Source organism: Trichoplusia ni, chromosome 13 (genome assembly GCF_003590095.1).
Source record: "Trichoplusia ni isolate ovarian cell line Hi5 chromosome 13, tn1, whole genome shotgun sequence".
In the NCBI taxonomy this organism is placed as follows: domain Eukaryota; kingdom Metazoa; phylum Arthropoda; class Insecta; order Lepidoptera; family Noctuidae; genus Trichoplusia; species Trichoplusia ni.
The window spans coordinates 11,206,506-11,278,594 of NC_039490.1; the positions used below are offsets into that span (position 1 = coordinate 11,206,506).

Consider the following 72,089-nt stretch of genomic DNA (forward strand, 5'->3'; position numbering starts at 1 on the left):
TTCAGATGCTTCTTCAGACAAAAAACCTATAGGCACTACTGATAAGTGTTCCACTATTTGTGATCCATGAATCAATAATTTGTGTAAACTTGCTGGCATGTTATACCACGGATATAATTCCACGAATAAATTTGCTGTCTCATCACAATATAATTTGAATTTTTCAACTTGAATTTTTTCGCCTGAGGAAATGCATTGCAAAATAACGGCGAGTCTTCTAATTAAATTACCGTCTAATTTAGTTATTTGCGCAGTCGTTTCAGGGTTTGCAAAAAACCTTCTTGCAGCATTTCCAGTGTTTGTATTGCCACTACCTTGCTTAACAACATCTAGAAGTAAGCCTGTGCTTCTTCGAAAAGCTTCTTGAATGGCTTCTTTCTTATCTTTCACTTTTTTTTTATTTTCGTCACCTTTTGCTTGCCATGATTTTATGTCCATTCTGTACGCAATGTGCAATAAACACTCCATAGACCGAATCCAAGCATGCAATGAACTAAATCCATGCTTGTATAAATCTGTATTCACGGGTTTAGCTCTGACTTCTTCCAAGTTATTCATTTCGCTTGGGCGAGCTTTGCACAAATCACACACTGCTGCCGATGTACCAGATATGATTGAATGCACCTTACCATCAATCATGGTTAGCCACAGATTGTGCGTAACAGTAGCATTGCCGCAATCAGTCGGGTTCAGTTCACGAATCTCGGTCTCAAATATTTCCATTTCAGTCTTAACATTTGCTTCCGTTTCTTTCATAAACGTAAATGAAATTGGGCGACAATATGTTGTTGACGATGGCCGATCATTCTGCCACACTATACTTCCACTAGAAGTCACTAACTTAAGCGGTACAAGACTTGCCATAAATACACTGGATAAGTCTTGTTCACTAGTCGTTGTCATTTGATGATAAATGCTTTGACTTGAAGCTCCATCAAAACCCCATTTACTGTGAAGCACAAGTTGTTCACCAGCATCAAAATTTGATTCAAGTGAATCGATCAGCCTCCTAACTGTGAGATCAAGAAGGGCTTGGATCCGTATCTTTGCGGAAGTTTCAGACACAGTTATGTCTTCTTTTGCCGGGTAGCATTTAAGTTTTTCTTTAACTAACAAGTAGTAGCTTGGGTATTTCGCATGACCTTCTCTCAAACTAAAGTCCCGAAGTGTGATGTAACGCCACTTGGATAATTGCAAATGAACATAAAGAGCAAGTGCTTTGTGAGTAGGAACTTCACGAAGCGAAGGATTCTGCTTAGTTTCCAGGACATATAAAACTGTTGAGACGTGTTCAGGATTTTCCAACAAATTTTTCATTATTCTGGCCATATCATTTTTTCCGGCAGACTTAAGTATACTTTCAACAGTATGCAAAAGCTCATCTGGGCGACTGCAACTAGCAATATTTTCATCAACGCGTCTCTCTTCTGTCTATTCGATAAAACTTCAAAGCGTTTTCGAGGAGATGTACATGTTGAAGTTGATGCATCTAATTTTGATGGACTGACTACCTCTTCTGCCTCATTTTCATTTGCTTCTTCAGTGTCAACAACATTTTCTTTAAAGCAATCTGGCCAAACGATATCGGAATTTAACCACTCTCCGTTCTTGTTAATGAATCTGTCGACTGTCCTTCTTGATTGCACCCATTTGGTGTAAACCCGATAGCAAAATCGTCGACACCAGTTCTTGAGATCCGTCTCATCACTTTCACTTAACTGGACGTTAGTATTCGACTTCAATGTGTTAAATAAATTGTCATAGTCACGAAGATCTTTATGATTACGAAGAGCTACGTAAAGATCTAGATAAGTAGAAAATCCACGGAAAGCCATAATGACAACACTTGGTAGAAGTTATAATTACAACTGAATTACATTTGCTAAACACACTCAAATATATAGGGCAGCAAGTATGTAACTAGCAATGTATTTGATAAGCTAATGGTGACATTAGCCAATCACAATGCAGAGATTAAGGGCTGTTAACTTAGTAATTAACTAATTACAATAACTAATTAGATTTAGCAAGTACTAGTAATCGTTACTTAATGACTCATTAACGCTTTTGTTGTTTGGCAACAGAAGCGTTCATAAGTCATTAAAGTTATCAGAAATGAACCTGTTATTTAAGGAACTACTTAGGGATGACTTATTCTCAGTAATAAATATACTTAATGTACCTCCATTTCATCAGGTATGGGGACGATCCACTGTGCGGCGGCGCACAGTGGATCGTCCCCATACAAGAGGTTTGACATAGAATTAAAAATTGAAAAAGTATTTAAATTAAAAAAAATAAATATACAGTTGCATTACTCTATTAAGGAACTACAAAAAATGTCACTACGGTTTTTTTATTTGACCAGTACTTTATGAGCAATTCGATGAAAACTGTTATTTTTGTATGGAAATGGGCACAAAAATGTCTGTATCTCATGATTCCCTCCCTGTTTCGATTCGCGGTTTTCACTACTGTTGTTTAGCCATTTTATGCCACATTTTCTTCAAGGACACATGGTGCCCCCAGAGACCCCCTTCCGAGATATTTAACTTTCAGTTCCAATACTTTTTATTTATAACTGATGAAATGGAGGTACATTAAGTATATTTATTACTGAGAATAAGTCATCCCTAAGTAGTTCCTTAAATAACAGGTTCATTTCTGATAACTTTAATGACTTATGAACGCTTCTGTTGCCAAACAACAAAAGCGTTAATGAGTCATTAAGTAACGATTACTAGTACTTGCTAAATCTAATTAGTTATTGTAATTACTAAGTTAATCGGGGGGCGATTGAGCGGTCCAGACGTATCTACCTCGAGCAGTATTGAAAATAATAATAATGTCAGATTATTTGGAACCTAGTGCTTATTTGAAGTGGGACCTTTTTTTTGTCTAAAAGCAGTCGCCACGACATCAATAGTGATCGATTTAGACATGGAGAGTTTTATACCTTATACGAAAGGCTGCGAAATCATGAAGATAAATTTTAGGATTACACTCGAATGACAATAACAACTTTTGATTACATATTAAATGCTGTAAAAACACAGTTATCGAAAACTGCAACTAACTTTATTCCGTTAACCATATCTCCTGAGCAGAAACTTGTGTTGACTTTGAGGTAAGAAAACAAAACTTTTAATAATATTCATTAAACTACTATGGGTTACTATTTTTTATATTGTTCTTTTATTATATAGTATATATTTTAAAATGTAATTTATATGTAGGTATATTAATGAATAGAAGAAGTAGAATAGTTAAACTTTTAATAAGAATCAACAATGTTAGAAATAAAAAAGAATTAGTAATAATTCAAATTATCTTGCGGTGCACTATGATAACCATATTGTGTCATATATGGATCTGGCAAACTTTCTTGTTGCAGCTCGGCCATAATAATGGAATTTATTTTGTTTCTGCCTCGTAACTTTTGAATCCCTTTAAACTGTTCCAGTTGTGGAAGTAAGCTCATCAGATAATGATAATCATCTGACTTTGGTACTTCTTGCGTTATACTGGGTGTACTTTCTTTGTTCTGAAGTAGTAAAAGTCGCTGTTTTTCTATTGCCAAGAATTCAGCGCGCAGTTCATTAGCTGACTTCTTCCTTTTTCCTCGACTTGAAGTTGATGCAACTGAAGGTGGAGCCGGAGAGTGTGCTGGTGAAGATACTGCTATGCTCGATAACGGTGATGCGACACTTCTAAAAGAGTCTTGCGTATCGTCGTTTACATCACTGTCACTTGTTAGTTCAGTAGTGATATTAGATTCACTTCGGCTAGGCTGAATTTGATCTCTCATGAAAGACATTTGACGGAAATGTTTCCAACTAGATACGAAGTCATTAGCTGCATCTCCTGATCGAGTTGGTGGAATTTTCTCAAGTTCCTTTCTGTAATGGTCCTTTATGTTCTTCCATTTTCTCTTCAATATTTCAACTGTAAAAAAATATTACATAAAAAAATAGAATGTCATTTGCGCCTAGAGCCAGTTTCTCTAAACTACAAGTTACAATAGGAAAATAGCTGGCAACGCTTTTTATTTTTGGGTAGGTAAATATGTCGCCAGCTTTTACTTGTAAGTTGTAGCTTACTGTACTATTTATTTGCAGGTACTTTTTTTTTTTTTTTAATAAATAAATGCGGACAATATCACATACATTGTTCTGAACCCAAAGTAAGTTGCTAAAGCACTTGTGTTATGGAATTCAGATACAACGAAGGTACCACAAACACCCAGACCCGAGACAATGTAGAAATGTGAATTTTTACATTGACCCGACCGGGGATCGAACCCGGGACCTTAGAGCTAGCGACACCTTGAAACCGGTGCGTACGCCACTCGACCACGGAGGTCGTCTAATACGTCTCTACTTGTCTACGGGAATGTCATTCAAAGCACTAGCTTTTTCCTTCCGATTAGGAGCAACTACTGTTGCCAAAATCATATACGCTACATGTGACGCAATCTGGGATTAGTTAGTACATATACACATGCCTCAACCTACAATGGAACAATTGAAGAAAATAGCAAATGACTATAATGAAAAATGGCAATTTCCGAACTGCATCGGGTCAGTGGACGGAAAGCACTGTCGTATAAAGAAACCTAAGCATTCGGGATCTGAATACTTTAACTATAGAACGTTTTTTTCTTTAGTGCTTCAAGCAGTTGCTGATGCTGATAAAAAGTTCATTGTAGTTGAAGTTGGTGGTCGAGGCAAACAGAGTGATGGTGGTACGTTTCACTACTCAAGATTAAATAAACAACTAGAAAATAACAGGTTCAATATGCCACCTCCTCAAGCTCTTCCAGGCACCAACAAGCAGCTACCCTTTGTCTTGATTGGCGATGAAGCTTACCCATTAAAAGAATACCTCATGCGTCCATATCCTCAAAGAAATCTCGACCACAACAAAGAAGTATTTATCAAGAGGTTATCAAGGGCCAGAAAGTGCATTGAATGTGCATTCGGAATTTTGTGTGCCAAATGGCGAATTCTCAATAAATCCATAGAAACAAATGTAAAACATGCACGTCTAATAATAAAAACTGCTTGTTTGCTTCATAATATCACTATGAGTAAAGATGTTTACGCCGAACGCCATATTCATTTAATTAATCAAATATCTTCAACAAACACGGCATCAAATTCTAGACAAAACAAGAGCTCTTCAGTGAGGGCCAGAGCAGTACGAAGTGACTACTGATTACTTTATTAATAATAACAATTAAAATAACAAATAAAAGTTACTTACCATCAGAATCTCCACTTATTATTTTTATTTCTTCCCATAGTTTTTTAATTACTTGTCGATTCGAATGATCTGAATCACTAGAATTCCACAGAGGTGGCCGAGCCAGTACGGCACTTATTAAATCTTCAGTCGTCAGCAGCATGTCCGAACAGATCGAGCGGAAAACGCAAACTGACTTGCGTCCACCCGCCCCGCTCGGGACGCCCGCTTGTCCCGCTGCGTTTTCCGCTCACCCACCCGCCCGCACTTGGTGCACCTTAGTCAAAAACTATGTGTTTGCGTTACCCGCCACCCGCTCCCGCTGCCCGCCCAGCTGCCACTGTATTTTCACACTAAGGGAGGCGATGATCATATCATTCTATAGAATTTAAAGAATGGTTGCAGAAGATTTGGTGAGTACTTTAATGAAAGACAAATATGATTAATTATAATATAATAAAATAAAAAATAAAATCTATAGGTACTAGCATAAAAATTAAAATTCATAAAAATTTAGGGGGATAAATATAATGACCACCATAAAATGCTTTGATACCCTTAGTTTTGTAACCAAAAATATCTACTTAACACCAGAAAAATAAAGTCTAAAAATATAATAGTACCAGCTATTTTAGACACGACTCCACTTTGAATTGTATTCGACCACCAAATTTAGTAAATGATCACCAAATCTTGACGACCAAATTAATGTATTATTTTAGCCTAAATAAATCACTGTGATTGCCATAAAATGTAGGCTTATTATCAAATAAAGTATTATGATGCCATATTAAGTTATGTCTCCGGCTTGCAATTTCCTCCCACCGCACCGCAAACGCCGCGCTGCGCCCGCCCGGACACGATCCCCATAATTCAGTCACGTGCGTGCACTTGCGTCTATTGGGTGTCTTTTGTTTTCTGTGTATTGGTATCAATCTTCTTAGCAATGGCGAATGAAAACTTAGCGGGACCGAGTTCGTGTGCTCCATTGTTGGGTTCTTCATCGGAATCAGATGAAGACGAAGACATCACAGAGCATACGAAAAAACGTCGAAGGCAAAATAAAGTTTGGGTTTTTGAAAGAAAATTTTCAACTGTGCGGAGCGCAGAGGAATTTATTAAAAATGAGAAGACATGGTCAATACAAAAAAATCATATGACTGAAGAAGGAGTTAAACGTTACTATCGTTGTAACAAAGTGAAGGTTCGTTCTGAAGTTCAGTGTTCTGCTGCGATTTATCTTTTATTTGACGCATCATGTGATGATATATTATTATTTCGTACTGAAAAATGTCACGACCATGATAATTGTGACTGTCGGTCGACTAGTGGAATAAATGAGGCAACGAAAAAGGAAATAGAAAAACTATTCGAACTGCGTTTGAAACCTAAATCTATTATGAAGAACTTAAGTAAAATTAATGGACTAGTTCTGCCGACTAAGTTACAGTTAAACAATTATCTTAAAATCATACGTAAGAAAAAATACGGGCCATCGGTAATAAGCTTGGGACAGCTTGAGTTATGGTTAAAAGAAAACTCTAAGATACCTGATGACGATCACGAAGTTTTTGTTTTGGCCTATGAAATTTCTGAAGATGATTTAGATCAGAACTTCCGGTTCATGTTAACGACGAAATATTTAATTGGTCTATCACGTCAATGTTCTGTTCTGCATGCGGATGCCACGTATAAGCTTATTTGGCAAGGATTTCCAGTACTTGTGATTGGAACTACAGACAGAGATAAACATTTTCACCCATTTGGACTAGCGGTGACAACAGCAGAACGAACGGAAGACTTTATTTTTTTATTTTCTGAATTAAAGAAAGCAGTTTTCTCAATTTTCTCATACCCTTTAACTTGTAAAGTTTTGGTTTGTGACGCAGCGAAGGCTATACAAACAGCCTTTGCGTCCACATTTGGAACAGATACAGTCATAAGAATGTGTTGGGCGCATGCGAAAAAGAAGATGCAGACAAGAGTAGAGCAAAGTGTGCAAAAGAAATCCCAAAAAGAGATCTTGGAAGATATTGATGCTTTACAGTGTGCCTCAACTCAGGAAATATTTGATCGAGCCAGCGAAAAATTTTTGGACAAGTGGAAATCTGAAAACGATTTTAGTGCGTACTTTGAAAACGAGTGGCTCATACTAAATCGTTTCTGGTATTTGGGCGCATCTCCGGGGACTCCTGCTACAAACAATGCTCTAGAATCCTTTAATAAAACAATAAAAGATGGTGGCACGCTTCGTGAGCGTCATCCTTTGGCGCGGTTCTTAGTAATCGCTTCTGATATAGTCAAGGACTGGTCTAATGAATACATCACTAATACTGAGAGACGGTTCGCTAAACTGCCGACAGTATCTTTAAAGACGTGGACAGAAAGTTACCAATGGGCAAAACTGTCGAAGCAGGTGCCTTTAAAGAATAGCACTGAACTAGTTTGCTCATACAGAATTCCAGCTGGGTTAGATTTAGAATGCAAAAATTTTGAAAAGCCATGGGAAACCTTTGACGAATACAAAGAGCAACATTTTAAAGAGTGGGAAGTTATAATGCCCCGAGAAAAGGAAAATTGGTTGCAAGGCACATGCAATTGCCCAAAGTTTCTCAAAAATTACATTTGTAAGCATCTCGTTGGATTGGCGATTCGGCTTAAGCACGTCCAACCACCTTCAGAGGCCAGAACTATTCCGATTGGCATGAAGCGCAAAAGAGGACGACCAGCCAAAGCCAAAAAAGCGTTAATTGTGCAGTAAATTGTTACAGAAGACTGATTCTTATTAAGATTTTAATATTTGTTATTAATTAATTATTAGAGGACTAACTTTTTATGTTTGTTTATATAATTAAAAAAAGGATGATTAAAATTGTAAGAGTTTTATTTTTTCTTTGTTCAATGTGTTTTTCAATACACTCCCTCGAAAACACATTCTTATCGCACTGTTTAGAAAAAACTAGTGCAGGAAAAGGCGCAGTCTATCCCCCGCCCCACTATAATATTTTTACATTTATTGTATCAGGCCGAACGCGCATCGTCCCTCACGAGTCGCGGATCATCTCCCGTTCATTAATTTCAGTGAGCATTGAAAAACGTGCAAAGTCAATGCAACCCTCGGCTCTTTGGGTTTGATTTTTTTGGAGTCAGTTTACTTAAACAGGATAGCAAGGTGTAAAAACTTTGATTATCATTTTATATTAAAACGCTGGTATAATTTTGGTGATCATTTACTACTTTTGGGATAACAATGATTTATTTGGACTCATTTTGCTTAAATAGGATAGCAGAATTTAAAAACTTTGGTTAAAATTTTACTTTAAAATGTTGTTTTAATTTTGGTGATCATTTACTATTCTTGGCTTACTCATGATTTACTTGGAGTAATTTTACTTAAACAGGAGAGCAAAGTGTTAAAACTTTGGTTTTAATTTTACATTAAAATGCGAGTTTTATTTTGGTGATCATTTACTATTTTTGTCTGCTATTTGTTACTATATCTGGTGGTGAGTTAAACATAAGCCAAAATTTAGTGGTCGTGTGCTAGATCCAGGTTCATTTTCATCAACCGTTAAATTCCTCAATGCTGGGCGCGAGTCTCCTCTAAGAGGGTCAAAGCCACAGTCTTCATGGCACTCCCCTCCGAGTTGGGAACTAGGACCTAATGGCAAATCAGGACTGTTTTGCGTTAGAGATTCCTCATTTTCCTTATTTTCGGACGATTTGTTCTCTTCAAGTGTTAGATTTCTTATGGCCATACCATGCGTATGTCTGGGGTTCACGATTTCCGGAAGTAGGCATTTATGGTAAAACCGTATTATTTTGGACTCCATTTTCGATTTCCAAAATACGTCATCTTTTTCAATGATTTCGATGTAGACTGGCTCTTTTTCTCCGGCCCAAATTCTGTTTTTTTTGTGGTCGCGAGCAAAAGTTGCACAGGTCTTGCCTCGATGACGTCCGGCAGGACCAGGGCTGCCAGGTGCAAAAATGGTGTGATCGTACGACAACTACAAAAAAATCGTATGCCAAGGAAATTTTGAAATGAAAAGATCGTAGAACCTAAAAGTACAAAGTTTTTATTAAAAATAACAAAAATGTTAATATTTTTTTATTAAAACTAAAAAAAATAGAAGACATAAAGAAAGAAAACATATTTATTTGGCACATGCCTTATGTATACCTACACAACAAAACAAAAAAAATATATTAAAATAAAAACTTAAAGACTACACAATTAAAAAAACTATTTATTAGATTTATAAAAAAATTCTGTGGTCATATTGCTTATCATTTCTTTTGTTGGCTTAAACTTCGTGCAATTTTCGTTTGTTCTTATTAATTGTTTGGCTAATAATGTTCCCTTCAGTGTTTCATTCGATAAACTGTTTCTAAGTTTTGTTTTTATTAAGTTTACTTCGCTGAATGCTCTTTCACAATCTGCACTAGAATGGGGCAAACATAACAAATTTAAAGCAAATTGAGCCAGTGTTTTATAATTCTCAAATTTTTTTTTGATGATGCCCCAAAACTCGTCGGTATTCATAGATAAATCAATTTTATCTAAAATGTTGGGAAAACTGCGCCATTCGTCATCTATTGCCTGCATCATTTTAAAGTCGTCGGGTTTTACAATTCTTGGAACAAGTTTCATAAGCGGCTGTAAGGTAGGTACTTTATTCCTGTAATTACTAGAAGCAGCATTAGTAGGTTCAATATAGTCAATTTTTGATAGAATGGGATCATCTAGGTCATATCTTTTTTTAATTTCTTTAGCACTTGTGATTAGAAAATGCCGACAGCGATGAAAAAACTCCTTAGTGGCAGGAATATGATGACGAAATTCAGGCTGTGTAATTTTGTTCATCACTCGGATTCCCAAATACATTTGATCATCTTTCAACCATTTTTCTTGTCGTTCAATATCAATGGTAGAAAGCTCAGTTTTGTTGACATAATCACGATCCAAAATACATAGCAAAATATCTTTATACATTTCGCGCACCTTTTCATTTAAAGATGTAATCACTACTTTTTCCGATTGAAAAAGTTTATTGAAATTGGTAAATTTGGGCAATATCCAAGACAGGAACAGGTAATAAAGCTGCATGAATGGATCATTTAAACTATTAAATATCAGTTCTGTTGAAACAAGACGTTCATTCAACCAACAGTCAGTAAAGAACAATTTTAATGCATCCCATTGTTCTAATAATCGATCTACAACCGCCACCAATGACAACCAACGAGTTTGTGAAGGATGCAAAATCTTGTGAGGCGAAGCACTCACAAATTCTTGAAACTGTTGAAGGCGAAATTGTCTTTTTGAACTATTTTTGAAAAAAACTATGTATCTCTCTCGCTAAATCTTCGCAGCGCCTTGGTAATTGTTTGCACGATTCAGATGCGCAAAGGTGTGCAGAGTGGCAAACACATTTCATTACAAATATACCTGGCAAAGTTTTCTTAAGTCTGCTCGCCACAGAGTTATTACCACCCATCATCACGTTGCAACCGTCTGCACCAAAACCAATCATATTTTCAGTCGATATATCCCGGTCAGAAAAAGACTTCATCAGTATGTTAAACAAATTTTCCCCAGTAGCACCTTCTTCTGCTGTTTTTTCATCATCAGAGCTGAATATTTTGCAAAGATCCCAAAACTTACTCACAATCTTATTTTCCTCAACGTCATAATATCTAACAATTATACAACTGACCTTGTGAGTGCTGACATCTGTTGACTCGTCAGACATAACACTGAATTTTTCAGTTTTTCGGCTAGAGACGATTTTTCACTTTCACCAATTACTTCGGTGATTACAGCTGTAGCTTTTGTTCTTTTCATAGCAATTTTATGTTCCACTCCGAAATCTTCTAATATACCATTTATTAAATCTGACATATGATCTGCAGTTTGGAATGCAATATTATGCTCAGCTAGAAAACCCGCCAGCTTGATTTCAGTCGCTGTGACAACTTTATTTTTCGGCATAACTCCTTTCGTAACAAATGCGGACATGATATTACGCTGTTTTGTTTTGCTTGATATTGCAGACATGGCTTTCATATGCTTTTGCCTTGAAGAATGTAATTTTAAAACTCCATATTCTGAAACCATTTCGACGTCACAAACAGTGCACCTGGCTTTAAATTGGTTTTTACCAGGCCCTAACCAGTCCTTAAAAAAGTCTAGTTTTTCCCAATCAGGACGATACTTCTGTGCCCTGTGTTTATCTCTCTCTGCTACAGAAAGCTCTCCTCTTTTAGCCAATTTCTTTTTTGGAGTACCTGGCGCAGGTCGCTCGTCTTCACTTTTGTCACACATTCTTGCTTAACCAAAAACAACAAACACAAAAAGCACTCAAGACAGTATACAGATAAAGATTCAAAGAGGATATATTATAATATACTACGTACAGATCGAGTGAGACTGACAAGAAAAAAGGGTTTTTAACAAGTCGCAATTATTACCGAAAGAAAAAAATAATAACTTTCGTTAAAATGCAAACAAATAAAGCCTTTAAATGACTCTACAAAGAGTCTTCATTCAAGTAAAATATCTACGTACGTATTAGGTTGTTGGGGAATTCCCCGAAACTCATACTTGCCAGTTGAGCACGTTTGTTTCATTATGAAATGTTGCCAGATTTGTCAGGTATATAAAAATCGTACATTTTCCGTACGATCTTGGTCTAGTGATCGTACATGAGTAAAAATTTAAAAAAATCGTAGGAGTACGATTAAAATCGTACATCTGGCAGCCATGGGCAGGACACTGGCGCGGTGCGCGCGAGCCGTTTTCACGTATTTATTTCATATTAAAAAAAATAAGAGCCATATTATAAATATATCCAATTATATCCCTGTCAAACCCGATTAATAAATGAAATGTTAAATTTTCATATAGATTGCGTTCCCCCAAGTCTCATAAAACTTAAAATACTTTCAAAATCGACCTTACTTCTGATTTTTTTTTATCGAGCAAAATGTTAAATAATCTTTTTTTAACCAAAAAAGTCACTAGATCAAACATGTATCTGTACTATATATTTTTTACGAATTTAATTCAGGCGATTTCTCTGAAAACAACGCGATCTAGAAAAGTAAATTTCGAAAAAGGGGCCCTTAAGCGATTTTGTGTTATGCGTGCAGACTCTTTCAATGTTTGATTTTGCAGATTATCTAGAAAATAATTAGATAAATCATGCTCAGGAAGTTATTTTAAGTTTCCTGTGTGGCCATATAAAAATCTTAATTTTGGCAAAATTTGCAGATTGCCGCCTTTGATTCTATGCGACTCACATAGGCCGTTTTCCAGGCACTTTTGAAACGTTACAATAATGACTCTAGTTGCACGGTTCCAAAGTGTCATTCCTATGGAGAAGAACCGGCAAGAAACTCTATAATAGTTATTTAAGTTTATTATTAGGATGGCTCCATTATTATACAGCCAACTTGACCTCTACGATGGCAAGCTCCGATTGCAGGTTTGGCGCTGCGGGTGCTGGGGCTGGCCTGTCGCGGAGGTCTCTGATGTCGGAGGACACTGACTGTAGCTTCTCCTTCAGTGGTTTGAAGTGTCGGCCGATGTCTTGCTGAGGAGGTGGGGGTGTGTTAATGTGTGTGGTGAGTTTCTGCACTTGTGTCTCCAGTCTTTCCATTGTGCAGGCGGCCGTCACCATTGCGGGGGTAATGCAGCATTCGTGCTGGATGGACTGCACGTTGCTGGCTGGAGTCTTTGGAGTCTGCTTGAGGCGTTCCAGCTGTTTGCGGAGAGTGTCGAGCTTATTCGTGATGTTGCCGATATTTGGCTCGAGGCGCATAAGGATTGGTTTCGGGATGTCTTTTCCCGGCGACGTCGAAGACTTTCGAGCAGACCGAGCAGTAAGCGGTGACAGGGCTCTTCAGCTGTTGTAGCACTGCCGTCCTTTGGTCCGCCGCGTCTGACACCGAGGCCGCTTTCGGCTTTAGGTCCGCTGTGCTTGTCTGCGATGGTTGCGCCAGCCTTTCCGAGGCGACAGACTTCGCTAACTTTGACAACACCTCCCGAAGCGACCGCGTCGGCTTGACCTTGCTCACGTTGGAGGAGTTAGTTTTTGATGAAGTGTTGAGGAAATGGAGATACAAAACAAATTAAAAGAAAAACTTACAGACTAATTTACAATAAACTTATACTAAATTTTGGTATTATGATTAGGGTTGCCACCTTTTTTTTAAGCAAATAGAGTATATTTACTTTTTAAGGTAAAAAAATAAAGTACAAGATCTGAAAATAAAGTATTATTTATTTAAACTGCTATTTTTTTCCATACATATTTTTTGTTACTTCTGGCAACATCTAACAAATATTTATTATCAAAGAACGTCTTAACCGCATCTTTACAATCTATGTTTAGATTGAAATATGTAAATAATTCGTTTTTTATTAAATTTAGGGACGCTCTGTTTCGTTCGTCTCGCCACTTAGCATTCATCAGAGAAAAAACTCTCTCTGTAAATGCTGAAGTGGCAGGAATGGATAGCAGAAATGACACGATTTTATATATATTTACGAAATCATTACTACTTTGAAAAAATTTTTGCCACTTCTGTGATGTAGATAATTCCAAAAAATCTTTAGAATGATAAATTGTGCATATAACTCTTTTAATAAAGAAACTTCTTCATACAGGTCATCCATGTTAATATTAAGTTTTTGCAGTTTCAAAGTTTCTACTAAGTGAGAAAAGTGTTGATATTCAACATCACTATTTAAATTTATGTTGCTCAGTGAAAAGAGCCAATTTGTTTGATTGAAATCAAACCATTTATCCAGGTACATTAAGGCTTTGTCTAAGAACAATATAAAGTTTCTATGAATTTTTTGACTAACTTCAGGTGAGGACATCTCGATTTGTTTAATCTTTTTTCCAGTTTCATATCCAAAAAAGAGATCTTCTTTTCTTTTCATTAATTCTTTCCTAAGATTGTGCATAATATTGTATACATCCAAAATTGTTATGTTATTCCCTTCTAAGAATTTTACAGTTTTAGTAAACACATTTAAAATATGGCTACAAAAATTAAAGTAAACATCAATCAAGTCATGATTATCACTGGTATTCAGCAATAACAAATTTTGTATAATCATTGGGCAGTCTTCTCCTAGGCTCACAAAATAATTTCTAATTGCTCTCCAATTTAACAATATAGTATCTATACAAGGTAGAAGAGAGAGCCATCTAGTTCCGACATGGCGTTTGAGTTCATGAAAATCCCCATCGACCGATTCTATGAATTTTTTTAATTCTTCTCTCCGAACAGCCGAGTGGGAAAAATGAGCATAGATTTTAAGGATAATATTCTCAATGTCATAGGACAAAAAGTTCATGGCATGTTTCATGCAATTGTGCACTATATGAGCATGACAATTTCCCTTGATCAAGTCCGGCACCAAATCTCTAATGTTTGTAAATAATGAGTGGTTAATTCCAAAATTTGCATTTGTATTGTCTGCACTTAGCCCAGATATATTACTAAAAGATAATTTGCACTGCTCTATTGACTTCTCAATTGCATGAAACATGCCATCAGCTGATTCATTGCTGTTTTCATAGAAATCAATTAATTTACTTTGAATGCCATTTTTGGCTGTAAAATATTGCACAACCAAAGGGAAAAGTTTTATATTTTTCTTGTTGGAAGCATCCGTTTGCAAGCAGAAATATAAATTATTTGAATTCAAATCATCTATTACATTTTGTAAAGCATATGGACCCAACACTTCTGTAACTAGTGCTTCCATTTTGGTCCTAGCTAGACGAATACTTGTGGCTGTGCTTGAATTAACATAAATAATTTTATTTAACTTAACTGTGCAGTCCATACTATTGTAGGACAAATTATGCTTAACAGTGTGATATGTTAAGGCTAGCTCAGCAGCTGTAACATTGTCTTTGTCACTGTAAAATGAACCTTGAGACGAAGTGGAAGCAGAAGCAGGCCCAATAAATTTTTCAAGCAGTCCACTAGATTTTTTCATCTCAGATTTCGATTTATGCTGTTTTGTTTGCAGGTGTTGCTTAACCTGTAAACCAATAATAAACCCATCACCTCACCACCACACCACCAAGAAACCAAAGATTAATTATGATGATAGTGTTAGTGATACTAATTCTTTCCATGCATGCTCGTTTCTCCCACCCATACTCACACATACACACATCTACCTTAGATTAAGTTTTTTCCACTAACCTGTCCTATTCCAGCTGAAGCAATAGCGAAAATCACTCCGCATAATTTGCATTTCGCATTATATTCATTTTGAGGGTCATTGGTTAACCAAGCACCATGTTCTTTTTCCCACAGACTTTTGTACTTTTGCCTTCGTTTTGTTTGCTTTATATTCATTTCTTTTAAGCATTTTTTCGGTGTACTGCAGTCAGTGTCACTATAGAAGTCCAACTCTAAGTCAGAGTCCGATTCCAGTAATCGTTTTTTAGATGTATTTCGTGAGATACAGTTATCTGCATCCATAACTGAAGAATTATCACAATGTACACACCAAGAACGGAAAATAATATTTGAACTTTTGCTTTAACCGCAAAAAACGTCAAAGGGTTACGTTCAAAAGCGATAGTGCTGCTCAGCATTTAACTTTATCGACGCGATCCGTTCCGTTTAACGCAAATAATCGCTTGACCTTTTTGTTTCTTTTAGTAAATCTTCAAAAGTCGAAATAGGTAAAAAAAAGTATTTTCACGTACTTTATTGCCCTCATAAAGTATAAAGTACGTTTACCCAAAATAAAGTACAATACTTTATTATAAAGTACGGGTGGCAACCCTAATTATGATACAATTATTGTGATGGACTCTCGTACTAATCTACGTGACGACGATGTTATTGTCGCTGAGGTGTCGGGTGTGGAATCAAACGATTGTTTCAAATAATACGTGTTTATTATAGGAACCCCGATATAGAACTGGCTTAGGATAGCCTAGAACATACAATAATATAGCAGCATATATACGTAAAGTATTTCTACTCTACACCTTCCCCATAAAACAAAAAAAAAATGATTATATAGTACATTTTTTTTTAAATACAAAATTAAGTACTTATATTTAAAGAATACAAGTCAATGTTATGCATAACATAGGACGATTATTCCATAGTAGCGTGATACATGATCCACCTTAAACAATAACAATTAGATACTAAAGTATTAAAGTACACTTGGCGACAATAGTGCTCACACATAATATAATGAATGACTTGATTTATTTTAAGAATAATAAGGCCTAGTTCTGTTTTTGTGTACTATTATTTCCTTGCCACTTTTCACAATTTTCACATTTGGTGCCATATCGTCTACAACAATATAAGGACCTAAGTATAAACTATCTAATTTAGAACAATTTTCATTTTTTAATAACACAAGATCTCCTTTTTTGTATAAAATCGGGTTTATTTTATAATCATATAATAATTTTCTATTTTGTTTACTAACAATTAAATTTTCCCTAGCGTCTTGATGTGCTCTTTGTAACCTAAATTTCAGTTCTAGTGGATAACTATCGAAATTGTACAGTTTATCAACATTTGAAGTTAGATTATTTGGTAAGATACATACATGTCCAAAAACAAGCTCATAAGGGGTATACTTTGTTTCTGTGTGTACTGTAATATTATAAGAAAATTGCCAATATGGTAACCACTGACTCCATGACCTTGAACTATTTCTGCAATGAATTCTGAGATAGTTACCTAAACTTTTGTGTGTGTTCTCAAGCGCGCCGATGCTCTCATGATGATATGCTGACGCGAACCTTTGTTCTATATTTAAAAGTTTACTTACCTCCCTCATTGTAGAAGACATGAACTCCGTTCCTTTGTCCGTAGCAATCGTCTTTGGAATACCATACCTTAATATAAAATGTTCTACGAACGCCCTTGCCACGCTTTCGGTAGTTTTTGATTTAATGGGAGTAGCAACTAAGTATTTAGTTAACTCGCATTGTATTGTAAGAATATAAGAATACCCCTCATCATCTTTTTCAAGAGGGCCGACTAAATCTAAGAATATTTTTTCAAAAGAATTTGATGATGTTGTTGTAATTGAAAGTGGTTCCTTAATATATCTAAAATGTTTATTTCTTTGACACGCATCACATTTATTAATGAAATCCGATATATCTTTTTCCATACCGGGCCAATAGTAGTACTTTTTTATATTGTTTAGTGTTCTTTTGATTCCCGCGTGGCCACTTGTAGGTAACAAGTGAAAATCATTAATTATAATTCTCCTAGTATCTTTATTTTCTATTCTACGAACATCATTAATGACACAAAGTCTAGGACCCTTCCAAGTTACATTTTTATTTATTTCCTCCACAATGAGTTCCATAAACTTGATATTTTCCCTTTTCTTAATTATTATAAGCTCACTTATCTGATTCTTCTTACAAATGTATTCCAAATCTCTCAACAACACGTCTCGCGTTATTGCTGATAAAGAATTCGGATCAACATAAATGGATGACTTAGAAGGAAAATAATAATAAATTTTATTTAATGACTCATAATAACTTTCTTTCTTTGTTAATTTACGTAAAGTTACCCTGTCAAGTAATGTAATTTCAACGTCTCTATTAGTCTTTTTGAGTACTTCAACGACATTTGGCTGATCCGACAGTTGATTACCTGTACTAATAATATCTGATTGATGATAACTATCTTTCTCTATCATTGCTTTTCTTTTTGAGCGCGTCATAACATTTAAACACTCATTATTTATAGTTTTTAATTCATCTGACGTTATTATTATACGAGATAGAACGTCAGCTGCCGCATTATCTTTTCCCCTCACAAATTCTATATCAAAATCATATTCTTCAAGTGTCAGTCGGAATTTCATGAGTCTACTACTAGGCTCTCTCATGCCAAATAAATATACCAAAGGACGATGATCTGTTTGAATTTTAAACTTGCGACCAAATAAATAAGGACGGAAGTATTTAACAGACCATACAATAGCCAGCAATTCTTTTTCAATAACTGGATAATTCTTTTCAGCTTTATTTAAGGTACGGCTTGCGTAAGCAATTGGTCTACCATCGCTGTTACTTAAAACTGAACCGATTGCATAGCCAGATGCGTCTGTTTTAAGTAAAAACACATTACTTTTATCAAAATTAGGATATTGTAACAATGGAGGCGATATTAACTTTTCTTTTAGTGATAAAAAAGAATTATTACATTCTTCATTCCACTCAAATTCTATATTTTTTCGACAAAGATTATTTAAAGGATTAGCTAAAAGTGCAAAGTTAGGTATAAATTTTCGATAGTAATTTGCAAAGGCAATGAATTTTTTAACATCATCGGTATTTTTAGGAACTGGATAATTTTGCAATGCCGCTACTTTAGACGGATCTGGTTTTAAACCTTCAGCTGATATAATATGACCTAAATACAAAATTTCTTTTTTCAGAAAGTCACATTTGTCTGGATTTAGTTTTAGGTTCACTTTTCGTAGTCTAAGCATTATATCAATGAGATTTTTGTTATGAAAGGCTAAATTGCGTCCAAAGCAAATTAAATCATCTAAATAAACGAGACATTTGTCGTAATGAAGCCCAGACATTGCCACTGTCATAGCTCTTGAAAAAGAACTTGGACTTGTCTTCAAACCCATGGGAAGTCGAGTCATTTGGTATTGTCCCGACGAAGTTACGAATGCTGTACACGGCCTACTTTCTTTTGTAATGCCCAATTGAAAATAACCCTTGTAAAGGTCAAGGTGACTAAAATAAACTGACCCAGATAATGCATCCAAAATATCAGTAATATTAGGGAGTGGGAACTTGTCATCCAAAATACAATTATTGAGTTTACGAAAGTCTATAACAAGTCTCATTTTCTTAGAGCCATCCCCACTTTCTTTTTTTGGGACCAGTAAAACAGGGCTAGCCCATTCACTACTACATGGTTCAATAATTTTATCAGTTAACATATCACTAATCTGCTGGTCTAGCTCCTCACGTTGCGAAAACGGTAAACGATAAGGCTTGGTATATATTGGTGTAGTGTTCGGTTTTAAACGTATTTTTTGTTCGCTGATTTTAGATACTTCCAATTTATCTCCAGAAATATGAAACACGTCAGAAAATTTTGCACATATGTTTAATATGGAAGATTTTTCTTCGCCATTCAAATGATCTAATTTTAATAAATTTAATAATGTTTTGACCCTATCTACCGTTATGGGTGACTTCTCAAAATTACAAACTTTGTAATAACATAATTTTTCAAGTTTAGGTTTAAAATAGCTTAACGATACTTCCGATTCACAAGTATTCATTATTTGAATTGGAATTTTACCATTTTCTGGCTTACTTATACCTCCAGCTAGAAAAACTCCCTCACTTAACTCATCTGAGACTACAACGCAATCTTCGGTTTCATTAGTATCGATGAAAAAAATTTTTTCGCACCTTGGTGGTATATTCATATAAACATTTCTATTTAATTTACCTATATGTAATGGTAAAATTAAATTCTGACCTAAAGTTAATGTATTATGTTCGTAATTTAAAACACATCTATGTTTAGTTAGAAAATCTTGGCCTAATATACCTTCAGTATAACATGGTAGGTTTTGGATTACATAAAACTTATGTTGGAATGTGTGACCATTTAAAGATAAATTTAAATAAACATATCCGATAGTTGTTATTCGACCACCAATTCCATTTATAATGATGTTTTGATTATGGATTGGTAAGTTCCAATGAGCGACTATCTCATTTTTCACGGCTGAAATACTAGCACCAGAATCTACCAACCAGTTATATTCTGTGTTATTAAAAGGAACTTTAACATAATTACTAAATTCATATGCAAATAAATTAGGCACGAAAAAACTGATTCGTATTGTCCTCGGAAGTTGAGGGTTGAACAAGGTCACTAGTATTATTACTGTTGTTAATTTCTGACTGAGGGATATTTGGCTCTAAAGGGTACATACCTCGATTTTGATATTTTCCTCTCTGTCCTCTGTATGTACCACGACCTCGGTATCTCTGATATCTCGATGACCGTTGCCAACTCTGGTTGAAATATCCTCCTCTAGGAAACCGTTGGTAGTTCCCTTGGCCACCACGACCACGATAATTTGATGGAGTTCTGAAAAATCTGTTATGCATAGTTGACTCACCTGATCCTTCTTCGCTGGCCACCAAAATCTCACCTTCAGTTGAGTTTGAGTCATCCTGACTGGACACAAGCTCCTCGTCTTTCGCCGCCCGAATGGCATGTTTGAGAGTAGTGTAGTTTCGAGCTGCTAAAATCACACTTAAATTTTTGTTACGCAAACCATTAGTAAATTTGTTAACCGCTAACTTTTCGTTAATCGGTTTCAGGATGTTAAAAGCTTCTGGATTCCCGTCTGCCTGAGAAATAGTGAGATCAACGAACAGTTGTTCCATTTTCTTTCCGAAGTCATCAATTGTATTTGATTTTTGTTTACAATTAACCATTTCTGCATGAATAGCATTGCTAGATTTTTTTGTGAGAAGGTGTAAACGCATTTCCTTAATTAGCTCATCACATGAGGAGTATGTTTGTTGCAAACGTAATTTAGCACTTTCAGAAAGACGCGTTTTCAAAACAAAATTAACCAACAACTGTTCGTCATCCTTCTCTATCATAGAACTATACAGTTCTATAGCAGATATTAAACGCTTCGTCACTTCTTCGTCAGAACTCATAACAGGTAATAGAGCAGCCGCTGTTTTTAATTGGAACTTTTCCATTTTGACAATTTTCTTTTCTATACCACTAGAACAAAGTTGATTTATACGAGAATATAAATTACTAATATCGGTACATAAAACTTGAATACTATCCAAATCACTGTTCTTAACTTCTCCCTTTTTAATCTGATTTTCTAAATCTGATTTAATAATCAAATATTCGCCATAAATTATATTATTTTCATTAAGCCTCTTTTGAATAATATTTTGTGTCCTACGACTTGGCCCTAATTTGGTTAGATATTCCTTTATACCTTTAAGTTTTTCATAAATTTCTTTAAGATTCTGGGCCATTACCTTTTAAGACACAAAATTATAATAACAATATAATTTTAATGTAAACATGACTTTGCATAAGTATTACATAATAATGTTAAGTCTTATCTAAACAAAAGTAAACATTAAAGTTCCCATAAAAAAAAAACTTGTAACCGACTGTACTAGGAAAGATACACGCCACACATGGCCGTTTAATCACTTTTACCGATTTAATCACTTGACGTAAACACTATCGCGCACTCACTACTTCCTCAAAGGAAAGGAAAAAAAAAAATCACACGTCCTCCGTCTTGTAAGAAGCTTCACCTGTATCCTGTGCCCCTCTCAGCCTGGGCACCACTCGACGAAGAGAATGTCGCAAGATTTCCTGCCGCATCAGATGCCCATGACACTTTTTATACAATATCATCAGGACGTAACAGGCTCCCAGACAAATGATGAACGTCACAATCATCAGTAGTATTATACTCGTGACACTTGCGTGGGCCATAAATTGAGTAATATCTGCTCCATTGGAACCACCAGCGTTCTGCGCAATGAGTACCTCTTCCTTAGATACAGACTTTCCCATTTTCGACAATTAAGTAATAAAGTGGACTTGAATACAGAAACAACACACAGCGAACAGGTGTCGCGATAAAGATTAGCTGCTTAGTAACATTCATTATTATAACTTTGCACTGAGCACGTCCAGAGTTCATATGTAATTCTTGAGAAACCCTTTTATGGGCAACGGAATGTAAATACTTTCGCGAACCCGAATCGCGCCTCTGGCAGGGTCGCCATGAGGTGTCGGGTGTGGAATCAAACGATTGTTTCAAATAATACGTGTTTATTATAGGAACCCCGACATAGAACTGGCTTAGGATAGCCTAGAACATACAATAATATAGCAGCATATATACGTAAAGTATTTCTACTCTACATCGCTGCGTCGCGTGCTGCCGATGTTCTACTGCCGCTGACAGAGTATGCCTTGACGTGTGATGTGATGTTGTTGGTGGTTTAAAGTTCCCTGCCGGTGTTTTCTCGTGGCTGGATTTTTCGTGAAAAACTGTAGGGGCCAAATGATAGAGCTTTCTAGATTTCAACGACATTCCTCACAGTTTTCTAGGTCCAGCCGTTCCCGAGTTACAGGCCGAGGAGTAATGGCGTCCGAGGGGGAGGGGAGGTCCCGTGTGGTGTTGAGGGGGGGGGGGGTCGGGTTGAGGGTTGAGTGGGTAAGGGGAATAATGAGGGGGTGACAGGTCCTGGATTTCCCAGTCCGAAATATCCAAACCCGGTTATCCTAGGACAAGTCGTTCAGGAGTTCCCTTTTACTTACCTGGTGGGCCGCTGCGGTGTCTTCAGCTCTGGTGTGGTGTCTTCAGGCCGTCTCTGGGGTCTTCACTTGTGGCTGCGTTGTCAGGTGACAGATGACAGATGGTGACAGATGAAGTTTCGGCGACGTTGACGTCTCGCAAATTGACTTAGGCATTTAAATGTTACTTGTCAAAATGACGTCTGGCGTTTAACTTGACGTCTGTCGCCGCGTGTAGCCTTGGAGGTTTTTTTTTTTTTAGACAATACTTTACAACCGCAGACTCTAGGTCCGCGCCTTTTTTAGTATTGCCTTTTTTTATTCGATATTGACTAAATTTTTCGCCATTTATTACATTCTCCGCTGCGACTGCAGCATTCGTCCGTCCACGTACATATGTTTTAAACGTACGGGGTCCATCACCTTTTTCTTATTCTATAATATCATATTATTAGTTGTAGCCGTATTATACTTATATGCTATGGTTATCATAATGTTTATTTATTGAGGTGTATTATTGGGTTGGGGTTTTTTTTTTAACTTCTATGTTTATATAATATGCTTATATTATTTTAGGTATAAAATTATTGTTATTTTTTTTTATACCCAGTTATTAATACACATAACTAAGACTTACATTTACACATTTACAATTGACACATTTCATTTTGGGGTTGGGGTTGGGGTCATTGGGATTGGGAGTGGGTGTTGATATTTTGTCGAAGCTCGGTCAGCGCCTCCACGATCGCCATGTTTCGGTGCTGCATCGCTGTCTTAAGGTTGTAGTCGGCAACTGCGGCTGTTGGCGCATCCATGGGTTTCCTGCAGAAACGGCCTATCGCGTCGCTGGCATCGTCGGTGTAATAGACGCAGCTGGATGTATGGCGCGACACTGCTACAACCGCATGAGGGACGCTGTCGTGAATCCGGATTCGACGTCGGGTGTTTATTATGACGACGCGCTCATATGTGAGACCCTGAGATTCGTGGATGGTCAAGGTGCGAGAGCCTTCCCCAGATCCGTATCCCTGGGCACTCAAGGAGGATTTCTCCTCCTGTGTGTGCACCAGGAACAGCGTGTTCTGGGTTTCTTTCGGTATTACCGCACCCGACTAACCAAACACTTTCAGGGAATGGATATTACTGCAGATGTTTTTGACGAGTAAATTCCATTGTAGATCTCACTTAGAGCGAGCGCGACGTCCATGGGATTTCTGTGCGTGCAGAGCAACTCCTGCGTCACTGACGCTACCATACCCGGCCGGATATACCTGAGTGGGAATAGGTTGTCTCTGTCCAAGTATTCAGGCAGCTGGTTGACATCTCCGATGAGGACGACTTCGCTGGCTCCCGACAACTTTGCTGCCATGACTACGGCTCCGAAGTGGTTCATGCGGGCTTCGTCCACGGTCAGTCTTCGGCACTTCTCTTTAAACCCGTTTGCTAAAACGGAAGCCATAGTCCGCACCTTTGTCTTCGTATTTACCCCTACCCGGTGCGAGAGCTTCTCCCTCAGATCTTTGGCAGCTTCTGTCGTCGTGGTGACCACCACCTCGTCCTTCTTACCGAAGTGCGTCACCAGCCAAGTTGTCTTGCCGCACCCTGGTACTCCGTTTACCCATTTGATGTTTTCTATATCCCATAATGCTGGATCGTATGTTTTCGAAGTCCCCTCGATGGTTTGCGCCATCTTGAGGAACCTATCGTCCAGCATTATCTCAGTGCAACCGGCAACGACCACTGTTGTATCTTCCGAAGGCGTTTGAAAGACTGGCTTGCCCTTCCTTTTCGTCTCGTCCTCGTCCAGTGCCACGAAACCGCAGGTCGCGCAATAAGCAGCCATGTATGATTTCCCCATTTTACCTATGATGACTTGGGATGTGGAGTTATCACACACCGCCGCCCCCGCCTCTTCGAGTAGTACTCTTAACAGACCCTCGTTCCGAAGATTGAAAGTCTGCAAGATTTTCTTGCATGTTGTGAGGTTTAGCTGTTTGGTCGCTCTCACAACTGCCAGGAACTCGAGAAAGGCGTTGTACACGTGATCCGCGGGTTCTGACACCGGTATGTATGTTGGAGGACTGACTTGGCCCATTTCTGCTCTTGACGGTTGAGGCTGCAGTTCCGGCCTTACCCACGGGGGTTCTCTGACGAAGGCCGCGGTTGCCGCCTCTTGGCCGATGGGCGCGTCAAACAGGCCGGAGTGGATCACTCCCATCCGACGCTGCTTGGGTATGGAGTTAAGGAAGGACTTGAACCTGGCAAGTCGAGATTTTTGTTGCTCCTGTTTTTCCGGGGAGTTTCTGTTTGTCTGAGCGGCTTTCTCTCTTTCTGCGTTTATCTTTTCCTGTGCTCGCTCAGACCCGCTGGGTGTTTCCGGTGACGAGGACTTTGAGTCAAGTGTTTTTGGGCTCTTCTTCGGGGATCTAAGATAACTGAGATCTTCTCCCCTATCCTCGTACACTACCAGTTCATGTTTCCCAGCGGCCTTTAAGCAGCCTAGACGGTCCGCCGTTGTTCCTTTGACGCCTTCGATGACCATGGCGTCCACGCTGATGGTCTTTGGAACGCTTCCTGACGTCCCTAGCTTTTGTAGCAGCGAGCTCGCCTGGGTAAATGGACTGTCTTGATTCCACTCTAGTAATACAACTCTCTTATTCTTGAGCTGCATTACCCGGCATCGGATATCAAAGAAGTCCACTTCCGGTAAGGTGTTGCACCGTTTGGCTTCTATACTCGCTTTTTCTGTGCTTCCATTTGCTAAGGCTGCCAGGCCCGGCGGAATGGCTACTCTTTTTCTTTTTGGTTTACAGAAACTGATCCCGAAACTTTCCTTGTCTCTGTTCATGAACAGGGCAACGCTTCTCAGTCTTATGCCGGGCTCGCCGACTGCTCCCCAATTAAGTATGGTCGTGTTAAGGTGTGTTGGTGTCGGTGCTATAGTAGTCTGTGTATTGTTGGAGTCTATGTGTTTTTGAGTCGGTGCTATTGTTTGGTTTTGTTTAGGGGTCGGTGTTCGTGTTGATGTCTTGACCTGTGTCAGTGATTGTGTTTCAGTCGATGTTTGTTTTTGTGTTCGTGTTTGTGTCGGGGTTGGTGTTTCTGTCAGTGTTTGTGTTTGTGTCGGGACCGTCAGACTTCGACGATACGTCAAAAAACGGCTCTCCTTTGCGCCGATCTTTTGGCTAAATTTTGTTGGTTGATTTACTAACCTCCTTCAATTGTCACTGCAGCAAACTAGAATTCTTCCTGGAGCCACGACCTTTGACCCTCGACCTTGCTCACACTAATCCCGGATATTTGGGATATGAGGAAACTTTACCACTTTCACACGCGAATTCACAAGAATGTAATTTTGGCGAATTTTTTAGTCGGAGCGCGATGTGATGTTGTCCGTAGTTAGGCTTATACTTCGTCGATAGTTTGGATATAAGAACATTGACTCTTACATCATTTTTCATTTTTGTTACGTTGTACTTTGGAATCATAATCATAATTGACTCAGGGCTATATATATTTGTGCTCCGAATCCTAGTGAAGATTCTTGCTCTGTAAACTTGTGTGAAAGAAAAGTGTCCTCTCCAGCATACAAAAGGAAATCGTAAATGATTCCACTTACACCTGCTCGGACATAATTTTTGAAGCCCCATTTATTCGGCTTATCTTTCATATTTTGTTTCCTGTTTCCCGATTTTCTGCCCTTGCATGGGATCATCATCTCATCAAGAATGTTAAGTCGCTCTAGTGAAGAATCTATACATCTCCGATGAGAGTATTATCAATAAGTATATTTGGACCTACTTATGCAAGACGGAACCAATCCACGCAATGATAGTTTTGAGATAAAGCCGTTGTTGTCAAAATTGTGTATACATTGAAATTGTTTGTTATTTTATTTAAAGTCCTTATTGCAAAACTATCCGTGTGTGTGTTGGTTCCTTGTTAATTTAGTACCATACGGTAAAAACCAAAAAAAGCTTATTCTAAAAAGCTATTTCTTTGAAAAATATTATTTAAAAATACATAGTGAGTAAAATAAATAAAAAAATTCAAAATAGGTAAGTAAGTAAGAAAATTTAGATAAGTAAGAAAATTATTCACTTGACTTTGTATATCAAAGTAATGTGAAACAAATATTAATTTTCTACTTGAACATCAGGTTATCCGGAAAAACCTTAAAGATCGTCTTCTATAGAAGGGTTTCCAATCAGCTTTGTATAGAAGTCGTGCCAGTCTTGCGGAATTAAGTGCAACATGCTTTTTAATCATGCAATTTAGCGTCAGGGACCGGTTTCCCTGCTGGCCAAAGCGGCTCCATTACTTTTTGGAGTTAAAAAACCTTTTCTTCCGCGAACATTTTTTTTTTATATCTATAACCTTAAAATATCGTCATTCAAATTATTTTTCATATAAATTTTAAATATTTCATTCTTTTTCAACAATATTTCTTTCGCTCCGTTCCATGACACTTTTTCGTCATCTATTGTTTTCTTTCTGTTTATTATATTTTTTTCTAAAGATGACAAATAAATCTTCAATTTTCAACCTGTGTACAGAAGGCTTGACCTTCCCGTACAGGTAGAACTCCTGGATTGTCTTCAATCCTTAGAAGTTGAAGGGCCAGGCTTAGAACTGTCTGCGCTGCTGGCCCTGGGGGCTTAGACAAAGTAACATCGCTTTGTAGCGAAACGATACCGAATTTCGACATCGTCTGTGAGATAACGACAAACATTTCCTAGCCAATGTAACTCCGTTGTCGTAATCGTTGTGACGAATCGATCATTCGTTAAAAACCAAAATATTGTTTATGGTATCGAAAATTTTGCTGTCACTGCAGCTGTCAGTTCAAATTGTGTTAAATCCGCGAATTTTTTGTTTGTTTTATTTAAAATTAGTATAGAAAAGTTTTCAAGCAAAAACAGTATTCTGACGGTGGTAAGTGAAGTGAGGAGTGTTATTACTTATAGATTGTCTGCACAACTTAATGATATTTAAAATACTCATTTTTTTATTCACTGATGTTCAAACGATGAGTGTGTTAATTGCCTGAGCTTTCCGTTTGTTTTTGGAATTAGAAACATTCGCGACAGAAATCCAGTCTTGGAATGACATTTCTCGACTACGCCTTGGTCTAGAAGTTGTTTGAGCTCTTTGGACATCTCGTTCGAGGGTCTTGTCGCGAATCTTTCCAAATTTTTCTGTAGGGGTATAGAAGGCGGTTTGGAAACGAAAGGTATCGTGTAGCCCGAATTAAAATTGATTTTGGCGCCCCTATTTTCTCCCACTGTGCTCGGAACTCGCCCAGCTGTCCCCCTCGAAAACCGTCAATATGTGGCACGGGAGATTCGAGACTTCTTGTCGCTTTCACCCCTACCCCTACGTTGACCGTAGTTAGACGGCTTTTTCGGTGGCGGATTGCGGGATGAGTGGTGAGAAGATACATTGTGGGGCGATGAGTGGTAGTTAGCGGAGTATTGAGGAGCCGGTCGGGAACGCCAAGATGGTTTCGTGACTTTGGATCTAACCGGTGGAGCTGGCTTACGAAAGGAATTGACGGTCCTTTCCGTGGCCCTTGGTGAGCTAAAAACAGCTGACACTCCCCCGTTTTCCTTGACTAAAGTACTAAGCTGCTTCTCCTCAAATAAGTGGGTCGGTGATGGAGGAATATTGTGGAGTGCATTATTAAGGACCTCATTCCTTGTCTTGAAAGCTTTACGATGAATGTCGATGGTCTCAGACCGATGAGCGCACACAAACTGCAGAAGTTGATCTGAGGTCGTCTTGAAGGTGGAGTCCTCCGCCACCAGCTGTCTTAATTCTGTACTAGCACTTGGACACTTTTTAACTATTGTGTTTGGATTTTCGGCAAGAGCCCTACGTTGGAGCAGCAACCCGTGCGTGATTGTGCCTAGGAGATTCTCTTGCTTCGTAAGCCATGGAGACGGTTGAGTGGTTAAAGTGCCTAGCTCCGTGTTAATTTTAAGAGCGCTAAAGATTGATGCCGCATGCAATTGCTTTTCTACTTCCTTATAGCGGATCCGGTTCCAGCTATCGGTGCCCAGCCTTTGGCACTCAATTCCTTCCTTCTTAATTTGTGCCGAAGGTTCGGGAATTAGAGGTTCCGCTTCCTTGGTTGTGGGCAGAAATTCTAGCTCCATTTCGTCTTCTACGACTTGCCAATTCGCGTCCAGAGCAGGTGCTCTCCATGACGGGGACTCAGAGGTCTCTGAACCTGCATGTTCTTCGTCGCTAGAAAAGTAATTTTCTTTGTTAGACTCACAGTCAGACTGTTGTCGGTGCTCTAGTTTCTCCAACAGAACAGCAAACATGCTCTCCACTCTTTGTTCCAAAGCTCCAAAGCTTCAATCCTGGCATCCTGCGATGTGGAGGGTGAGTCTGAGTCCCTCTTGCGCCTTCGTACCGAAGGTTCTTGATTTTGTGTCGTTGCAGAGGACGTACTCCTTCTCTTCCGACTGGTTTCTTCTGATTGAGAGCGGGAACCGGAAAGAATTCGATCGGCTTCGGGTCTAGTGTGTAACAGTGGCCGCAGTGTTTCGACTGACTGTTTAAACAATTCAGTGCGCGCTGCTGAGCCTCGAATGCGATTTGCCACAGCTGGTGGCCCAAGAATAAGTGCCCATGTAAACGCCCAATCAAGAAGCTTACACCTTATGTCTCGATACCCCTTCTCCGAAAAGTGATCCGCCTCTGGTAAAAATGCGCGGACTAGGCCCACGGTAGGGAGGGCAAATACCAATTTATTTAGTATGTTAGGATCGATCTTCTCACCAAACAAGTCTTCTTTTGTTGCTGTAGTCACCTCCCAGGATGACCAGCCATCCGGTAGGTGCTCTTGCGCTAGCACCTTCACCCGCTCCAAAATCTCCTCGTCCTGGTCCGTAGTTGCATGCTCGTCCAGTAGCTTGCCGAGGGTTACCAGGCTCCCTGGTTGGGTCATCTGAAGCAAAGCAAAGCGGTCATGCAAAACCCAAGCAGGTGTACTCAATTTGATGTCTAGCGGCTCACTGGTTGAGCCTCTCAGAAAACGAGCGGCGCCGCTCGTGTTTCGGCTGAATTTATGAGCCGTGCCGCTCAATCTATGAGCCGCGCCGCTCAATCTATGAGCCACGCCGCTCGAACTTTGAGCCGCGCCGCCCAATTTCTTGGGCCGTGCAGCCCACTATTCGAGCTGCGGCTTTGACTAGACGGACTGTGGCGGTAAAGCCGACATGTCTAACAAGCGCAGTAGCTGTGTCGTGATCGTCAAATGTATGTATATTGTGGATGGTATGTCCGACAAATACAATAATAACCCGCGCATGTTTCGTGGATGCAATGTCCGACAAAAATTATGCCCTCGGCAATGCTATCGAGCATGCTAAGCTTGCGATATTTTACATTCCAAGCAAATTCAGAGCAAACCCGCACCTTGAACATAAAAAGCAACACAGAAACAGAGAATAAAACAATAGAATGACTTACCCCGATATCCAATGGTAAACCACTCACAAAACGTTACAACAACGTTGAAATAGCAAACTTTTTAAACAAACATGTGCGTACATGAAGGTAACTGTAAGCGTACTAACAAGATCGCGCGCTCTCCCGCCGCGCGGGGGGGGGGGGGACGGCGCGTCGCCGCGCCTTGCCCCCGCGTCAGGAACACGGACAAGGAAGAAAGAACGTAAGTAGACATGTGTGTGTGCAGATAGGTAAGGTAGGTTATCTCCGAAGGTTAAGCCGAAGGCACAGAACTGAAATACAAATTTTCTTTAGCAGAAACTCCACAACCGTCACAGCCCTCAAATAATTTGTCTGCAACGCAAACACCCCTTCCGCTTGTGCCGACTCCACTTTCGGCTCATGGACGGCAGCCTATTGCGCCATCCCCGCTAGCCCCAGTAGCGCTATCCCCGCCAGCCCCGGCAGCTCTATCCCCGCTAGCTTCACCAGCGCCCTCTACTCCGAGGCGAAGGCGGCCAGATGTTCCCCGCGCGTCAGCTATTACTCCGCCTGCCAGGCGTCGTCATCGCTTGGGTCTCAGGTCGCCGGCGTCACCGCAGTCTGCTGCTTCTCCGGACTGCCCCCGCTTGCGTGCCCGCTGTAGATTGGCACCGACCCCTTTTGAGAGAGTGGCAAGCGAATTTACAGCCGTTGAAGTACGACGCCTGGAGCTGGAGGAAGCCAGGAGTAGGCGGCAACACGAGCGCGACTTGCGAGCGTTGGAGGTCGAGCACGAGCGAAACCAAGTTTTCAGCTCCTTGGTACAAGTTGCTCAGGCTTGGCTTGATTATTATCGCAATTAAGTGTTGTCCCTAACACAGAACCAGTGAACACTGCGTAGTTCAGCAATTGTCTTGTCCCTATTTCTAAAATAATTAAATGCTTATCTGAAGCCTTAGCATTCTGCATCTCAAACTTGTGCAAGGGTCTTAATATGTCAATATGTTAAAATTGTAACGTTGAGACTTTTTATTTTTATTTTTAAGTTTTGAAAATGTTTACTTAATTAATTAATACTTGGAGCACCAAAGCAGATCACCTAGGTGATATCTGTACACCACCGAGGTGCTTTGCTGCTGCTGTGTTCTGTGAGGGACAGGTGAAACAGAAGTACAGAAAGATTCGTTTTAGTTTAGATATAGCTTGATTACCTGATTATAGACTAGTGAGTTGAGGCTCGCCTAGAGCCCAACAGTTGAAATAAAAAGGCTGATTAATATCATTGTTATAAACATTAAAATTTTATAGAGTTTATCTAGTGGATTAATAAAAATATACAAATTTTCAACTTAATTTTATTTATTAACTTAATCACAACCTACTAACTAAGCGGCTTCGCGTAGCCCTGCCTCGAATTAACTCATTTTGGTTATCATTGATGGCGGTGCTATGTGTGGTGTACAGCGTCATCTTCACTACCTTCTAAGCTCCCGGCTGGCATATCACTCGGAGGTGGTATACTAGCATGTATTGCAATGTTGTGCAGCACACAACATGCGTTTGTAATTTTACTAGCCATGTCCAGGTGATAATGAAGGACTCTGTGTCGAAGCATACACCTCCATCGAGCCTTGAGTAATCCGAAGCAGTGTTCAATGCGAGACCTCGCTTGGACAGGACGTCTCGTGTATGTATCTTCTTGCGACCCTGGTTCACAATTTAATATGGGCGTCATCAACCAAGGGCGGTGTGGATAGCCAGAATCTCCTAAAAAAAAAGATAATATTTTTTTTTTATTCCACTCCATCTTCAATAAAGAAGAATTGAATAACCATTATTTCTTTCAAGTCATGCTCCTTAAAATGTAGTGCAATCTACTTGGCATGTAGACCTATTGCAGATGTCTCACTATTTAAACTTACCAAGTAACCAAACATGTTCACCACTTTTATGCAGCCCTTGCATGTATGTGCTCACATGACGCGCTGACCATATGTGGGAGTCATGAACAGCTCCACCAAATTTAGTGTTTACATTAGTTATTTTTAAATCATAATCACATATCTGCAAAGAAAATAAAATAGTAGTTACTTATTGATTGATTTGCACAAAGACACAAATTGCAATATGGGGAGGGATTGAATTAAGCCCTAAAACTAAATCATTAAAGTTTTATAGCTTATACTTACAAAATATAAACATATAAATTATCAAATACTTTGAATTGCCATCAGACATGGGCAAAATGTATCACTGAAAAGAAAAGATTGATATGTTTCTTTCGATCACTGGGATATGTATCACTCATTTGTATCTTTATATCCTTTTGTATCCGCGCACGACACGAAGCGACGCGTTTCACTGATGCGTTGCTCAGCGTGGTTCGCTTCGCTCAATTCAATCCAGAGCAAGATGCACGTGCTGTGCCCATATCTGCTTGCTCTTTACCTTACCTATCTTTCTGTTCTGATTTATTGCACTACTTGTTTCGTTCTATAAAAATAGATACTTAAAAAGTATCTATTTTTATGATTGATCAATATATACCCAAATTAACTTCAATTTTTAGTTAATTAATGACTATCGAATACAACATTGGTAGATTAGGTAGGTATTGTTTTTATTTATTTGTAGTAATAATGTGTATAGACTAGGTACCGATTTCCCTTCATACTTTTCCAGGCTTAGGACTGGCAACCTATGACGTGGAGTTATTTCTAGGAATATTAGTTGCATTTGTTAATGTAAAATAAAATTCATAGGTTGGCGTATTTAGAAATCAGTAGATATGTACAATCTTTTGATTATTAATTACAGCATTATTTACATGAGTTTTTTTACACAAACCTATACCTACTTATTTACAGTTGTTTACATGCCAGAATTGCAACTTATGAACAGGAGTTGCGAAACTTTTTTTGACGTCAATCGTCTCCTACGTTCATTCAACGTATATCCCGCTTTCGAAAATATCCTCTCGCAAGGAACAGACGTGGCGACGAGATTGTGCCTTTTCATAATATAATTAAATAGCAGAGGATATATGTGCTTCCGAGCGTGCCACCATTTTAATGGGTCTTCGGTACGCTTTAAAAGCGGCTCATGAATGTATTTGTCTAGTTCGACGATTCCTGCTGCCGTTGGGTTGTCAGGTGTTTGTTTAACCACTTCTTGGTCAAACTCAAACCAAATTGAGTGACTAGAGCCCGGTTCTGGTTGCACTGGCTCTACCGCTGGCGTTGTTGTTGTCCTTGAGGAACTTCGTCCAATTTTAAGTTTTAAGTCTCTCAAAGCCCTATCGAATAATCTAGAGTCCTGGAATCCTTTGTTTTTAAAACGCGGGTCCAGAATTGTGGATTCCGCGTTTAATAAATTCGACTCTATGTGACCGAATCTATGATTTAGATCTTTGTGTAAGTTTTCGATTAGATTTTTTATTTCTGGTAAAACATTATTACCATCCGAGTTTTGCTCAAGCAGCCTGCCCCTAATGTGACCCATCATTATTCTGCACAATGGAATGACCTTAGCCAATGATACATTTTTTTCGCCGCTCACTTCGACTGTTACGTCGTAAAAAAGTTTCAATACAGGGAGAACAGATTGGATTATTAGCCAGTCGTAGTCAGAGAGTGCGAGGTCAGGTCTGGTAAGAGCTATCGTGCTTATTATTGCATCTTTTGTGGAGGTAAATCGATGCAGCATGTCATAGGTAGAGTTCCATCTGGTGGCGACATCTTGTTTTAGTTTAAGGGTTGGAATATTTAGTCTTTGCTGCATTGTCAGCAATTTATGGTTCGCTTGGGAACTGCGCTTAAAGAACTCCACGATGTTTTTGACCTTATTTATACTTGGGGCTATATGCTGTAACGCCGACTGGACGCAAAGGTTCAGAGTGTGGGCAAAGCAAGGAATTTGCCGCCAGTCACCCTCTCTTATAGCTGCTGTAATATTGGCAGCGTTATCGCTGGCGATTGCGGTAATTTTGTTCTCAATACTCCATTCCCGCATGATATTTTTCAAAAATTCTGTTAGATTTTCGCTGGTGTGCCGTTCGTTATACTCCACACATCCCAGTAAATTGGAATGTAATTTTGTTGTCTCTGATGTAGAGAGAATGTAATGTGCCGTAACAGCTAAATAACTTTGATTGTTATCTGATGTCCAGCCGTCAGTCGTGAGGCAGACTGCGTTGGCATTTTCTATATTGTGCCTCACCTTCTCTTCTTGTTTTGTGCACATTTTGGGAATTAAAGATTGCGACAGTGTTTTCCTTGTTGGCAGTTTGTACGCTGGATTCAGCATATTTACAAACTTTTTAAATTCTTCATCCTCCACCATACTGAAGGGATAATATCCATTCGCAATCACGCGCACAAGTTGCTCATCCAAAAGTTCAGCACGCCGAGGCGGCATGGATTTAGTGCTGTGCGCATAATCTCTGATAGAGGGCTGATGAGGAGGTAACCCAACGGAGGATGGGCCGGGGGCAGGGGCGTTGGACGTGGCAGATTCTGTCGCAGTTGACGTCGTTGGCGCAAGTGTCTCCTGCGGGGCCTCAGGTGTCTGCTGCGTTGGCTGCCTGTCAGTAACAAGTGGTACAGTGGGGTGTTTATTTTTTAAATGTCTCCCCAGGTTGCCACAATTTCCAGCCGGTACGGAGAGAATGTTAGCACAATAAAGGCATTTTGCTTTTTTGGGTTCCACTTCCTCAAAGTGGTTCCAAACTGCACTCCGTTTTCGTGAACCTGACATTTTCAGCTGATATTTTTAACACTAACTGTACAAATTTATTTACACTTAAACTAAAGTACCATTAGTCCAATAAAAAAAGTTTAGTAAGTAACTCTAAAATTATTTACACTGATTGTCGATGCAACGAAAACAAAACAATACCTATCCTATCACTTCACTTATTCCCGAATCCCGATCCCGTACGATAGTTAACGCACGGAGGCGGACGAAGGTCAGTCTTGAACTAAATAAATATTGAATTTAATTTTGTAAATCGCAAATTAATCATTTTTTTATCTTTCTTTTCTATCTTGATCCTAATCGCAATAACTTTATGACCGAAATTAGTTTGCATTGTTTACAAAAACTTACTAGGCAAAGTACTTTACAAAAGAAAACCAGTATAATACTTGCAATGTTCACGTACCGCGTTACGACTTTAAGCCCTACGCACCAGTAATAGAGATCTTTTTGTACTGACGTATATCAGTTTATAATGGTCAAACACTTATTCTCGGTATCGAGAAAGTGCGACAGAACATTCTAAGTAGGGAGGTGCGAAAGAGATGTCTGGACTTTCCGATGAGACACCGTGACGCCAGCCGCTCATGCTAGTTGTGCGAGTGCGACACAGATACAAAAGGACGACGATTGAAAGTTGTTAAAGATACAGTACAGATACACTGATACATTCGGATTGGAACGGATACAAAGGGTGAGTGATCAGAACGGACGGATACATATCTTTTTTATCTATCACTCCTGAGTTACCCATCTCTAATTGCCATTGAATTCACTTTAAAAATAGTGATTATTTTATTCATACAGTTTTGTACTATGATTGGAATTGATTGAGCAGCTTACCATTTGAACATTTAAGGAATGAAATCCTATTCTATTATAAAATAAATGTTCTTCCTCAGCCGGTCTTACAATTGCAATGTGGGTTCAATCAATGCACCCTATCACACCAGGCAAATTATGTGTCCTTTGAAACCTGTAAATTATTTGATAATTTTACAACAAATATCAAATAGAACTCTAGTTATGTAGGAACCTTTAAAAAATTCAACCTATTTAAAAATACATACTTCTCTTTGATTATGGATCTCTCCTGAGGTGTTTGTGTAAACACTATCCACCTACTGACCATCCAATTATGGTTAAGGGCGTTTACTACCTCTCTGATGCAGCGACTTGTTGTCCGCTGTGTCAAATAGTGGCCCACACCCACAATTTTTTGGTACGACCCTGTAGCTAAGAAGCTAAGAGCACATAGCACCTGAAACATATAATAAATAATACATAGGAAGGTTAGGCCATGAAGGTTGATTTCATTATTTTAATTTACATAAGTAATAAGTTTATCAAGTATTGTGTGATAAGTACTACGATATTATTGTTGTATAGTACATCACCTATAATACAATTGTTTTATGAATTTAAAATTTCTTACCTTTGTTTCCAGGGAAATCTCAGATGAACCTTTCAATAGGGTATGACTTTTTAAGTCGCTGCATAGCTTTCGAAAGGTTTTTTGTTAAGCCTGAAATTCTGGCATTTCTTGAATTGATTCCAATTGCCTTCGGTGTAATGTACGCTTTTTGCGCCTCTCCCAGGTGTTTTCATTGTGTGCAGCCCACAATAAACGTAGAGAATGCATTTTAAAATATATTGACTTCGCGAGAAAATAAACTTTAGAGTGAACTCAGTGAACACTTGACGTCTAAAATCAGCTGCTTAATGAAATTCGGCCATATTGTAACGATAACTATAATGTTTGAACGTTCGTTTCGTTATCTTTTTTGACGATCACGATCGAGACAATAACGAACACCGAAAGTGCTGCTTGTCGATTCGTTTCGTTTCATTGTCTACCAACTTGCGAAACGATGACGATTGACCACGTGACTTAACGCGGCTTATGTCAATCCCATACTGTTTAGTCTTATCGAACTTCGTTATCGTTTTTAAATTGTTACTTTGTCTAAGCCCCCTGGTCTATATTGTAACAGTGTTTCGTTTTATTTTTCCTTAAATACTGAAACATCGTGTGCATGTGTGTGTCTGTATGAGTACTCACACACGCGCATTTTTACAAGAATGATATGGCGAAAAAACCAACAAACAGTGGGAGGTAGGTGATACAGGATAGGTGTCGTTAGGTGATAAGAGATTGCTATTATTCCTGGAAGCTATAGGTGGTATCAGGCCATTCTTTTGACACTTTTGAGGACCCGTAAGTAAAAAAATTTTCAAAACTCCAGATGGAACAGTTTGAAAAATCACATGAAATTCATTTTATTTCCTACATCTTCTGTTTTGAGTTGTGTTAAATTTCTTTCTTCTAAATTGTAGGTGTAACTAGATTTCTTCTAAACAAAAAATAATTTTTATTCAGTAGGTACTATTAAAGAGTGAAATTGCCTACTTTTAAAATTTGTAATCTTAAAAGATTCAGTCTCAAATGAAGAATTAAAGTCTGAATCAGATATTTTATACTAGTCAAGTCTTTTATTAAATAACAACCTTTACTGATTAGTTTTGGAGGCTCAATTTTCCTCAGCATGTCATGCCAGGCATATAACTGTTCATCTCTGATTTTAGGCCATTTCCAAGATTTCATTCCTTTTTTCATACAATTTAAAGCACCTTCAGCACCACACACTAAAGCACCTTCCTCAGAAACTGATATTATTTCCCCTGGGTAAACCATTTTTATCCCATTTGATAAGTACATAATCACTAATATCATAAATGTCACTAATAAATAATATTATTACTTTCCGTACAAATAACATCAGGCCATAAAGGCAATAAAATCTAATGTAGAAAAGAATAAAGAACAAAGGTCATGGCCCATTTAGTGTGAAAAATGGGTACGTATCAAAATCTCGAAAGTTCATAATACCTATGATAGAAATACCGACGTCCAAAACACCGAAATTCAAAATACCGAAAGTTTTAAATGCCGATAGTCGTTATATCGAAACACAAAATACCGATGTTCAAATGCCCGAAAGGACGAAATCCCGAATGGACGAAATACCGATGTATGAAATCCCAAAGAGCAGCGACGTAGTTCCCGCGATTACTCATAGATGGCACTGCAACACAGTTATGACTGTGGGCATTCTGCTTAACACGTTTTAATATTTTTTTATAGCGGGGGTAGATCTCTAAAAAAATTTTTATTCCGTAAATTCATAGTTACTGTTTAGCTACTTAGTACCGAGTGGTTGCTATAATGAGTCAAGATACTTTTAAAGTGTTCAAGTCTCAAAAAGGTGGATTTAAAGTACAAGTAGGCGGTTTTGTGTTTACAAAGAACCGGCAAACCACGGATAAATGCTATTGGAACTGTGAATATAAGAGACATGATGTTTATAAGTGCAGAGCTACCCTTACTCCCAATGTATTCGCGAATGTTGAAAGTGCAACATTAATATCATTAAATAATGAACACTCCCAAATAGTTTAACTTATGCTCTTATTTCCTCTATTCCAGATCATCAAGAGAATCTTATTGCGATGATGCCGTGGGATACGTACAACTAAAGAGAGAATCTAATATTTGTACTGTGAAGTGTCGTGTGTGCCCAGAGCACAAAGTTCGTGCCAAACCCTACACAGTGACTGTCGTTGTGGATGAAAAAAACAGTATAGTTAAGAGTACACAATGCCACGACTGTGCTGCGTCAGCAGGTGGTTGTAAACATGGAGTGGCATTTTTGATGTGGCTTCATAGAAGAAGCGAAGAACCGTCGTGTACAGAGGTAGCATGCTACTGGAAAAAATGTACGTTATCCAAAGTGGGAACAACTTTAAAGTATATAACAGCAGCCGAATTAGCAAAAAGCCATGCCTCAACCTCATCGGATCCCCATGTTGTTGAAAAATTTGTGGAACAACTAACAGCTAAAGGCAATAGCAACTGCGAGCTGTTAAAATATGTACAAAATACCACTAATGAGATGGAAGGTCTGTCTTTGTACCATTTAGTGCAGAAATATAAGGAAGAATGTGGTGAGGACTTTATTAAGAAAGTATTGGGTTTATTTACTCCAGCATTATTAGAAAAAATTGAAGAAGTTACAAGAGACCAGTCCAGCAGCAGCTTATGGCATGAGTTAAGGTTTGGAAGAATAACTGCTTCAAAAGCCTATGAAGTTAAGAAATGCAAGACAAGGGATGGTGCATTAATATCTTTGATAATGGGTGGTACCATTCCTGAGACTCCAGCTGTTAAGCGTGGCAGGATTTTAGAAAATAAAGTACGAGAAACTGTTGAAAAAATATTAAAAAAAAAGATACGAAGATGTGGGCTTTTTATTAGCCAAGAATTTCCTATGATTGCTGGTTCTCCTGATGGTATCGGTGAGCAATTTCTGATAGAAATAAAATGTCCTTTCAATGAGAACACTATAAAAAATTATATTCAGAATGGGAAACCCTCATCGAAGTGTTATTACCAGATGCAAATCCAAATGTATGTTTGTGGATACAAAAAGTGTTTATTTTGCATCGCAGATATAAACTTTCAAAGTAATTACAAAGTTAATATAATATCAGTAAATTATAATGAAGAGTATGTTGAGACTTTATTGCAGTCTTTATTATTATTTTGGAAGACAAATATCTACCCGTTACTATATAAAACAACAGAAACGTAGTAGGCACTTATGTAAATATGCAAGTAAATAAAAATACTAAATGATTGGTATTTTAGTCTTTTATTTCCAGTTTACATTGTTCAATACCTTAGTATCTAGTTACTTATTAATTAATGAGTTTTGCAAATTTATGAGGCCACATGCTATAACTATAATATCGTCAAGTTTTCCTAAAAGATTATTGTTTACACAAGCATGGGACTTCAGAAAAGAAAACTCCCTTATACGTCTAATGACTCTCTCTATGTGGATCCTTAGACTTGCAATTTTTTTTGTTTCTTTCACTTCCTCCTTAGATAATTTATTACCAGACACTACACTAGGTGGCCTTGTTAGCTTACAACCAATCGCAAATAATAGTGGTTCTATATGCTTAAAGCCTCTGTCTGCCATTACATGTGACCCACTAGGTAAACATTTAAGGAAATCACAAGTTTCTACCAGACATACATCACTTATTCTACCTCCATACCCTTGTGAAATATAATTCACTAGTCCATTAGGTGTACTAGAAACTAGGTATTTTATGGTGTTGGCTTTTTTATATTCAGACCAAGTTAGAGATTGATTCACGGCTTTACCAGGCTTTTGTATTTCAATTTCTAGGCAATCTAATATGCATGTTACATTATAATAGTTTTTTCTAAAGGCTATTGGCAAGCATCTTTTGATAGAAATCTTGTCTAATTTAACAATAAAAGGCCTCATGATTTCTGCAATTTTAGGTATATTTTCAGATACTATTTTTGATACATATGTTTTACTTATTCCAAACTCATCAGAAAGTTCAGAAAACTTTGTGTCCAAACGATTTTTTTTTAAACACAACAATATTTGGTATTCAGGAATACCAGTATGCTCATGCATAATTTTAATTAAATCATAACAATCTTTTGGTACACCAATATAGAACAGTGTTCTTTTTTTAATTCTCTCTACAGTATATTCTAACATAGATTTTCGGTAATGTTCTTTTTTAAAATCTGGTTCATTTAAAACACTTGTGTCCGAAGAAGATTTTGTCATAGGTGCTACAGGTGGTGTGTATACAGATGACACATCACTATCAGATTTATCATCATTACTTGAGTTGCATGTTACTGTTGCTTTTGAGCAAAACTGGTGTGGTTTTATAAATGGCCTAACTGTTTAATTTTAAATGGAGAAGTAGACACAGATGTGCTAAAAACCTTTATAGGAGAGGTTTTCTTCGTACTTGATTTTGTCTCAGTTTGAGTAGTTTTACTTCGATATTTGGCTCTTATGCATATCTGGACTGCTTTATCAAATTTTGTTGTATTTTGTAGTTGTTCTTGGACTGGATCTGAAAAAGAAAATTCCCTTTATAGTCAACTTGCTTTATTTTTACATAGGTACATAATAAAAAACCTTTTGTTGATAATAAAAAAACAGGTAAATAGAAGAACTAAAACATTGAGATACATAATAAGTTTTAAAGAACATTCATATGTATTTGATAAAAATTGATGAACTTAACTTTTATATTGATACTATTAGGGATAATGAATTAGTACCAACCTTCATCTTGATTTAGATGTTCAATATTTAAATTTTCTATTGGTTGAGCTTTAGCAGGTTGTGCTGCTCTTATCTCTTCTTCACATTCCCTTATCAATGAGAGTCTTTGCCTTTTTGCAGCGACTGGGCGACAGACATCAGTAGAAATGTTGGCTCTATTTGGTTGGCAAGCAAACTTTGTAGGTAAACAACCGGGTCTCATTCTTATGCGGGATACTACACCCATTGTAGTGTATTCTACATAGTTTTCCATGTCTTTCGGAAGCTGGAATTAGATATACATTAATCAATAGGTTATTTAGATTAGCCAAGTAAACAAAATACAACTGGTAAACATTTGTAGCCATGTAACTAACCTAAAAAAAATGATTTGTATGTAACACAATATTAATATTAGTTTTTACATTTTGAGTTTGCTAGAACTTACATCAAAGTGATCTTCACAAAAATAACTGGTGCTTGTCGCTGACAATGATGCTGGGTGTCTTCTAGCAAGTGATAACCACTTTCTACTACAAAGTGGTGGCTTTCTACTACTGTTCTTACTAAAAAGTTGATTTCAAGAGATCCGACTAAGTTGGCAGTTCCCATGATATCAACGACACTGTTTAAAAGAAATTGTTCCTGGATGATAATGCAAATATATAACAAATTACCTAAAGCTATAAGGGAACTACCACTTACTAAGTTTAAAGGAGCACTAAAGAAATGGCTTATTGAAAAATCTTTTTATAGTATCTCAGAATTCATGAGTCACAAATAATAAATGTTTTGAAAGGTACCTAATTGTTTGTTTTACATTTTATTTGTTTTGGTTTTTTGCTTAGTGTGTATTAGTTTTTATTTGAGTGTAATGATGTAATGTATAATTTTAGAGTGTTATTTTTTATGTTATAATTTTAAAGAATTTTAAATATATTATTTCAAATAGAATATAATTAATACAATTTATAATTAGAAATTTAGTGTACTTAGGCCTAAACCTAAGAAAATATTTGCATGCCTATGTTATGGCGGAATGTGCTGAACCATTTATTAATATTACCACCAATATTGTAAACCATGTTTCACGCAAATAAAGATTCTTATTCTTATTCTTATTCTATTCTTATTCTTCTTATTAGTGCATTTTTTGGAACGTATATGAAAAGTTTCTGTGGTGTTGTTATTGACGTACTCTTGCACATTGGCACTGCACATGTTTTGTAAAACGAGGTCATTATTACAGTTTGTATCAACAATATTTCAGTAAAAAACAGTGGACTCTCATAGAACGCGAGCTTTGTTTATCGGCCGGTGACGTAGATATTTATCACGTGACTGTTTGGGAGCATTTCGGCGGCAATTTTTGAAAAATATTTTTTTAATTGTTTTTTTATTGAAGTTAGTGATATTTTTTTCTCAAAAATATATTTTTCGTGTTTATTTAAGCTCTATTTATAAATTAAAAGCTATTTCTAAAATTAGTGAACATGCCTATTTCGGGATTTTGTACTTCGGGATTTTAAACTTCGGGATTTTAAACTTTCGGGCAAATGAACTTTCGGGATTGAAAACTTTCGGCCAAACAACCATTCGGCGTTTCAATTATCGGGATTTCGTCTATCGGTATTTTAAAATTCGGGATTTTGATACGTACCCTGAAAAATATACCTACGGCGTACAGAAATGAAATATGGCGGGTATCAAAGACAAATGATTGTACTTTTCAATGGTAACTGGCGCATTTTTGTGGCTGATGGGGATCATGATGGTGAACAGTAACTGTAAGACAGAGACAGCAATATACGTGTTATTTATCTGACCGTAGCAAAGTCGTTGTTTGCTTTATGATGATCATATTTTTATTTAACAAAACAAGAGCAAAGTAAGTCTGTTTGTTTCATTTTCAAGTCGAAACCACTGAACCGATTTTGATTAAATTGTAGTGTAGAGATATACATATTAGATTTAAAGACCGACATAGTACCTATACTTTTTATCCTAATGACATGTTTCCATGGGATAAAATAATTTACAGACGGGCGAAACCGCTTGTGCAGCTAATTATTATCCAATTTTTAGGGGTCTTCTGAATGATCTCTCCATTAAATATTTTTTTTATTTTTACCTATAATGAAAAGTGGGTTATACCGGCATTATTTACCACCATTTTCGTTCGGTCGGATTATGGGCCATGACCTTTGTACAATTCTCTTTTCGGTCTTTCACAATACACTCCCGCCGCGCGAGTGACGAACGATGTTTTTTGTTTTTCGAAACAAAAAACAATAAAAATCTCGGAATTCTCAAACTTTCTCAGAGAATTGACTTTACCTATGCATAAAACGTATTTTTGGCCTATTTTAACGCTCAAGCCCAAGCCGCAACGCTCAACGCTCAAGCCGGAAAAATTTAAGAATTATTACAGGGTTAATAGAGAACAATTTCAAGAACTTTTGTCATTTGTTTTCAAAATATCGACCGATATTTTGAAACAAAACACCAACTTCAGGAAAGCTATTTCACCTCAAGAAAAGCTAGCTGTGTGCCTCAGGTAAGAAATAAAACATTGTTAATAGGTTTTGTAAATTTTAGAGTTTACTCAGAAATAAAACAAATCAGTAAAATTATGAAAAAGAACATTATGCTTAGTTATCATAATCATGTAACGGGGATGGCTCAAATCTTCCCGAGCTACTGTAGCCGTGGTATGTCGTATTATTAGAATGTGGAGCGGCTGCTTCCGGTAGTGTGTATACGTAATTGGCAGAACGTGATGATCCTGCTACTGCTGCTGGCAAGTTATTATTTACAGGGTCTCTCGACGTAGTGTGTCCGTAATTAGCAGAACGTGATAATGCTGCTGCTGTCGGTAAGGTATTGTTTACTGAGTCTGGTGTAACACAAGTACTATAATTTTCTAGTTCTTCCTCGGCGTCACTTACGATTAGAAATATTTTTTTCTTAACGCGATTTTGCATCCACATAGGCATCGTCTTAATGGTGATCGCCATACTTTCTAAATACAAATCAATGGCACCTTTTTCTTGTGTTTTTGTCATTGTGCGTCTTAAATCTCTTTCTTCTTGTCTTTTTTGGTGATTTTCCTCCATTTCTTTCAGTAATTCTATAAAATCTCCATCTGCGGTCCGCTTCCTTGTCTGAGTTTTACCTCCTTGTGGTGCACTAGCTTCCGTATTATTGATTGTATCGTTTGTTGGAACTACAGATATTTCTGAATTATTAGTATCTTCGTCATCTTGCGCTATGGATTTTTCAGGTGTTGCCGATGGTCGTATATCTAAAGAATTTAAATTGGTAGACCTACTACGATTTTTCATATATGGAAGTAAAAATTCCATCAATTCCGCATATCTCCAAGTATTGAGGTTTGTAGCTGCCTGCCCAGATCTGGTGGCTTTCATTCTCTTTAAACTGTCTCTATGGTTATCCCTTAACTTTTTCCACTCGGATTTCGCATCCTGGACTGAAACAATAAAGATAATTAGGTTCCGGTACTTAGTTTCGAATGACGCTGTAGCGACTGACTTTTTCTTAACTTTTCGACTATCACAATTAGAGCCACAATTAAAGAACAATAGGTGCGAGGACGCCGGCGTCCTCGCGGTGTTTCACGGTTTAACTTGCTATCGTTAAGCAAGTTAAAAAAACAGGTTTAAGCGATTTTCGACCTTATTGACATTTACGCAAACATCTGATTTTAATGAAGGAGCAATGTTTGCCAACGAGAATGTGAGAAAAACAAACTAAATTTTAAATGTCAATAAGGTCGAAAACCGAACCTGTTTTTTTTTTACTTGCTTAACGATAGCAAGTTAAAAAAAAGTTTCAAGCGATTTTCGACCTTTCACCCCTCTCCATTCCAGTCCAGTCGTCCATTTCGGGTATTTAGTCTGAACGGCCCAAAGTGAATGGCACGCGGGCCATTCGAACGTAAACAAAAATCGTCTACGTTCCAAAGGACCGTCGATGAAAAAACTTAAACATTTATCTAAAGGGACAGTCGCATACAGCATTCATTAACATCAAGGAAATATTATAATTACATTTTAATATATCAAATTTAATTATTATTATTAAATTATTTTAAATGATCATCTGAACCGGTTACCGGAGGCCATGTAGGCCTCAGGTAGCTAGCGCAACAGTGACCCTTTCTTGTCAACCAATCACAAGCGGGATGCTTATCTGTGACGTCATGGGAATCGTAAATAGCTATGTGCATATGCGGTCTAATACTCACTATCTATTTTGCAATTATCCATAAATGTTGTACCATAATTATAACCAGTGAATTGAGTGTGTTGCAAAAGTGAGTTTTTAATAATCCAATGGTTGTTTTTTCAAAAATCTGGTGAAGTGTTGAATTCTGGTAAGTTTTTATTATACATACTCGTATCGTCCCCGTAGAGCGAAATTACAAAAGACTACTTTTGAGATATTGACGTCTAAAGTTATGAAAAAAATATAAATTCATAACTTTTTAAATTGATGTGATAAAAACCTTTTGAATTAATGTAAGTAACATTCATCTATAGTTTTCTCTTATTTGTCATAATTAGTAGTTAAAACATAATATGTTTTATATAACTTCGTTTTCTAATGAGGAATTAATTAAAATTCAAGTTACTTATTTTTCACTTTATTCCTTTCGGTGTTAGAGCTAACTTAAGATCCTTTAGGTAAATATTGCTTGAAAATCATATCACTAAACCGATTTAGTTAGTTGAATTTAAATTATTTTAAGTAAGTCAATGTAGAAACATTGACTTAATTTAGGTCGAAAATTCATGAAGTGACCTTGTTTAAGGTCACTTAATGACTTTTTGATCTAAATATTCTGACAATTTGCTTTTAATATGTGAGTAATAACTAATTATGTACGATTACGTTTTCTCCTCGGGAAGCATAATTCATATAAGAAATCACCAACATATTTTATTTAATATAATCTTAATACAAATTTTATATATTTTTTAGTTATTTAGTTATTTTTTATATTAGGAAACTTTCCGATAACGTCCATTAGAATTATGGCGGTTAGATAGAAAAAATAAGAAAAAAGTCGTGATAAGCATGGCATTAATAACTCATTTTACCTAAAAGTGTCACTTAGTTACTTTTCGCTCTACGAGGACGATATACATACATACATATCTATGTTTTTACTCATCACACATTTTCAATGCTCATCGTTTATTATTTTTATTTTAGAATATTAAAAAAATGGATGGTGCACAGGCTTCCACGTCACAATGTGTGTCAACACGTGAAGGTACATCGAGAAAAGGTGGTCGCCTTTTATTTAGAGGAGGGTATGAATATAACTGGAAAAGGCAGAACAAAGACAGCACAGAACTTTGGCGTTGTGCAAAGAAAAATACTTGCAGTGCTTCTATAAAAACAAAAAGGGACCCTCTTATAGTTTTACATGAAACATCACATAACCATGAACCGAAAAACTTAGAAACAAGGGAAATAAAACAACAGATGGAAAAGTGTACAAATACAGTTCAACACGATGTAAGCATTCCAATTCCTCAAATATTTAGTGAGCACATGGAAATACTTAAACAAAAAGGAATACATAATTTGCCGAAGTTTGAAAATGTAAGTAAACATCTGTATCAGAAACGAAACAACTCCATTGGAGCCAGAAGACTTTGCTTTAGTAAAGCAGCAGAGCTTATTATACCAGAAAAATATTTATTTTTGCTGTTTGCTGATTATCAAGACAGAGATAAACGTATATTAATATTTGGACATAAGGATTTTATTGGCCATTTGAGGCAGTCAAGACGATTTTTCTTTGATGGAACGTTTAAGATCTGCCCGAAGGCATTTTATCAACTTTTTACCATTCATGCTGACATCGGAAGCACAGAAGAATTTGTCAATGTGATTCCTATTTTGTATGCGTTACTGCCTGATAAGAAGCTCGACACATATCAGATATTATTTGAAATAATAAAAAGTCAGGTACCTGAATGGGAACCAACTTATGCCACTATGGATTTTGAAGTAGCCATTATAGTAGCATTACAGAATATTTTTCCTGACGTTAAAATAACAGGGTGTAATTTTCACTTTAACCAGTGCTTGTGGCGTAGAGCAAAGACTTTAAATTTAGATAAGACACAAACAGGGAAGGCTCATATAAAGTTGTGTGCAGCATTATCACACATTCCTAAACATTTCGTCGAAGATGGATGGCTTTACATTATGGCAGAAAGTCCAAGCAGTGAAAATTTTACGAAATTCAATGATTATTTTGTTAATACGTGGCTAGAAGACAAGGTGCTTTCGAATATTTGGTGTACGTATAATGAATATCACAAAACGAACAACATTGTAGAGTCATGGAACCATAAAATTAAAAAAATCATAAAAGTCAAACCAAACATTGGACAACTTCTGCAAGGATTAAATAAGGATGTCCAATTTTATTCGGAACAGTTGAGACAACCCGGTGGAATCAAAATTTCAAAAAGGAAACCGGATACTTTAGTAAGAAATTGGAAAATACAAATTACAGTGCAGGAACTATTGAATGGGCAGATAAGTATAGGACATTGTTTAGAAAAACTAAAATTCTAAGGCATAAAAAACAATAACCTATACTAACAATATCTCTGGTTTAACTCATAGTTTTATGCTGATTTATTTGATTCAATAAGACTGATTTGTACGTATTATAAGATTTTTTATTGTTCAAAAGTTAATTATTTATATTTTCACTTTTTATTTGAAATAAGGCTATATTATCCAAATGTTTTTATTGTTTAATCGTTATGTTTTATGCTTAGTTAATTTGTTTTTTTAAATAAGACTGATTTTAAAATTAATAAATAAGTAAATAATGTTTTGTAAACATTTTATAAATAATTATATTCCTATACAATATCGCTAGCCATTGAACACAGAGTTTGGTATGTTAATTTATTTGATTAAAGCATATATTGTAAGATTTTTTATAGTTTAAAAGTTAATTGTTTCTATTTTTACTTTTTTTTAAAAATAAGGCTGATTTTTCGAATGTTGTTATTGTTTGATTATTATTATTTTTGTAAGACTGATTTTACCTGATCTTGATTGTTTTTTTTTAAGAAGTTAATATAAATCTAGAACAAATCTAAAATCTTTTATTTTAACGTTTTATCTTTTGATCCCGAATGTACATGACATATTTTATGACACTGATTTTTTTTATCACCGGTCCATTGCAACGTAGAGGTTTTTTGTTTACGGTCGAATGGCCCGCGGGCCATTCACTTTGGGCCGTTCAGACTAAATACCCCCATTTCATGGTAATAAACACATTACCCTCCTATGCGTCGCGCAGTCGGGTAAAAAGTGCCGTGACAACTTTTGGTCTTAATTTTTTCCGTCTAGCTCCCTTTCGCAACGCGCGATAAGGAACTTCGTTCCAAAAATTTTATTCTTTATTAATATTATATTTTGTTTCAGATTTCTAGCAACAGGCGACGCATTCAAAACAATAGCCTACAATTATCGCATGAGCACACCAACTGTTTCAAGGATAGTACACGATACTTGTATTGCAATTTGGAAAAAATTACAGCCTATTTATTTGAAAGAACCCAAAAGGCAAGATTGGGAAAATATAGCAGAAGCTTTTGAAAATATATGGCACTTTAAAAATTGCCTTGGTGCCATTGATGGTAAACACGTAGCGATTAAATGTCCTCCACATTCAGGAAGTCAATTTTACAACTACAAAAAATATTATTCCGTAGTATTACTAGGGGTTGTTGATGCACACAAACGTTTCATAATCATTGATGTTGGATCGATGGGGCGTTTCAGTGACGGTGGTATTTTTAATGATAGCGTGTTCGGAAAAAAACTTATTAATAACCAATTAAATTTACCGGAAGACCGTCATTTAGATGAAAGTAGTTCAGTCAGAGTACCTTATGTATTTATAGGTGACAAGGCCTTTGCTTTACGTAAAAATTTACTGAGACCATATTCAAACGTAATAAATGATAGACCGAAAAGAATATTTAACTATCGACTCAGCAGAGCTCGAAATGTTGTAGAGAATGCATTCGGTATTTTATCCGCTAGATGGCGTCTTTATCGGCGACCACTAGAATGCAAACTTGAGACGGTCGATCATATTATAAAAGCAACTTGCGTGTTGCATAATTATTTATCTGTACAATTATCGTCACTACCCACATCGGCTGCAGATTACAATCAAAATGACGATTATAATAATCCACGACCCAACAACATGACCTTTGATAGACTGCGAGCTACACGAGAAGCTTTTAATGTACGTAACATATATTGCGATTATTTTAACAATTCCGGTAGAATAGCCAGTCAAGATTCACTTGTTTCATAAAATAAATTCAATTAAAAAGACACTTACTGTTTTTTATTTCAGCCAAATTTACATCATCAACTATAGATTTCCATGCCGCTTCTTTTATATCTATGTTTCGGTATTCTTTAATTGATACATTCCACAAACATGGGTATTGTCGTACAGCTTCTATAAATCGCTCCATTTCAAACCAAAACAACACGTGTTACTCGACTGCCATAACAAACAACAATGCGGTGATGCGAGCGCCAACCGGCGCGTAGCTGCGGGAGGCGAGAAGCGCGGGGGGGCAGACAGCGAGCGAGTCCGTTCTGAACTAGTCGGTGCAGGCCTTGCGCAGCGGACTGTTTTCAATTTCTTTTTACTCGCTCAATCCGCCCCGCTCACCACTTTCTGTGTGGAAACGCTACTATGTAAATTGTAATTGCGAGTTGAGCGGAGTCCGTAAGTACTCCGCTCCGCTCCCTAGAACTGAGCGAGCTCATTTTTACTCTTTCTACACGCTCGGCTCTTTCCGTCCGACTATTTGTTGGTGGAAATACAAGTATGCAGTTTGCGTTTGCGAGTTTAACGAAGTCATTAATGGGTTCGTTCCGCTCGCGGTGGAAACCGGGCTTTAGACTGTTGCGTTAAACTTGTAGCAATTCATGGACGACCGTTCTCATTACTTGAAGATAAAGCATTTAGAGAGATAAAAGCTTTAATATCCGCTGATTTTGTAGAGGAAGCGAACAGCAAAAAGGTTAGAATGCTAATAAAAGAAAAAGCATACACGATTCATGAAAAAATAGCAGCAGAAGTGGCACAAAAGCTTGTATCTGTGAAGATGGACTCAGCTACATGTATGGACCGGCAGTTCATCGGTATAAATATACAATATATAAAAAATACTAAAAATGTGGTACGAAATCTGGCCGTTAAAGAAATATTCTGCAGTCAAACCGCAGTAAATTTGAAGTCTACACTTTTAGAAGTACTGGCGAATTTTAGAATTGATTTACACAATATTTATTCATTGACGACAGATAATGGTGCAAACTACATAAAAATTTCAAAGCTTTTAAATCAAGAATTAGATAACAGTGAGACTGTTACAGAAAACAGTGAAAATGAAGATGAAGACGAACTAGAACATCACAATCTTAACTTCGAATCAGGTCTAGAATCTTTTAATGCATCAATTCTTAATGAAAACGTTGAAATAGAAAAATTGATCGAGATCCGACAGATTGCGTGTGCAGCACATACTCTGCAATTGTGCATTAAAGACGTTCTAAAACATGATCATGAAGTTGTGATTGAAAAATGTCGTAGTGTTGTAAGAATACTACGTCGGCCACTAATGAAATTGAAGATAAGATTGGAAAAATTAAAAAAGCCAATTCTTGATTGCAGCACTAGATGGTCCTCTACGTACTACATGTTAGAAAGATTAAAAGAACTTAAAAAAATTTGCGACAACTGTGACGAAATTTGCGAAATACTAAATGAAAATGTGTGGATTGAAATAAATAATATTCTTAATACCTTAAAGCCATCTGAAGAAGCCACTGCAAGACTTCAAAAAGAACAGCTTACTGTAGGTGATTTTTACTCTATTTGGATGATTTGCAAGACAAAAACTCAAAAAATTAATTTATTCTTAGCACACGATCTAGTAGCCGCTATGACAAGGCGAGAGAAATCTCTGTTAGATAACAAGGCTTTCTTAGTGGGAATATTTTTAGATCCTAGATTTAAATTGATCTTATCTGAAGACGAGAGACAGAAAGCGAAGCGCTGGATTAAAGATCTTCACCAACAGATGCTTTAGAGTGTAGAGACACGTGTGCATGAAATAAGTCAGGAGGAAGAACAAGGTGATACATTAAATTCACTTTCATCTCCAGGTTGCTCACGTGATCCTACAACTTTGAATTATATATCAGGTGACAGTTTCCAGTCCGATTTGCAAAGTCTTGAAGATATTTTAAACCTCAGTCAAAGAATTCGGGCACCAGGAGGTACTGTTGCGTTGGACTTAGATTTTTATATCGCTGAATATTTAGCTACCCCACGACTTGCTCTTTCTGAAAATACTATAGAGTACTGGTCATCAAAATCGCATAGACTTGCACACTTAGCATAAGTTGCAGTGGCTGCTCCAACAACGCAGGTTACAGTGGAAAGACTGTTTTCAGTACTTAAATTTATATTGTCGCCGTCAAGACTATTTCTTGACGGCGACAATTGACAGCAGCAGCAACAGACATTACTGGATGAAACATTAAACAATATCATTTTAATAAAATCAAACGAAGATTTGTTTTATGATTAACAATGTTTATACTTGTAATGTTTGAAATTAAACTCACCATAATGTAAGTATATTGTTTGTTTTATTTGCCCATATGAATTAAAAAATCAGTAGGTAGATACATTTGTTATTAATCATTCTAAAATTATTCAGATGAATACTTTTGCATTACATTCAATACTTCGTCCCAAAACGCTTCTAATTTCTTATCCGGAATTCTGTTTATGAGAAAACGAAAAGTAAGTGCCTTTTCATTTCGGGAACAGGTACAATCAGGTAGGCCAGTATTTACTCCGTCAATGTACGCAACGTTCAACTTCTTCTTCGCTGTGTCTAAAATTAAAACAATAAATTTATTTACAATGTACCATGGGTAAAGTACCAAGTTTGGATTAAATTCTCAACAGTGTTGAAACCTATGCCATATGAGAGCCTTTAAGGTAGGTATTATTTAATGGGTGCTAATTAAACAAGCTTCTTTTTAATATCATTATTTGCCTCCAAAAATGTATGTTGCCTTCTAAATTACTAAGTCAGCCACAATTAACGAGCACCTAAATAATACTATCTTAGCCACTAGTTATCTTCTATGTCAACCACTCTAAATACAACTCAGCATGATGGTTATTTTTTAGCATCTAAATTTGTAACATGCATTCTAACAGTAAACTTCTAAAATACTATTAAATGACATCAAAAAATATATTTATTTAGCTTCTAATTTTTTAACTCAGTACGTTTAAAATGTAACTCATCCCATATTACTTGATCGTCAACATTTTGCTATAAATGACATCAAAATATAGTATATTGGCCACGAATATTACTGAGGAGAGACAAAATAAAAGAATTTATTTTTGAATAATCAATTTGTTTATTGAATTACCATTATCGTAAATAAAAGAAACATATAAAAAGAATGTAGGTAGGTACCTAATAAAAAAAGAAAATTAAACCATTATTGGATTATTAACGCAGCTCGCGCTTTAGTTGGCCTTCCACGCTTTCTTTTTAATCCAAGTGGTTGTGACTTTGCCTCTAATGGTGGCGTCACGTATTTCAGTCTGATTGCAAGGCCTATCAAATGCTTTGCAGCTGTACTTGCGATAAAAGTCTGGTCAATCACAGCAACCAGTAATCCACTCGGTCTGATTGTTCGGTAGTACTACGTTCCAAGATGAAAAAAACACTTTTTTGTATTCGTCAAAACACCTGAATTTCTTTTCAGTTTGATTAATTTTGAAAGAGTTGTTGCCTGGAATTAAATATGTGGTGCTGGCTGGTGTTGAATGTACAACTCTAATTTTGGTATCAGTTTTAGCCCATTGATATCCTGTTGTCCAATCTGATAACTGCAATTCAGGTTGTGTCGCAAGTTTTTCTTCTGTTGCTTGTACTGACCAGCTATTAACCATTTCCTCTGCCACCACGAGGAAACGGGCCAACGGTATACGCTCGCGAAGGGTGTTATGGTCTTTTATAACTCTATTAAAGGACTCGAGTGCGTTGTTCGTCGCTGGTGATATTGGTGCTGCACCCAAATACCAATTTGGGTTTTTTATTAGCCATTCTTTTTTAAAATATTTTACGAACTCTTTTTGGTCTTTCCATTTCTTCAAGAACAACTTCGAAGCAGCAGAAAACGCTTCAAGAGATGTAGCTGATTGCAATGCATCAATGTCTTCCAATATGTATTTTCGAAAATTCTTCTCCGTTGTTTGGTCCAATTTAGTGCAAATCTTCTTCTTAGCGTGAGCCCAGCACATTTTCACAATAGTTTCTTTAATCTGATAAAAAAGAAACGACTTGTTCGTTTGATACCCAATGGCGGACAGACTTTATTCAAAAAAAATCATAAGACAGGTTATAAACACCACAGACAAAGATAGGTACTTATTTCTTACAACAGGTGGCGCAGCATGTTTATTTGATGTTACCATTATAAAATAATACTTTCTAACACCCCAACTACAGCAAATAAACAAATATTTTAAACTTACAATTCCAAATTTTATTTTAACTTTCCATCAGACTAACCCCTAACCCTTCTATACATTTAAAATGCTTCACAGGATTCAGAGCTTTAGTTAAAACATCAGCAGGCATAGCAGTTGTTGGCAAATATTCTAAACTAATAATTTTATTCCTTACAGCATCTCTAATAAAATGATAACGGATATCAATGTGTTTACTTTTTCTATGACACCCATAATTTGCCACCAACTTCTGTGCACTTTGACTATCATTACATAAACGCACAATACATAAATTACCAGTCAGTTCAAATAGCAAAGATCTTAAATAAATAGCCTCTTTACAAGCCTCAGCAATAGACATGTACTCGGCTTCCATACTTGATAGAGCTACAGTTCTCTGCTTTTTACTCTCCCAGGAAATAGCTGAGCCTGACATTACAAAACAATAACCAGTATATGATTTACGGTCTAATAGATTACTTGCCCAGTCGGCATCAACATAACCCACAAGTTCAGCTTTTTCCTTTACATATTTTAAACGAAAGTTCTTGGTTTTCTTTAAGTACCTGAGTATTCTTTTTGCATAATTCCAATGTACACTTGTGTGACATTTATTAAATTGACTGAGAAAGCTTACACAGAAAGAAATATCAGGTCTAGTTAGGACCGACAAATACATCAAACTTCCAATCAATTGTTGATATGGAATTTCCTTATCACTAGTTTCAGATTTTTCTATATCTAATTTACATTCCATTGGGGTACTTGCAATTTTACAATTTATCATATTAAATTTTTCAAGTAACTGATCCACATATTGCTCTTGATCTAGAGTTATGGCATTAGAGTTTTTATCTATTTTTACTCTCATGCCCAAACATTGTTGCACTTGTCCTAAATTTTTAATTTTAAACTTAGAACTCAATACAGAAATTAAATTCTCAGTCTCTACTTTATTGTTAGTACTAGAGAACACAAAAAAATCATCGACGTACAATGCAATCACAATCTTAACATTATCATTCATTTTTGTGAAAACACATGGCTCTAAGCGACTCTTTTTGAATTCTAATTCACTTAAACATTGCTCTACTCTTTCATACCAAGAGCGAGAAGACTGCTTCAACCCATAAATTGCCTTTTTTAATTTTACAATAATCTTTTTCTTATTAGGATCACAATGTATGTCTGGCTGAACCATATAAATGTCTTCTTTTAATAAGCCATTCAAAAAAGCTGTTTTTACATCTAAATGAGTGATATCAAAATTTAATTGAGCTGACAATGCAAATAATAACTTCAGGGTGGAATGCCTGACGACAGGCGAAAAAGTTTTATCATAGTCAATACCTGGTCTCTGCGTGAAACCTTTGGCCACTAAACGCGCTCTATATCGCACACTTTTATCACTATTGACTTTCTTTTTGAACACCCACTTGCACTGCACTAATGTTTTATCTGAGGGTAACGCATCCACCGGACTCCAAGCTTCGTTGTCTTCAAATGCTTGCATCTCATCCTGCATGGCCTCGATCCACTTGTCTCTATCCTGACTCGCTAGAGCCTCCTGGATAGTTACAGGATCACTGCTGCTGACTTCTGAATCTGATGCGCTCGTTGTGGTACATAGGTTTGAGAACCCAAAACGCTCCGGCTGCTTCCTGACCCTCTTCTCTCGTGGTGCTGGTTCCTCTGGTGCTGGCACTGCTGGCTGCTGTAGTCCTGTCTTCTGATCCTGTACTAATTCTTCATCTTCTTGGGATTGCTGTAACATAGAATCCAAGTCAGTCAAGGCGTTAAGAAATTCAGACTCTGAAGAAGTATCGAGATCTGTAACAGGTTCCTCTTTCAACTCTTCCTTTGTACTCTCAACATCACTGCCTGACTCATCAGCTTGGATAATATCCCCAACTGAAACTGTTACATTTTTATCTTCTGAACAGTTACTATCAGTTTTCTCTTGGATAATGACATCTCTACTTGTTGTTACACATCTCTTTACAGGATCATAGACTCTATAGCCTTTCACATCCTCTGCAAAACCAACAAGAATGTGCTTCTTCGCCTTACTATCCCATTTAAGCCGTTTTTCTTTAGGGACGTGCACCATCACTTGACTGCCAAATATACGGACATGACTTAAATCTGGTTTCTTATTTGTCCATAGCTCATAAGGAGTTTTATTATTTAGTCCAGACGCGATAGACCTATTCTTAAGATAGACGGCAGTATTAGTTGCCTCCGCCCAAAACTTCTTATCTAGTCCCGCATCAAATAATAAACATCGAGCTCGCTCAACAATGGTTCGATTCATACGCTCACTCAAACCATTTTGCTCCGGAGTGTATGCATTAGTCTTCTGGTGAATAATGCCTGCTTCCTTCAAATAATTCTCAAACTCATTACTACAAAATTCTAAGCCATTATCAGTCCTGAATATTTTAATCTTTCGGCTCTGTTGGTTTTCAACTAATGATTTAAATTCCTTGAAATATTTGAATACTTCACATTTTGTCTTAAGGAAGTAGACAAACACCATGCGTGTACAGTCATCAACAAAAATAAGGAAATACCTTGCACCTCCAATTGAAGCCGTCTCCATTGGTCCACAAACATCACTGTGAATCACATCTAGAGGCTCACTGCTTCTTGCTCCTCCTTGACCAAATGGTAAACGAAACTGCTTTCCTTCACAACACACTGTGCATGTATTTTTGTTGATTACAGACTTGTCTGTGTATGATATCCCAGTGACAGCTCCATCTTTCATCTTGGTCTGGTCATTTATATTCAAGTGACCCAATCTTCTGTGCCATACTTCACTAGTAGCTGCTGAAGAAGATGGTGTAAACAAACAAGTCACTTCACTCCATACATCCAGTTTATAAACACCGTCGATCTCGTGTGCCACTGCCACTAAACAGTTATCTCTATTGTAAATATAGGCATAGTTTACACCAAACTGCACTCTATTTCCAGTCTTGTGAAGTTGACTGACCGAAATCAAGTTAGTGGTGAGGTTAGGTACACACAATGTATTCTCCAATGTAACCTCAAACTTGCATTGTGGAGTAACAGTCAGTATATCCACATCATTGATAGCCGGTGGGATTTCGGGCCTCACTTGAAAGCTCTGACACCCAAACTTGTTCGTACAGCAGGGGCACTATCCCAATTACTCCCCAACCTGGGTGGCCCAAACGCTATGTGCAGGAAACTGTATACCGGGATCGTGCGATCCATGGCCTTATACGGCGCCCCAATTTGGGGAAATAACCTGACGGTCCGCAAAGCTGCTTTGCTACAGAAACCACAGCGTGCGTTGGCCGTCAGAGTTATAAGGGGGTATCGCACGATATCAGGGGAAGCGGCGACACTCCTCGCACAGACGCTGCCCTGGAAGTTTGAGGCTAGAATATTAGCACAGCTCTACGCGTGGCGAAGCCAAGATGAAACCCAGAGCAACGAGCTATCTTTGAGGGAAAGGAGGGAGGAATTGCGAATGGCGGCACTGACAGACTGGTTCTATAGCCTACAGAGTCCCACCGCTGGGCATGAACTCATAGCTGCCATCCGTCCCGTCTTCTGGGACTGGTTGGAGCGGCGGCATGGAGCTCTTACATACCGACTGACACAGGTGCTGACCGGCCATGGCTGTTTCGGTAAGTACCTGTGTCGGATCGGACGTGAGCCAACAGAAGAGTGCCACCACTGTGAGGCCCCAGAGGACGATGCAAGGCACACTTTGCTGGTCTGCCCGGCGTGGGCAAACAATAGGCGCGACCTAGTCGCAAAAATCGGCGAACCGGCTCTGTCACTCACAGATGTGATCTCGGCCATGGTACGGAGTGAGTGCGCCTGGCAGGCAGTAGCAGACTACTGCGAAAACACCATGACGACCAAGGAAGCTGCGGAACGCGTGAGGGAATCGTCGAGCGATATCCCATCGCGACGCAGACGTCCCAGGCGGCAACGACAAAACGACCTACGGCCACCGTAAGGTCGGGCCTGCGGGTGGCAGGGAGGGCACCCTGACACTCGATCAGCCAGCAGGCCAAGAAGGAGACGGGCGCGTCGTCCTGCGCACCCGTTTTTATGAGGAGTGAGGGGTGGGCTTTTTACACCCATCCCTTGAGAAGGAGTCCAAAGGACTAGAGCCAGCCAGAGTCGCGCAGAGTATGCGCGAGCGATCCCGTGACTCTGGCTAAAGCAGTAGAAGGGGCCCGGGGTGTTTTTAGTCGGTGGAAGTCCGACATATCCCCACGCCGTGCCCTCGACGTGGGTTGAAGACATTAGCGTTTCACCCCGGAAAAAAAAAAAAAAAAAAAAAAAAAGTATATCCACATCACCTGAGCACAATACCGGCATAGCACTTGAATTTGCTGCCGTTATCTCCGGAATACTCGGCGTATAGCACACGTTTTTCATCTTGTTTACGTCGGTTATCATATGACGACTCGCACCACTATCCAAGTAAAAGTCATCTTTACTATAATTTCCGTTCAGGAAAATAGCCGAAAACGCATGTGTCTTCTTTATTTGCGAATTATTCTGTTTGCATTGTGATTTGTAGTGCCCAAATAGCTTGCATCGGTAACATTTAATATTTTTCTCAGATTTGTTTACATTTGAGCCGGCCATAGACACTGGCTGAACTGACACTGCGCCGCCATGACTAAATCCGCCATGATGATTCTTCTAGACCTGTGTCGATCACGATTGATCGAATCTTTTTGATTCGATCGCAACCTGTGTCCAAGTGACAGAATCACGTATCTCAAAAGAACCCGATCTTATTTGACTCGATTATCAGGTAACAAAATAAACTAAATTGGACTTTATTTCCATTCCATTATGGTAACTAATTGCGTGCTCGTACAATCGATTGAGTCGTGCAGTCAAGGCCACAACACGACGTAACAAGCATAATGTCTTCTATCTCTTTCGTTTACATACATGATGTTGCACTTTCATTCACCTCACTCTTTCTCCAAAAGAAACCGGTTTGTACAGGATCAGTCGGTTCGGTCACGACGCTGAGCCGCAAGCTATCGATCGAGTGATTGAATTTTGTATGAAGAGATCCGATCAGTTGCACTAGTAACTTATGACCCGCGAGTCGTGACACGAATGTAAAGATCGGATCGCAATATTCAGGTGTTGTTTTGTTTGCTTGTTTTAGTGGTTTTTAAGACATTATATATTGCGAGTGATTGCTTATTAAAATAGGGAAACTGTTTGGTGTTGGTGTTTATGTATTTTGCATGAATGTCTGAATGTGAATGTGAATTGAAATTAACGTTAGCTTACCGAATTTAACTGTACAAATTTAGTTTTAGTCGTGTTATTTTTTTATTTTGTCATTACCCAATAACTTAAAATGTCAGATCTGGCTAAGAAAAGGAGTAAAATTTGGAATCATTTTTCTGTAATAAACCAAGATAAGGCAAAATGTGAGTACTGCTCGAAAATTATCAGCTATTCTGGTGGTGGCACAGGTAATTTAACTAGGCATATGAAAAAACTACATGGGACTGTATCTATTGAGCAACTTATAAGTGAACATCCCCAAGCACAGATTGGCCTACCGAGATGTATAGAATCAAACGCTATAAGAACAGATAGTGTGCCTACTACTTCTACACTAAGTGAGTTAGTACCTTCTCCATGTGATAAAACTGCACCGGCGGCGGCAACCCCATTCGTTCGCCAAACCACGCAATTGCAAGTTCAGTCAAAAATCAATCATTTCACTGTGTCTACGAGACCATTACCAATTAGCAAGTCAAAGAAGCTTGATGAACAAATTGTAAAATTTATAGTCAAGGGTTATCATGCGTTTGCAATAGTTGAAGAGGAAGAATTTAAAAATATTTTTAAATCTATATTGCCCACATACACATTACCTACGCGCAAAACTATATCTTCCAGCTTAATACCTAAACTTTATCAAACGACCAAAGATAAAGTTCTACTACAGTTAAAAACAGAAGCTGATGCGATATGCTTAACCGCTGATGGCTGGACATCTACAAGTAACACGAGTTTTGTTGCGCTGACAGCTCACTATATTGACCAGAATTCGTTGCTTAAGTCGGTTTTATTAGGTTGCATTGAATTTGACGAACGGCACACGGCAGAAAACTTATTTAATTTTTTGATAAATGAAGTTGAAGCATGGGGCATATCAAATAAAATTACAGGAATAATAACAGATAATGCGGCAAATATTGTGGCAGCCGTTCACTTAACAAGTTGGCGCCATTTCCCTTGTTTCGCTCACACAGTAAACCTCGTAGTTCAACATAGCTTAAATAATATTAAAAGACAATTAGATCGAGTTAAAGCAATTGTACAATATTTCAAACATAGCTCATCAGCTGAGAGCAAACTGACGGCTATGCAAAACCAAATGGAATTACGTCCCCTGAAACTGAAACAGAGCGTTGTAACTAGGTGGAATTCCACGTATGACATGCTTCAAAGATTGCTTAAAATTAAAGATGCTGTCATAAGTACGCTAGCTATCGAACAACCCCGTCTTAATACCTTGACGATGGATGATTGGCTGCTCATAGAAAAATGCGTTAAAGTTTTAAAAATATTTTATGATGTGACGGAAGAAATGAGCGCTGAAAAGTCGGTCTCTATGTCGAAAGTGTTGGTGCTGGTAAAAATTATGAAAACACATGTCGAAAATTGCATTGCCGAGAATGCTCCTTCTGCACAACCTGACGAATATGATCAATTACTTCGAACTCTTAATAAACAGCTTAACGAACGCTTTTTTGATGTAGAGGGTAACGTTTTGGCTGCAGAAGCATCATTTCTCGACCCCCGCTTTAAAAAGCATGCATTTACTAACAAAGTGATAAAAAAATATGATAACTGCATGAAATCTATCAAAGGAAGACTTCGTGGGTTGTGTGCGCGAGAAGATGCGACACTTTTACAAGTTCAAGATAACCTGCCGCCGCAACCTTCTACTTCTGGCAACATCTGGGCGTCATTTGATAAAGAAGTGGAAAATGAGATAATTAAAAACCCTACAGCTGCAAGCATAGTGGAACTAGACAAATATATAAACGAACCACTTATAAAAAGAACGGATGATCCGCTAAAGTGGTGGAATGAGCGTCGTCTCCTTTATCCACATTTATACACTTTAATGAAGCGTCGATTATGTTTGCAGGCAACATCAGTACCATGTGAGAGGATATTTTCAAAGGCCGGAATGACAATTACTAATAAAAGAAGCTCGTTAAAGCCGAAAAAAGCCTCTCAAATTTTATTTTTGAACCACAATTTGGAGTGAATGCTCAATACCAATAAAATTTATTTTCTTTTTTTTTATTACTTTTATTTTATTTTTTATCCCTAAAAGTTGATTTTCTTCAAATCGAACGTCGAACGGCATCAGGCAATAATTACACCACAACACACAGATAATATCAGCATACCTCAATCGGTTATTTTATATAAACGAACTGCGACCCGAATGATCGAAATGATCGAATCTTTTTAACCCGATCACCATACGAGTGGGTCACGATCGACCCGGGTTACGACAAATGATCGATCGACACAGGTCTAGATTCTTCGCATGTCTGGCAACATGACCGCTGCTAGCACGACTGTGCTGCCCTCTGCTCAAAAATGCATTACCGGTTTCTGCATTGTCACCCGCCATATCGAAAAGCTTTGTCTTCACGACGTCTGCCGTAATGGCGATTCCCGAATGTTCTATGGCCATTATCATTGGGTAGTATTTTTCAGGTAGACCCGCCAACATCAAACAGCCGATCCACTCGTCATCCACTTTAAAGCCCGTTCCTGATAATTTTTGAGCGGTTTCAATTAATTGCGTGACGTAGGTAGTCATCGAATCGCACGTATCAAGTCGAATCGAGATCAAGTTACGCAATAAACTGATTCTTCTCGCAAAACCGGAATCATCGAACATAGCTTGCAATTTCTGCCACAAATCCTTTGTGCATCTAGCTTCTTTAATGTGGACATACAGCGACGGATCGATAGTTAAAATTAACTTGGCTTTGGCTTTTGCATCTTCTGTTAGCGTTGATTCTTGCTTTATATATTTCTCCATGTTTTCCAACACCAACATATTCTCCGCTGCAAACACCCATTCGTGATAGTTCTCACGACCTCTCAATTTAGGCACGTTGGTCAAAAAAGAGTTCGAAGCCATTTTTAATTTTATCACTTATAATGTTTATCTGGCGATTATCACTGCCGCACCTACTCCTATGCTAGCTAACCTAAAACAAAACTTTTTAGAATTAACCTATAGGGCGCGACTGGGCCCATAACCTAATCTAATAAAAAAGAAACGACTTGTTCGTTTGATACCCAATGGCGGACAGACTTTATTCAAAAAAAATCATAAGACAGGTTATAAACACCACAGACAAAGATAGGTACTTATTTCTTACAACAGGTGGCGCAGCATGTTTATTTGATGTTACCATTATAAAATAATACTTTCTAACATTCTTTTCCAAACACATCACGAAATGCATTCTGTATATTTTTTGCCGCGTCGCAAACTAGGATCTTCGGTTCATAAGTATGAGAAAAAATTGACAAAAGATTGCTCTTTACTCCTTGAAACATTGTTAAATCAGCCTTACATTCATTTGTAGATACTGACAAGCAAATGGGGTGAAATTTTCTGTTTTTATCGGTTGTTCCTACTATCAATACAGGATACCCTTGCCAAATCAATTTATATGTTGCATCTGCATGCAGAATGTCAGCAGAAATACATTGTTTCAACAAATTCTTAGTAGATAATACGATGCGAAAACTAGGTGGATCACTTTCTAAAATATAATAGGCTATCACAAAGACTTCGTTCTCGTTGTCTGGAACATTTGTATGATTAATAATCCATTTTTCCAGCTCACCTAAAGAAATTGTGGATGGTCCATATTTGATACGCCGGCGATCTGCTAAATAGTTATAAAGCTGCCGTTTTGTAGGTATTTTAAGTTCGGAGTTTTTCTTCAAATGCTCCAAGATTGATTTCGGTTTTAGCCTTAGGTGCAGGTCATACAGTTTATTAATTTCAGATTTTGTTTCGTCGCAAATACCATAATGGTAGTTTTTCTTAACAGAATCGTGATTATGTTCGCAATCTGTGCTATAAAGTAACACTGCCTCTGTATCCGCCTCAAATAGCAAATATATTTCTGCAGCACACTGTACTCCTTTACGTGGTACTTTGTTGCATCTATAAAATCGTTTTTTTCCTTCTATGGTAATATGTGTAGTGCGTACTGCCCACGTCTTTTCTGCACTCACGGCTTCTTCGGCAAAACTTACACACGAAAATTTGTTTACAAATATCCAGTTCTTAGATTCACCTCGCTTTTTTTTCGACGGCTGAGCTTCTTCTTGCGATTCCTCGTCAGAACAGTACAGTGGTACTTCATTTTCACTTTTAGACGTCATAACTAATTATTACTCGTCGAAAATAACAATTACACGTGATCAACTCAACTCGTCGTTGCATGAATCGAATGGCGCTCTCTGATTGGTGCAAATGGCCGGTCGCTGTCGTCTCGCGTACTCGCGCCAAATCACGCAGTGACTATTTTCACGATAAAAGAATATGATGTATTTATTTTACATGCTAAGTTATAATAAATGATGCTTTCTGTAGAAGCTTGAACTGTATTTTTTTGAGGACATTGCGTTGAAGCTATAAAACGTAAAATGGTAACGAGATGTAAAATCCGTGGCCGAGTTAGTAAATTAGGTGGCAATGTATAAATAAGAAGGACAAGTCACAATAACTGATGATCTTTACTTGACGCTTTCTATAGAATATTTAGTTGGCGTTGTAAAAAAGACGAATTAGTTTATTAGAGGTTATGTCATTTTCCCGTAGCTTAGTTATAAAATTAGAAGTTTAATCACGTGTCCAATAAATAATTTTGTGGCTAGACTTATAATTTCCCATTAAATAAATTAGAAAAATTAGGTATAATAAGTAAGACAGAAGGTCCGACAGATTTTGTAAGTTCATTAGTTATGACAACTAAACCAGATGGAGCTATGAGAATTTGTTTAGATCCACAATATTTAAATACTCAAATTAAAAGAGAACAAATGATGATACCTAATGTTGATGAAATAATAGCAAAGTTAAAGGGAAGTAATTATTTCAGTACCTTAGATGCAAATAAAGGCTTTTGGATGATAAAATTATCAAATAATAGTAAAAACTTAACAACATTTAATACACTATTTGGAAGATTTCATTTCAATAGGTTGCCTTTTGGTTTAGCTTCAAGTCCAGAAGTTTTTCACAGAGTATTTAGTGAAATATTTAAAGATATTGATGGAGTAGAACTTTATATAGATGATATTTTGATACATTCTAAAACAGAAGCTGAACATGACAGAATATTAGAACAAGTACTTAAAAAAGCACAAGAATATAATATTAAATTTAATAGGAAGAAGTGTAATTTTAAAAAGAAAGAAGTTAAGTACCTAGGACATGTATTAACAACAGAAGGAATTAAGGTAGATCAGAACAGAATAAAAGCTATAGTAGAGATGAAAGAACCAAAAACTCAGAAAGAATTATTGAGGTTTTTAGGTATGATTAATTATGTTGCGAGATTTATTCCCAATGTGCCTGAGGTAACAGCACCATTGAGGCAATTGATTAAGAAAGATGTACCTTTTGTATGGTCAACTGAACAAGATAAAGCATATAAGAATGTGAAGAAATTATTAATCGAACCACCTGTTTTGAGTTATTTTGATATGAGTAAGCATATTATACTGAGCGTTGATGCTTCCAAAGCAGGATTAGGTAGTGTCATATTACAAGAAGGAAAACCTATAGCTTATGGTTCTAGGGCAATGACAGAAACTGAAAAACAATACAGTCAGATCGAGAAAGAATGTTTAGCAATTTTATATGGAGTAACTAAGTTTCATCAGTACTTGTATGGAAGTCAGTTCAAAGTAGAAACTGATCATAAACCGCTTGTAGCAATTTTTTCTAAACCACTAAATAGATGTCCAGCTAGATTGCAAAAAATGAGAATGGCTTTACAGCCTTATTCTTTTGAGTTAAATTATAAACCAGGTAAAGAACTATTAGTAGCAGATCATTTGAGTAGATCACATTTATCAGAAACAGAAGAAAATTCAGATTTAAAAGTAGAAACACATGTAGCCATGATTATGGAAAGTTTTAGAATATCAGATGAAAAACTTAACGAATTAGTGTTAGAAACAGCTAAAGATGAAGAATTAATGGCAGTAAATAAATATATCTTAGAAGGATGGCCAGAAAATAAGTCATTAATAGATAGTAAAGCAAAAATTTTCTATAGTTACCGAGATGAGTTGAGTAATATAAGAGGATTAATTGTAAAAGGTAGAAACATAGTAATACCACAATCAAAAAGAAAGGAAATATTAGAGAAAATACATTATGCACACTTAGGCATAGAAAAAACCAAGGTATTAGCAAGAAATTCAGTATTTTGGCCAAATATGAATAAAGAGATAGAAGATTTGATACAAAATTGTGACACATGTAAAAGTTTTCAGAATGTTAATAGGAAAGAATCAATGATTGAGAAAGAAGTTCCAAGAAAACCATGGGAAATATTGTCAATAGATATATTTTTTCTATATTCAAAACCATACATATTGATTGTTGATGCTTATAGTAAGTATGTAGAAATACAACCATTAAATAATTTATATGCAACAAGTACAATTGACAGTATTAAAGAAATCCTAGCAAGACATGGTGTTCCATATATAGTTTATACAGATGCAGGAACTCAATTTAGTAGCTGTGAATTTAAAACTTTTTCTAAAGAATGGAATTTTAAACATAAGATAGTAAGTCCAAAACATCACCAAGGGAATGGATTAGCAGAAAGATACATACAAACTGTTAAGAAATTGTTAAAAAAGCTAATTTATGATAAGAAAGACATTTACTTAGGTTTGTTAATGTATAGAAACACTCCTGTAACAGCAGATGGGAAATCACCTTCAGAATTGTTATTCAATAGAAACATTAAGACAATTTTGCCAAAATTAGATTTACAACAGGATAGGAAGGACAAACATAAACAAGAACTTTTAAATAAACAGGAAATTCAGAAAAAATACTATAATAAAGGAAGTAGAGACTTACCAGAGTTGAAAGAAGGAGAAATTGTTAAAATACAGGATGAGAATAGTAAGAAACCTCATGAGAGTGGAGTAGTGATAAGGAAAGGTAGTGGACCTAGATCGTACCAAGTAAGAAATGAGTCGGGAAATATTTTAACTAGGAATAGGAAAATGTTGATTAAAGGAGGAAAATATCATGATAGGAGCAGGGTAGTAGATCAAGGAGATTGTGAAGTTAGTGAGAGACAAGAAGTAGAGAGGCAAAAGATTCAAGGACATGACATACAAACTAATGTGACACCTAGAGATAGGGATTCTTCAGGGCAAGTTATTTCTAATAATGATGCATCGAGTAGTAGAGCATCCAGATCAGGTAGATTGATTAAAAGACCAGGTTATCTTAAAGATTTTGTTTAATTAATAAGTTGATACATCAGTAAGATCTACATGAATAATAAGAATTTAATTAATAATTAAGAAGTTTGTATTTTCATATGATTGATTGTAACTTAGAAAAAATAAGAGTCTTCATCACTTGTGAATTTAATAGTTAACTTCAGTAAGAAATTGTTATTAATTATCTAGCTTGGAAGTAACTTGATTTGTAAACTTAAATGTTCTTATAGTAAATGTATAAGTCAGTAGTGCAGTATAATCTCAAGTAAATAATGTAAAAGGGAAGGATGTTATATGGTTAGTCGAATATTGAGTATCGATTATTATGGTTCATAGTCTATGGTAGAATAGTAACCTCCCTAGATTAAATAGAGTTGTTAGTCGATGACAGATGAATAAGAGAGCATTACATTGTACTAGAGATGGGTCAAACCGTATTTTTTTCAAATCGGTTAAACCGAATCATAATTTTGCTCAAACCGAATTACAAACCGATTCAACCAAACCGAATCATCCAGTACTGTATGACATTATTCATTCGTTCATGAACCCCGTTATAAGTTATAAACCGTATTACGATACGGTAATTCGGGTAGGAGTACCCGAATTAAAATCGTAATAAATAATAGGGATGGGAAAAAATATCGATGACTGAAAAACAGTGTATTAGGCGTTTATTTATTATTAATCATATGAGTATTTATAAATAAGATATGAGAAAGAAACCAACTTCTCTTAAGTACCTATTATACATATAGTAAAAGTATTTAGAACAAAATCAGATGACTTTCCGTAAAACTGTAATCAAGTAGTTTATTCTTAAAATTATGTTTGAAGATATCACGTCATCAGAAAAAATAATGAGCTGCAGTAAATAAAAAATTTAATCATACAGGTATTCAGACTAAAAATGTGTTAAAAATTACAATATTTTTATTGCAATTGTAGTCAAGTAAACTTAGAAAATAAACTTGTCTTCAAAAAGTTAAAAATCAGCCTTATAACTTGAATTATCAAATACGTATACCTATTATTATATTCAAGTAACTATCCACATACAACTATGAAAAAATTAACAGTCTATAAATCAGTCTTCCATTTTGTAGTTAGGATATCGCTAAATACACGTTGTGTTTATCGTGTAAACATAATTACTATTAAAATCAATAAAAAGCAACTAAACAAACCTCTTAGTAAAAACAAAATAAATATAAGTACAAACAAAAGCAAACTACTTGCTAAAATTAAAAGTGTGAACAAAAACAAATTTCTTAGTACAACAAAATTAAATATAAGTTTAAACAAACATAAACGTTTTCTTCTTTTAAAAATAATCTAAAAAATAATCGTGTATATAATGTAATAATAAAAATAAATATTTATAACAATGGATTGGAACGTTTTAATAGTTATAGCTATTAAGGAATAATATTTGGTCAATCTTCTTTGGAGCTAACCTGTTTCTCCGTTCATTACACAAAAGGCCTGCTTTTGAAAACAATCTTTCTGAAGGTACCGATGTGGCAAGTATGCACAAATATTTTAGTGCCATTTTATGCAAGAACGGAAACAAAGTTTTATTTTCGTCCCAATATTTTATTGGATCCCTTTTTCGGTCCAAATATGGTAAGTCGATAAACTGTTTTACCATACTTGCTGCAGAAGTAAATGGTGTCATTTGATGAGAGGATTCTGTTATTTTTTTGTCTATGGGGCCCCAAATTTCATCAGTTTCGTCATCACAATCATTTATGGTATTGTCACTTGCGGCTGTAGAAATAACTGGTCCATCAGTTGTGCATATAGAAATAATTTCCTTCAATTCGTCTATCAACCACATCTGTGCATTGGTTGCATTGGTTTCAGTGGAGAAACCTTTTTTCTTGAACCTTGGATCTAAGATTGTTGCTTTGGCTGCCGTCCTGTTGAGTTCGTACACACCGAGACGTTTTTCGACCACATCCATTAATTTTTTTTTCAAAAACGTTCCGGTTTCCGTTTTTACATTTTTTTTGGAGATCGCGGTGCGTAATCCTAACACCAAAGGTATTACTGATGATAATGTCGGATACGCTTCTCCTGATAAAATAGAAGTAATTTTTTCAAAGGGCTGTAGCAACAAAACAGCGTCTTCCACCAAAAGCCATTCATTAGAGTTTAAATTGTTTGGAGGCGAGTCTAGCAGTGGTATAGTAGCGGATAGAGGTATTTTTAATTTTAAAAGCCGTTCCAGCATATAAAATGTACTGTTCCACCTTGTGCGAACGTCTTGTTTCAGTTTCAACATTTCTAAATTCATTTGTTTCTGCATATCTATTAGAGTGTAGCTTGATTTGGTGCTGTGCTTAAAATGGGTAACTATAGTCCGGCATTTATTTATTAAGTCGAAAAGAGGCTTGTTATGATCTTCTTCTGCGTCTCTATCTTTGATCTCAATGCAATCTTTTACTGAAAGGTTGATGGTATGAGCAACACAGTAATGATTCCTTTTGAATAAAAAATCATTAACCGCTTTTTTCATAGACGCGGCATTGTCCGTGACCACGGTAACAATTTTCGATTCAATTTGCCATTCATTGAAAATATGGCGTAGGGCGCTTGCAATATTCTCGGCAGTGTGCGTTTTATCAATTTCGGCAGTGGAAATTACAAGTGATCTTAAAATACTTGATTCAATGAAATTTATGATCAAACGAACTTACCAAGTGAAGTTCGATCCAAATTATGCGAGCAGCTTAATTCGACGCGATTTCAATTTTACTAGTTGTAGCAACACTTCCAAGCTACTAGCCTTGCACGTTATTTAAAGCAGGGAAACAAAAAATAACGACTGGTATCACTGTCCAGCCACATTATCTATGTTACCCCGCCTTGACTCATTAGTTTAAAGCCCTTAACATATTTGTTTTTAATTATATAAATTTTTTTTTTTTTTTTTTAATAAATAAAAACAAATATGAACGCGATGTATTATTTTTACGTTTATATATTGGGAGGGCTATTTCAAATAAATAATTATCTATAATAAATTTTTGGGTGGGAGCTCCTAAATCGCGTCGAATTAAGCTGCTCGCATAATTTGGATCGAACTTCACTTGGTAAGTTCGTTTGATCATAAATTATGCTACGCAGCTTAATTCGACGCGATTTCAATTTTACTAGTTGTAGATGTTTAAAGTAGATTAAGTAAAAATAATACGAAAAACTTTTAAATAATCATTTATTTATTCCTTTGTTTTTAACAATTGTTATTTAAGATAGATCGTGCGAAACATTCTTGGTCATTAACAATTTCTTTATTGTAATATTTGGCAAAAACTCCAGACGCTTCACTCCAACCAGCTGTCTTTCTTATAATATCTATATTTACTCCTAGTTTTTTAGCAGACGCTGTGGATGCATGGCGAGTACTATGAGCACTAAATATAGATGTATCCACACCGCTATTATGCAAGGTAGTCTTAATCCAGTGGCCTAAAGTCTGAGATGAAACCTCTCTATAAGGTTTCTTTAAACTTAAGAATAATTTTTCTTGGTTACAATTGCGTAACGAACTAGTTTTATTTAAATACTGAATAATACTTAAAGCTGGACAAATTTCAGGCCGAGGAGTGAAGAAAGGGAGTTTTAGCACAGGTTGATTCTCATTTAGTCTAGAAGTTTTAATAAAATCAGATATTTTAACAATTATATAATTTCCTTGATTAATAATTATATTTTTAATTTTGATAAGGGAGATTGTCTGGACACGATGAGCCGTTACCAAAGCCAAAAGAGTAACTGTTTTCTTAGAAATATCATTTAAACTCAAACTCTCATTAGGCCAAAATTGACTTAAATAATCTAAAACTATATTAGGTTCCCAAACAATATCATATCTTGGCGCAGGAGGTCTTAATTTGTATATTCCTTTCATAAATCTTCTTAATCTATCATCATCTATGGAATGGCCCATCAATAAACTAATAGCTGACCTATGAGAGTTAATTGTGCCATACCTTGCTCCCTGATCAAAAAGTTGCGTAAGATAATGTATAATTACAGGAACAGACGCAGATGAATAACAAAAATGATTAATCTCACAATACTTGATCCATGATCTAATACATACATTGTATTGCTTATAGGTATTATCAGACAACGAAGATAATATAATATCCACAGACCTTGAGGAAAGATGTCGATCTAAAAATGTTTTCCGGATAATTTCACGGCAATTAGTTCGAGTGATTTGTGAAGACTGTGATGCGATCTGAAAAGAGATACGAGCAAATGTTTATTTGGTGAAAAAATAATCTCTTCTGAAATAGTGGTTTCTTAGGTTTACGCGAATGTTAGACATTGAAATGAAACTACTTTTACGGATTTTATCGCGGTTTAATTTTAGATTTTAGTTCCCGACGTTTCGAAACCTTTGCAGGTATCATGGTCACGGGCAGACTGAGATGGTGTTCGTCTTGACAGAAGATGTTGCTCGTTCTACCTTCATATTTTAATTAATTATTTGTGGTCCGACCTACGCAGTATGAGCTCACTGTGTCTTGATGTCTTGCAGCGCTGCTCTTGGGTTTGGCCTTGAGTTTATTTATTATTGGATCCCAAGTAGGTGATATCTTCCAGCCATCTTCTCTATTGAAATTAGGGTGTTTTTTAATCTCAATAGCCTCGCGAAACATCCTAGGTAGGAATTTGGATTCTTTAGCGAGGATCTGTGGTTGGTCAAATCTAATATAATGGCTGGAACCTTCAGCATGTTCGGCGACTGCAGACTTCGTTGAGCGGCGGTCAAATATGAAGGTAGAACGAGCAACATCTTCTGTCAAGACGAACACCATCTCAGTCTGCCCGTGACCATGATACCTGCAAAGGTTTCGAAACGTCGGGAACTAAAATCTAAAATTAAACCGCGATAAAATCCGTAAAAGTAGTTTCATTTCAATCTCTTCTGAAATCTTAATTCTCTGATATAACGGGTACCATGATTGAGTAGGCCAGTTTGGTATAACTACAATACCTTCTGCCTTATCATTTATTATTTTTCGTAACATTTTTAAAATCAAACAAAAAGGAGGAAACGCGTAAAAGTGAAGTCGAGACCAGGAAAACGTAAAAGCATCTACAGCCCAGGCATCAGGATCTTGCTTCCAAGACACAAAGGTAGAACATTTCTTATTATTTCTGCTTGCAAACAAGTCAATATTCGGTCGGCCAAATGAATGGACGATCTTATCAAACGCATAATCTGCAAGTTCCCATTCTGTGTCTCGGAATCCTACTCTAGACATCTCATCGGCTTCTACATTATCTTTAGTATTTATGTAAGACGCAAATATAAAAATCTTTCTGTCTTCACACCACTGCCAAATCTGACGACTAATTTCCTCAAGATGTGGATATTGTACACTACCCATTTTATTAATACATGCTATTGCTGTAGTATTATCTATCCTTAAAAGAATTTCCGTATTATTAATATCCTTAGCATACAATTTCAAAGCAAAGAAAGCTGCTTTGAGTTCTAATATATTAATATGCTGTAATCTTTCTTCTTTGGTCCAATACCCAAAAGCTCTATTATCATTACAATATGCTCCCCATCCCGTAAGCGATGCATCTGAGAATATTTCGCGCATATAAACTTGATTTTTTATTATTGCATAATCGTTCTTAATATGCTGTAACCACCATAACATATCTTCACGTAAATTATGTGGAATTTTTACTATTTGATCATAAGAAGAGTTTTTTAACAACGATAAAAATTTAAAACGTTCAAATCTCTTAGTATATAACCAAGCATAGTCCATTGCTGGGCAAGCCGATATTAATATTCCAATAAACCTAGCATAATCACGTAAATAACACCTTTTCAT

The 72,089-nt window shown here is 36.9% G+C and overlaps 7 protein-coding genes and 2 pseudogenes across 7 annotated transcripts in view; 1 reads left to right on the forward strand and 8 right to left on the reverse strand.

The window, feature by feature from the left end:
* Positions 1–3,225: 3,225 nt before the first annotated feature.
* Positions 3,226–3,952, reverse strand: LOC113500254 (the record flags this gene model as incomplete). The annotated part of the gene is made up of 1 exon (XM_026880959.1): positions 3,226–3,952. A coding segment is annotated over one exon (642 nt), but the record flags the coding sequence as incomplete, so codon positions are not given.
* A 5,400-nt stretch (positions 3,953–9,352) lies between these two features.
* On the reverse strand, positions 9,353–11,023 carry LOC113499936 (annotated as a pseudogene).
* Positions 11,024–13,552: 2,529 nt separating this feature from the next.
* LOC113499937 lies at positions 13,553–16,142 on the reverse strand. Its single transcript, XM_026880542.1, has one exon. The coding sequence runs from the start codon at positions 15,266–15,268 to the stop codon at positions 13,796–13,798; it is 1,473 nt and encodes a 490-aa protein (XP_026736343.1). The 5' UTR covers positions 15,269–16,142; the 3' UTR covers positions 13,553–13,795.
* Positions 16,143–31,467: 15,325 nt separating this feature from the next.
* Positions 31,468–36,116, reverse strand: LOC113500281 (annotated as a pseudogene).
* Positions 36,117–39,514: 3,398 nt separating this feature from the next.
* LOC113499939 lies at positions 39,515–41,788 on the reverse strand. Its single transcript, XM_026880544.1, has 3 exons — positions 41,440–41,788; positions 41,013–41,277; positions 39,515–40,797 (listed from the first exon to the last, which is right to left on the reverse strand). The coding sequence occupies exon 3, from the start codon at positions 40,497–40,499 to the stop codon at positions 39,573–39,575; it is 927 nt and encodes a 308-aa protein (XP_026736345.1). The 5' UTR covers positions 40,500–40,797; positions 41,013–41,277; positions 41,440–41,788; the 3' UTR covers positions 39,515–39,572.
* Positions 41,789–41,954: 166 nt separating this feature from the next.
* LOC113499938 (protein ALP1-like) lies at positions 41,955–49,411 on the forward strand. The gene is made up of 2 exons (XM_026880543.1): positions 41,955–43,548; positions 48,483–49,411. The coding sequence occupies exons 1-2, from the start codon at positions 43,331–43,333 to the stop codon at positions 49,387–49,389; spliced, it is 1,125 nt and encodes a 374-aa protein (XP_026736344.1). The 5' UTR covers positions 41,955–43,330; the 3' UTR covers positions 49,390–49,411.
* Positions 42,141–44,439, reverse strand: LOC113499940. Its single transcript, XM_026880545.1, has one exon. The coding sequence runs from the start codon at positions 44,417–44,419 to the stop codon at positions 43,643–43,645; it is 777 nt and encodes a 258-aa protein (XP_026736346.1). The 5' UTR covers positions 44,420–44,439; the 3' UTR covers positions 42,141–43,642.
* An 18,141-nt stretch (positions 49,412–67,552) lies between the features above and the next one.
* LOC113500091 (zinc finger BED domain-containing protein 1-like) lies at positions 67,553–69,152 on the reverse strand. The gene has a single exon (XM_026880764.1). The coding sequence runs from the start codon at positions 68,735–68,737 to the stop codon at positions 67,619–67,621; it is 1,119 nt and encodes a 372-aa protein (XP_026736565.1). The 5' UTR covers positions 68,738–69,152; the 3' UTR covers positions 67,553–67,618.
* Positions 69,153–69,193: 41 nt separating this feature from the next.
* The window catches only part of LOC113500090, a 9,627-nt gene continuing 6,731 nt past the window's right edge, over positions 69,194–72,089 (reverse strand). Inside the window, exon 3 of the mRNA XM_026880763.1 lies at positions 69,194–70,468. Within this exon, the coding sequence (XP_026736564.1) occupies positions 70,434–70,468 (35 nt within the window). The 3' untranslated portion in view covers positions 69,194–70,433. The remainder of the gene's footprint in view (positions 70,469–72,089) is intronic.

What these genes read in the sequence shown, in the direction of transcription:
- LOC113499937 (XM_026880542.1), bottom strand. Translation starts at nt 15,268, where the DNA reads ATGAAAAAATCTAGTGGACTGCTTGAAAAATTTATTGGGCCTGCTTCT.
- LOC113499939 (XM_026880544.1), bottom strand. Translation starts at nt 40,499, where the DNA reads ATGACAAAATCTTCTTCGGACACAAGTGTTTTAAATGAACCAGATTTT.
- LOC113499938 (XM_026880543.1), top strand. Translation starts at nt 43,331, where the DNA reads ATGCATAAAACGTATTTTTGGCCTATTTTAACGCTCAAGCCCAAGCCG. An exon ending in AAGCTAGCTGTGTGCCTCAG is followed by an intron (nt 43,549 to 48,482) that starts GTAAGAAATAAA and finishes ATTTTGTTTCAG; the next exon opens with ATTTCTAGCAACAGGCGACG.
- LOC113499940 (XM_026880545.1), bottom strand. Translation starts at nt 44,419, where the DNA reads ATGAAAGCCACCAGATCTGGGCAGGCAGCTACAAACCTCAATACTTGG.
- LOC113500091 (XM_026880764.1), bottom strand. Translation starts at nt 68,737, where the DNA reads ATGAAAAAAGCGGTTAATGATTTTTTATTCAAAAGGAATCATTACTGT.